Raw genomic sequence first — 64,515 nt, 5'->3', positions numbered from 1 at the left:
CCACCCACCCGGGACCCAGAGGCAGCCCTCAGCCTGACCCGCCTCCCTGGGGGGGAGTTCTTCCGCCCCAGACCCCGATATACACACACCCCCCGGGAGACGTCCCCTCCCACTCTCCACACCCCACTACTCCGCCCGTTCCTGGCCTTTCCCCTTCACCCCGCCCTCGAAGAGACTGGCGGAGATCCAGACCAATCACTGAGCAGGACCGGAGGCCAGTCACCCAATCGTGAGGAAGAGAGGGCGGATACGAATTTAACGTGGCAGAGGGAGGAGGCTGAAGTGGGACGAAGAAAAGGTCCAATCGGAAGCTGAGGCAGGCCAGGGGCGGGAACCTGGAGGTGACGGCTCCAGCGTCCGTCCAATCGCGAAACAGTGCGAGGGAAGCTAAGGAGCCCAAGCAGGGGGAACTGCATTTCACTCGCGCGGACAGCCCCCAGTCCCGCCCCTCTCTTTCCTCGGCCCACCAATTGTGGCAGCGTCATCCATCCGGAATTGTCTATTGGCTGCAATCGAGCCCGGCATCGGGTCGCGATTGGTTCAAAGGCCACTTTTCGAAATCGCGGGAGCCAATCCAAAGAAGTGTCTGGAGCCGGCGGGAATAGTTCTCACTAGCTGAAGGACTTGTCTAAGGATCACTCCGCCCAGAAGGCGAAAGAATCCTTGCAGAGGCAGGGGGATTGTTCGACGGCCTGCGCAGGCGCGCGGGCGGCCGGCGGAAGGATTCGCTGAGTCCAGGCAGTTGGCCGCGAGTGCCAACGCGCTGACGGAGGCGCTCGTGGTGGGTGGGGAACGCCGCTGGCCGTTTGAACCTGACGGCGGGACATGGCAGTGGCGGTCCACGGGAGGTGAGGGATCCTAGGCAGTTCTAGGGCCAGCGGGAGGCGGGGGACGGGAAACAGTCCGAGGCGGCCGCCTAGCTCGGGGACTTAGCCTTCTCCGAGCTCCGCATGCAGGCGGCGCCTAAAGGATGCTTGTCCCCTGCCGTCTCTCCGCGGCTCCTTTTCAGCTGCTGCAACAGTAAAGGGGTTGGGTCCCGGCGGGAGGGAGGCCTTCATCCGGCCGCCTCTATTTCTGCGCGTGTCTCTTGAGTGCGAATCTCCAGCTGTCTCTGTACACTTCCCCTGGGCCTGTCTGTGTATTTTTTAGCTTGTATCATTATCTCTGTGCATCAGTTTCTGTCTCGCCTTGTGTCTTAGCTCTTCAGCATTCTACCTGTATCTTTCATCGTTCTCTCTGACCGAGGCGTATCTTCCTATTCTGTCTGCATGGATCTTCTCTGGATCTCCATCTATTTCTGCCTCTGTGTATCTGACAATCTCGGGATCTGTTTTTCTGGTCTCCCTGGCTGTGGGTGTGCCTCTGGGTCTCCGCCTCTCTCCCCGCCCCCTCTCCAGTTTATCTTGAATGTTTTTCCGGAGTTAAGAGAGCTGGTCTCTTTCTCCTGGACACATACAGGCGACTCACTAAATATACCGACCGTATTCTTAAGACTGTAGTGAGTGGCAGAACTCAGTTACAGGAAGTTTCTTTCCTGGGAGTTCCCTGTACCAATAAAATCACAGATCCAATTCCTGATCCTGACCTTGTTCTTCCCACGTCTGTGTTACTCTCTACTAAGGTGTTGGGGAATGCCAGGTGTTGTTGGACTCAAGTCTTTAGGTCACCTTTCCTTTACATTCAGTGTGGCTTGTGTGGATGTAGTATTTTCATGTTGGCTTCCCATTAGAAGGTGACCTTCTTGAGGGTAGGGACTAACTGTTGTAATCATGTTTTCCGGTTCTTGTGTATCCGCATTTAACAGTGTCTAGAACAGAGTAAGCTTTTATTTTTTAATCCTTCTGTTTTAGAATCAATAGGACCTGTAAAAGGGTAGGCAATTAGGGTTAAGTGATTTGCTCAGAGTCACATAGCTAAGAAGTTTCTGAGGCCAGATTTGAACCCAGGACCTCCCAACTTCAGGTCTGGCCTACTATCCACTGAGCCATCTAGCTACTCCATAGTAAGTTCTTAATAACTTCGTATTGTCTTCCTGGTTTGATTCTCTTCCATGTCTGTTGCTGGCTGTGTGACCCTGGGAAAGATATTCTATCTTTCTAGTCCTCCATTCCCATATTTGTAAAATTGGGATAAAAGCACTTTTACATGGCTACCATGAGGCTTGCATGAACTAACATGCCTTTGCATACCTTATGGTGCTATACATCGAGATTCTTATTAGCTGGGTTTGTAATAGCATCCTGATTGACATTTCTCCCTTAAGTGTCTCTCTTCTCTAATCCCTCCTCCACAGTTGTCAAAGTCCTCACAAAAGTCCAGATCTAACCAGGTCACTCTTAGAATACTACAGGTACTCCCTAAGAAGGCATATCAGAGACAATTGCCTACTTTTTCCATTTAATACCATCACAGCTTGGCTTTAATCTGTCTTTCCAGCCTTGTCAGACACACTTGGCCTTCATGAACTCAGGGAAGAGTAGTCCCTTTTTTTCAGGGCTGCTCATCCTTTTCTGTCCATCTGCCACCCAGCTCTCACCCATGGCTCCAAGGAGCTGTAGCATGCCCAGTGACCACACTCAGCAGATGGGCTAAACCAGGTTGAGGCTAATCAACAGGACTCAAACTCATCACTGAGTTAGGGGAACGCCTACCCCCCTCCAACCCAGTGGGTGGCTGAGAAGAATTTGTTCCAGCATCCACAAAAGACATTGGTAGAAGCCAGTGCTATCCGCTGCATCCTGGGCCGTTGCCAGTTGACTTCTATGACTGGAAGAGAGAGTAGGGCTGATGACTGTATAACTGCCTCCTTTAAATCCATCGAAAGACATCAGTGATGTGATATAGGACAACCAACCAACCATTCCTAGACCCAGCCAAACTACCCTTCTTGCCATTGAAAGAGAGGCCTTCATGTGCCCCGTGTAAGACCCTGAGAAGAAAATAGGACCGTATATGCAGAATCAATCTGGGGGAATCAGAAAAGGCTTCATGTGGAAGCTGGTACTTTTGAGCTATGTGTCTTAAATTCTTCAAGGTGGCTGTAAGGAGAACACACATGGCAAGCATGGGGTCCTCATAGCTAACGTGTAATGCCATGTGGGAAGGGGAGGAACGAACAAGAAGATTGAGGCCAGGCTACAAAAGCTGATGTTTTATCTTAGAAACAATCGAGGGCCTTTGAAGTTGGAGAGAACCTGGGTTCATATTCTACTATAGCTATTAATGATCTTAGCAAGGCACTTAAATTCCCACTTCTCATTGTTAAAATGAGGGATGAGAGATTTCCAGGGCATTGGGCTAGCAGGAGTAAGTCACTGGTACTCACTTTTCTCAGGTCTCATCTATAAAATCATGGAGTTGTATGTAGTAGAGAACATTCATTCAAATCTAGCCCCAGACACTTCCTAGTTGTGTGACCCTGGACAAGTCACTTAATCCTGTTTGCCTAGCCCTTGCCCATTTGTCTTAGAGTTTAAAAAACATTTTTAAACCTTACCCTTCAGTCTTAGAATCAGTACTAAGTATTGGTTCCAAAGCAGAAGAATGGTAAGGGCTAGGCAATGGGGGTTAAGTGACTTGCCCAGGATCACACAGCCAGGAAATGTCCTGCTAGCTGCCCTAGTTGTCCTCACTAAGACAGAAGGTGAGGTTAAAAAACATCTGAGGTCACATTCCATCTCAGACTCTGGAGAAGTTATTGAATCTCATTGAGCCCCAGCGTGCTCATCTAGAGAATGAGGTGTTGGTCACACTTTATATGCCTTCCTCACTTTGTGAAATGAGATGTGTAGTTCTTCACAGACCTTAAAAGGGATGAATAATATGTGTGGGAAATGTCAGCTCTTAGATGATGTCCAAGACTGCTTCCAGCTCTAAATCCCCTGACCTTACATCAGTATTCCACATCCTCCCAGGGCTCTTAGGTAATGGTGCACGTCCGGGCCCAAGTGCACCCTGGGGCCTTTGAAGTAGTGAGAGATCTGGGCTCATTTTGTGGTAGAGAATTTATGAGAGTACCAGGGACAAGGTATCCAGTGAGAAAACAAACAGATTATGAGTTGTAGTCTGGCAGAAGAGTCACAGGGACTGAGATTGTCCATCAATTCACAGTTATATATTGATATCTTTTTTCTCTTGTTACATCTTCAGGAGGATGAAATCTTCCTCTTACCTGAAATTTCCATCTCTTCCTATAGCACTTTAGAAATAGGTTGTATTTGTTGTGGAAGGTGTGGTGTAGTCAGAGGAAAGCTGCATTTGGAACCAGTGCCTAGGTTTAGGGCAGGGGTCGGCAACCTTTTTAGCCGTGAGAGCCACAAGTGCCACATTTTTTAAAATGTAATTTCGTGAGAGCCATACAGTGCTCACAGTGCCGCTCCTGTAACAGCACCTGAAAAAAAATTGACTTTATGGCTCCTGCAGAAAGAGCCATACGTTGCCGACCCCTGGTTTAGGGCCTCTCTCTGAGACCTTCTCTCTTTGGGTCCTTGGGTCTTTCAGAGATGGGATTCTCAGGATGTTGTGCTAAACAGAACCTTAGCAATCACTGTGACATTTCACTGATTGAGCTAACTGAGGCACAGCCACAGGGGACTTACTTGATCAGTCACCAAAGCATTAAATACCATAGCTAAAATTTGTACCTCCCTCCAAATTCAATATTTATTTTTTCTCTTTAATTCTAATTTTGGTAATTAAATTTTTTTTACTTAAAAAAATTTCCCTTTCCCCCTTCATCCTCTTCCCTCCCAACCTCCCCTGCATTGAAAAAGAAAGAAAAGCAGAACTTCTAGTACAAACATGTATAGTCAAGCAAACAGATCTTCTTCATTAGCTATGTCAAAAAAAAATCAGTTCTGAAGTCTTAAAATACTGTTGTTATTATATGGATTGTTCTCCTGGCTTTGTTCAATTCTTCATCAGTCATCGAAATCTTTTCAGATTTCTCTCCTTTGCCATTTCTTATAGCATGATAGCATTCCATCACTTAAATAAGCCATAATTTATTCAGCTACTCTTCAATTGATGGGCACCCCTCAGTTTTCAGTTCTCTGCAACCTTAAAAAGAACTGTTATAAGTAAGTCATCTTTTTTTATTACACCACCAGCATCTCATCAGTATTGTGAATATTTTCTTGACCTTGTTTTTCTATTTTATTTTCAAAACTTTCCTTGGAGCTAAGGGGATGTATTTATAATTTCCATGTTTCCTAAATTAATCAAAGGACTATTTTGAACTTTTTGCCAGTAGCCATTATATTACTTATTTTTTAGATGGACATCATTTCAGAAGCCACGAATGGCCTTGAAATCAAGGAGTCTGTTATTAATATTGGTATGTGGGATTGATTTCCTTATTTTGGAATTTATGGTTTGGGTGTCTTAAAATTTTTGAGCTGTAATTTATACTGTACAATGTATTACTTTGGCTTTCAGAAAATAGGTCCTTAGCTGATGAGAAGCATGTAGTCCACCAAAAGCAAGAAGCAACAATGGACCCAATCCTCCTTACACCAGAAAATCTTAAGACTCCGATGAATTTTTCTACTGTAACAGTGGAACAGCTTGGGATTACACCAGAAAGTTTTGTGAAGCACTCTCCAGGTAAGAGCAGAAGGGGACTTTGTAGAACAGATTTTGAAGTATTGGGTAGTCTTTTTGATCTGCCTTAATTTTACAGGGATCTGGTGGTTGGAGTAACTTATTTTGCTATTCAAACTATCTTTCACAAGAGGACTTCTTCAGTCAGAGCAGAGTTTAATCATTATGGAATTATTACAGTTTATCATAATACACGTTAACTCTTTACTGAACCTGATTTCTTAAGTCCCTTTCCTATAGAGGAGAAAAACAGTCTCTTCAGATTCTGTGAATTGTCTTCAATGTTTCACACAGTGTGGTTTCATCATTTTGGATTCTCTTCTAATGTAGATCCTAGTCTCTTGACAGTTGAATCCATAACATCATGCACCAAAAGGGAGCTGTTGAATTTGCTAGAATGGCTTCTTTGCCTTTTTTTTTTTTAAACCCTTAACTTCTGTCTTAGAATTAATACTAAGGATCATTTCCAAGGCAGAAGGGGAGTTAGGGCCAGGCCTGTGGTGGCAAACTTATGGCACGGGTGCCAGAGCAGGCACTCAGAGCCCTGTCTGTGAGCTGCACTGTCTCCCCAGCACAGAGTTCACTGGAGTTCCTTACTAGAAAACCAAAGGAGTGTGGGGCTGGGCTGCTCCTCTCCCCCTCTCCAGGGGCTCCTGAGGACTTTTCCCACATCACCTGCTCCTCTAAAAGGTTCTCCATCACAGGGTGATGCGATGAAGGTTGGGTCACTTGCCCAGGGTCATATAGCAAGGAAGTGCTTGAGGCCAGATTTCAGCCCGGGACCTGTCATCTCTAGGCTTGACTTTATCCACAGAGCCACCAAGATGTCCCTTCATGGACTTTTTAAATAGGATTACTAAAGTTGTAGGTAGGCAAGGACTAGAGTTGCCTGGACACTGGACAGAGTTGCCTGCTCTTTTTACCAAAACTTTGAATAATTTCTCCCCCATTGTAGACTAGGTGTTAACACAGGTAGACCGATTCAGAATGAGCTGGCTGACCATATTCAAAGAGGTGTTGTTAATGGTTCAATGTCAGCATGGCAGGAAGGGTCCAGTAGGTTATCCCAGCAGTTAGTGCTTTTTAATGTTTCTATCAATAATTTGGAAAAACATCCACATAGTCTCCGAGTTGACAGATGACACAAAACTGGAAAAGAGAACTGGCCCAGAGCATGAGACTGAATTGAATACAGTTGGACAGCAGTTGTTCCGGCTTCAGAGTAAACCTCTAGCCCCGTATAAGCCAGCTGTCTTGTTAGTCCAAAAACAGTTTGAGAGGCTGCATCGAGAAGCCTGGGCCGTCCCCCTTTGATTCTCTGCTCTTCCACCTCGTCTCATGTCGAGTTCATTTCTGGGCCCGTCCTGACTGACTTCCCCTAAACACGCACCATTCTTGAAGAATGTTTAGGGGAAGTCAGGATGGTGAAGGGCCTCATGCTCAGGAGAGGACTGACTACTCAAAGGAAACAGGTTTTTAGCCTAGAAAAGAGAAAATTGCAGAGGTCTGGTGTTTAGTGCTTGTTGTGGTTTTGCACAGAAATCATCAAGTAGAGGACCTATTGGACTTTTTCTGTCTGACCCCAGAGGACAGAACCAGGAGCAATGAAGGGAGATTATAAAGAAGGCAATTTATTGGATGTCAGGAAACCCTTCCAAATAATTAGAACTATCCCACAGTGGAGGAGGCTGCCTGGAGTGGGGAATGGGCTCTCTGAACTTGAAGTTCTTCAGGGAGCCACAGGGCAACCTATTTGGGGAGTGTTTAGTGGTCATTCCTTTTCTTGTGTCTTGGAGTTGGACCAAAAGGCCTCTGAAGCCTCTTCCAACACCTCCATTTTTTGTGATTTGGGTGGCCATTTTTTGTTGCTTTGGCCACAAGAATTTACAGCTCCTTGGCCAATTGCTGGTATTGTTTGAGCTCATGGACTCCTCAGTAGGTGGTAGTAAGGCCTATACTTAATCTGATGGAATGTGCCACTCCTTGCAGCCTGCCATAGTTCCCACATCTCCTTGACAGAGCAGGATTTGGGGTGGACATCACTGAATATTCTTAGATGTGTCCAGATTCTGGTCAGTTTGGATACAAGAGTGAGCCAGAGGATCTTAGAAGTCAGATCATATTTTGTCGCCGGCTGATGATAATTTTGCTGAACAAAAGCCTTTGTCAGCTATCATATGGAATACCTTTTCCTTCTAAGACTTGCCTCTTAGAGAGGACAGTGAGATGAACCTAATGGCTAGGGTTCTATTGTCAAAACCATAGAAACAAGGCCCAGCAACAGAAGCGCTTATGTGATAATCAAAGACCAGGCAGGACCAGATTCGGAATTCTCCCATATATTTATTTTTGAGTACAACTGATCCAAGTGAATTATTACTTGCTTAATTTGACTCTGTTTTTGTAAGTCAAAATTCTCGAAAGTGGCCAAATAGAAATACTTCAGACAGAGGTTCCTAATCTTTTTTTTCCCCTGGTCTTCATATTCCTCAACTTGTATTAAACCTTTCCTTACCTTCTAGTCAATGTGAAAGAGAATTTTAGAGTTTATCACCCTCTTGCACATAAACGGAACCTACTTATTTACCGTGTCTTCCTCATAGCCTCTTTTCTTAGCTTCTCGTAGCCCCAGTGGTCACTAGTCTGCAGGTAGGGAGCTCCTGCCATCAGGATTGCATTTTGAAATCCCTTGCTTTTTTTCTTCCCCACTAGATCTTTTTTTTTTTTTTTCATACTTTGTCAAAGAATAGCTGCCACATACTGAAGCTCTGTTGGGTTGAATGGTCCCCGGTTCAAATGCAGAGGCCTATCTTATCAAGTCTGTTTTTACATGTTACCTGCAGGGACAGTTTGAAAGTTTTTAAAGTATTTTTATTATGGTTAGGAACAAAGATTTTTTTTCCTCCAAAATATCCTAAAGGTGAAAACTTTTATTTATCTATCTAGTTACCTCATTTATCTAGTTACAATAGAATTGTGCCACACTTGAATAACAATAGAAAGACTGACCTCAAGACAACACAAGATAATTAATGCATTCTTGTGATTCATGCACACAGAATACACTTGAAGAATTTCAGAGTTGGAAGGGATCTTCTTAGAAGCCATTAAGTCCCTAATCCACCGTTGAGGGGGGGGAAAAATCCTTTATAATGTCATCAAGAAGCTGTCAGAAAGCTTGTTCTAAGTCTTGAAGCAGCTCTTCTGCTTCTTCTGCACCTTGGGAACCTTTGCCTGCCATCAAGCCTTAGCTCCCCTCTACCCCAGTGTTCCTGGTTCTGAGCCCTGGACCCAAGGAAAAAGGATAATTTCTCTTTAAGATCTCCAAAAATTGGAGGTTATCTGATGTGCCACCTGTTAGGGTTCTCTTATGGAGCCCAATCCTCCCCATTGCCTTCAGCAGCTCTCCCCAGCCTGGCTGTGCTCTTTGATTATGGGCTCTGACACTCTAGCAGTGGTCCGTGTGGGGCAGAGCATCACAGGACTGACATTACCTGTCTCTTGGCTTCCTGGACTTGCAGTCCGGTTGCAGTATGTATGTAATTATTCTGAAGAGAAAAGGAGTGAACAGAAAGCAGGAATCATCTCTGTGAGAAGGATTGTTGGTTCTGAATTTTTTGTAAATGTTCAGTTCATGGAAGTTAGGTTTTGGGTGTTTTTTTTTTTTTGCTTTTTAATATAATTTTTAAAAATATTTTTTCCATGGTTACCTGATCCATGTTGCCTCCTTCCCTCCCCCCCAGCTGACAAGCAATTCCAGTGTTATATGTGTATTATTATTACTCAAAACTTATTTCCATATCATTCATTTTTATAATAGAATTATCTTTTTAAAAACCAAAGTCCCAAATCCTATACCCATATAACCAAGCGATAAATCATGTTTTTCTTCTGGATTTCTACTCCCATAGTTCTTTCATAGTGGATAGCGTTCTTTCTCATAAGTCTTTCAAAATTGTGCTGGATCATTGCATTGCTTTTAGGAGCAAAGTCTGTCACATTTGATTGTGCCACCATGTTTCGCTTTCTGTATACAATGTTCTCCTGGTTCTGCTCATTTCATTCTGCATCAGTTCATGAAGCTCTTTCCAATTCTTATAAAAATACACGTGGGTCACAGACCTCCCCCACTCAAGTGTAAGTGGGGTGTGTACTGTTATAAAGAAATAAAGGGCTACTAGGGGGATGCTTCCGGTGATTAAGTTTTAAAATGGTAGGGGAGAGTTAATACCATCTTCACAGAATACATCTTAATATTAATAGTCAAAACAATTTCCCACACCTTGACTGTGTTTACTCTGTTTAAAAAGAGTATGTCTTCATTCTGTACCTTCAATACATCCTCTCTGTCAGGAGGAAGCAGCTTAGTGATCAGTGTTAGGGGCCAGCATAATGAGCTGGTGCATGTGTCTTCAAGGCTAGTTGGTCATGTAGTGGGCCTGGGAAAAGGTTTTCTGGGTCAAACCAGAGTGTCCATTGTCCGTGTCTGCATCCTCGAATCTTGGTTTTCTTCATGGCTTAGCTCAAGTACCATCTTCTGCATTCAGTGTTCTCTGCTACCCCAGAGCCGCTTGTGCGGTCTTCCCTGCCCTCTCCTCAGGTAGTATGTGCTGGGGTGCACGTGCCTCCTAGGAATGCATTCTCCTGGAGGCCATGAATTTACTTCCTCTTTGTATCCCCGGCACCACCCTGTACTATGATTGGTATGGAGTTATTAATACATATGAAATTAGGAGTTGGGAAATTCTTTGTGTGTAGAAAATAGGGGCTGAAATGTCCATTAAAAATCATATGTAGGGGGCAGCTGGGTAGCTCAGTGGATTGAGAGCCAGGCCTAGAGACGGGAGGTCCTAGGTTCAAATCCGGCCTCAGCCACTTCCCAGCTGGGTGACCCTGGGCAAGTCACTTGACCCCCAGTGCCTTACCACTCTTCCACCTATAAGTCAATACACAGAAGTTAAGGGTTTAAAATTTAAAAAAAAAAATCATATGTACTGATTGTGTGCAGAAGATGATATAAATAAATAAATAAACACAAAATCATGTTCTCTATTGAGAGCTTTTGGGGGTGGGGGCGCAGTTTCCTAAGCTATAAAAAATTTTTCATTCCAGGAAAATCCTTGCTAAAAAAATCAAGGCGCCGTTCCACAGTTGGAGTCAGAGGCTCTTCTGAAACTAATCTTCTCATTAGATACATTGCTCAGCAAAGGAATTTTAAAAAAGCAAATGAATCTCCTTTGGCAGAGGCTTCTCCTTCAATACAGGTATGTGTTTTTTTTTTTTAAGTTCTTGAAATGAATGATCTGTTAGTAAAAAGAGTATAAATTGTCTTAGCTTTATCCTGTCTTCTGTTCTTTCCCACACTGTGGCTATGGGCAGAAGCCGCTTTTTCTGTTCTGCACGTTTCCTCATGTCTCTGTGTGTACTTGGTTAGCAGACATTCAGTCTTACTGTTAACGCTGTGTGTGTCAATGGGGCATTCTCCATTCGGCCATTCTCCGCTGATCTCCACAAAGGCCCCTCCATGCTTGCTGCATAGACACTCAGGTGTGTCCTGCCCAGATTCTCAGGGAAGAGGAGATTCCCTGGGGGTAGGAGGGACCTACTTCTCTGTCGCACAGTCTACACCAGTGGTTCCCAAACTTTTTTGGCCTACCGCCCCCTTTCCAGAAAAAATATTACTTAACCCCCTGGAAATTAATTTTTTTTTAAAATTTTAATAGCAATTAATAAGAAAGATAAATGCGCCTGTGGCCATCACTGCCTCCCTGGATTGCTGCAGCACCCACCAGGGGGCGGTGGTGCCCACTTTGGGAATCATTGGTCTACACTATAAGTTCCTTGAGGGCAAGGACTGTTTATCTCTTCATTTCCCCAGAGCCTAGCACAGTGCCTGGCCCATCTCAACACTAGGAAGTGCCAGGGGAGCTTTAGGGTTGTTAGCCTCTCCTGAATGCTTCTAATCTCTGTGGAGCATCCTCCTCATGGCAGTGAGCAGCAGTATTGGCTCCTGCTCCCCACACGGGATCTCTTCCACACTGGGAATCTCTATGGGATGTAGGCCATGGAGCTGACCCTGTGGCCAGTGTGCATGGGCCTTTCAGGATGTTGTATGCATTTTATGTCCATATAAGAACAAAATATAACAAAGTAAATCTAAATCTAAGATGGGTGGGGAGTGTTCTGGGGGAGCTCCAGTATCTGGGGGGCATCAGGAAAGGCCTGGTCTTTGGAGGAGGCCACATTCCGGATCCTCCCCTACCTGGGAGAGGAGAGCACAGGAGATTCCAGCCCTTAAATAAGACATGAAGTGGATGTCAAAAGGAGAGTGGAAGGAAGTACCATGTCCTAAATCTGGAAAGCAAGCTGGGACGGGGGATCCTGGAGCTTGCTCCCTCACCTGTAAGACCATTATGAAAAAGGGGTGCTGATGCACAGCCACGGCCTTCATGGCAGAGAAGGGCTGGTGTGCCTCTGAGCAGGGATGGTGCAGTCAGAACTGGTTGGAGGTGGGCCTCAGGGATATGTGGCAGTGCCAGCCAGGGGGCAGGCTGAAGGCCCTGAGAGGTGATGATGCCTAAAGTAGAAGCAGAGAGAACGTTCTGGAGGAGATGTGGAGACTTGTACAGACAGGCGTGTCTGGGGACACAGTAAAGTGAAAGCAGAAGAGCCTGCTGCCGAAGAGCCAGGCCCCACTGGAGGGTCCCCACTGAGCTGTGGATATCTCCGCTACCTGGCTCATTCATGGGTGTGCACTGCAAATGGGCTGAGAACAGCCAGGAGAATTTATTAAATGTAAGAGAACCCCCTTGCTGTGAGCCTGCCCAGACGGGCCAGAGGAGCAGGGGACACCCTTAGCCATCATCCTCACAGCCTGGACTTTGTCTCCGCTGGACGTGTACTCCGTATCTTCCTGGCTCTCCCGAGTTCCTACAAAACTTCCCATCCGACGTTTCTCAGGATGCTGGGCTATCCTTTCACATTCACGGGCCCTGAATCTGTTTGGCCTGTACCTGCTCTGTTGCAGCTCCCTGGTTTCCAAGAAAGTCCCAGAAAGAGTGCTGTGACTGGGGAAAGGGCAGGGAGCCCTGCGGCACCTTGCTGTGTCTGCATCCCTTGGGGCAGAAGCCTCACCCCAGGACCTCCAGACAATTCTGAGCTGCATCCACCAGAAGCTCTAGTAGCTTTCCTTTCTCCTTCCAACACAGCTCAGTGTTTACAAACATGCCCATGTCTCCCTCCTCAGAAAATCCTCTCCGCATGGGCACATCCCTGCCAGCTCCTGTCCTCTCCATCTCCCTTCCCTTTTTTTAGTTAACTTACCCAGAAAACTGTATGCAGTGGGTGGGACTCCATTCTTTTTCCTGCCACTCTTTTAACAGCATTCTTCTGGCTTCTGACTTCAGTCAAAACTGCTTGCTCCAAAGTTTCTAATGATCTCTGCTCATTGTGAAATAACAGCCTTTCATAGTCCTCTTCCTAAGACATGCTCACACTCTCTGCTTCTCTCTCCTTCTTTCCCTCTTTCCTTCTCTCCCTCTTCCTCTCTCTTTCCTCCTAAACTCTTCCTGCTTCCCACCTTCTCTGTTACTGCCATTCTCCCAGTCACCTGGGCTGCCAACCTAGATGTCACTCTTGACTGTTCTTCTGCCCCTTTCCTTCCAATCCAATCCCTCACCAAAGCTTATTAGTTTTGCCTTCTTAACATTTCTCATCTGTACCCCCTTCTCTCAAACACTTCCACCGTCCTAGTATAGGTCCTTTATCACCTCACACTTAAGACTGAGGATTAAAACCTGTGAGTTGGTCTTCTAGCCTTGAGGCTTTCCCCATTCTGGTCCATTCTGGTTCAGCTAACAAATTGGTCTTTTCATAAAATCCTGAGGCTTCTCATTGACTCTCAAGTCAAATATAAAATCCTTTGTTTGACTTTCAAAAGCCCTTTATAACCTGGCCACTTTCTCCAATTCCAGTCCCTCCCATTTCCTCGATGCTGTCCCCCCATATCTGGAACTCCCTCTTCATCTCTGCCTTTTGGCTTCAAGTCTCCACTAAAGTCCTCCTTTGTATGCCCTTCCCCTCTGAGATTATCCCCATTTATCCAATGTATATCTTGTCTGTTGTTTCACTCAGTAGAAGACTGAGCTCCTTGAGGGCAAGGACTATTGTGGGTTTTTTTTTTTTTGCTTTTCTTTGTATCCCAGCTTTTAGGACGTAAGCACTTAAGTACGAGTTGAGTGAACTATTTTCATCTTTGGCAATTTGCAAGGTCTAAAGTGAAATTTTAGAATTGAAACATCTGTCATTTTAATATCACTTTTTCCCCCCCTAAAACCTTATCTTCCATCTTAGAATCAATACTGTATTGGTTCCAAGGCAGAAGAGTTATAAGGACTAGGCAATGGGGGTGACTTGCCCAGGGTCACACAGCTAGGAAGTGTCTAAGGTCAGATTTGAACCCAGGACTTCCAATCTCTAGGCCTGGCTCTCCATCCACTGAGCCACTCTTGTCCTCTAATATTACTATTTTTTAATGTCTATAACTGAAACTTGAAGCACTAGTTTTTGGAGTGTCAAACTATTCAATTAGCAAATATTTAAAGAGCCAATGTACCAAGTACTATGCTAGGCTCTTGCTAGTGAACCAGGAACAATGGAAAGACATATAAGTAGGCTTCAGAACGTTGATAATGGTGATTTGCCTCCAAAAAGTGGTGTAAAAGACTATCTTTCCTGAAAAATCAAAACCAAGGATAATCCAAAGGTCATGAAGTGTTCAAGTTGCAACCTATTAGAAGCCAGGAATAACTTGGGATCAATAACGTTAGCAGAAAGTCTGTGATTGGGCCCCTGATGTGGCTTGTCGTGGAGGTTGAGCCTCCTGGCATCCCTTCGATGCTGAGCTTCCCCCCTCCCCCCCCCCCCCCCCAGGCTCAGGCTCCTGGTTCAGTTCCTTGGGATCCATTTCAAAACTATAACCTGGGAGATGGGCACTGATGTCCAGGCAAGATGAAGTTATAATCTGCATTTGAAGGGGTTTCTGAACCAGGAAACATCTAGAAATGTCGGTCATATAAGGAGAGGAAGGACAGTTCACACACTCTGCTGGTCCCCATGGAATGTGAAGTCAAAAGGAAAGAAAGCCTCCAACCCCTTGGCTATAGATCTTCCCTTCACCCTTTGGAGAAATGTTTAAAAATGCCACCAAAGGAAGGATTGTGGCTGGGCAGCCTCCCATCGGTGCCAGTGGACAAGAATCCCCCCATTAAGGGACCTCAGGAGGGGGTGGAGAGTGCAGAATTCTAGAATAGAATCTGGGAGGTAGAAAGGACCTCGACAACACGCTCGCCATATGTATGAAGAAGCTTCTTAATCCCAAGAGCAAAGTTTGATTCTGGGGAGGTAGGAGAAATCATTTGGAAAGAATGTAAAGAGCTAAAGCTTCTTAGTAGGGCATTGAGAAGGGAAATCTCTGCAATGGAACACATAGCTCGTTTTTCAGTGGTCTCATTGTTTTGTTTGAAATACTATAAATTCCCAGCATATCAGACTTACTCATATTCAAACATAGTTAGAAAAGCACATTTCTAGATAAAAAAATCATTGAAGGGAACAGCTGAGTGGTTCAGTGGATGGAGAGTTGGGCCTAGAAATGGGAAGTCCTGGGTTTGAATGTGACCTCAGACACTTCCTTGCTGTGTGACCCTGGGCAAGTCACTTCACCTCCATTGCTTAGCCCTTACCACTCTTCTGCCTCAGAAAAATATATGGTATTGATTCTGAGACAGAAGGTAAGGATTAAAAGAAAAAACTGAAGTATATTTGTTCCTCCATGAGTAAAGATCATTTAGGACTTGGCTGAATGCTGCCTTGCCTTTTTTGAGTATTTAATATCCGTGTCTGTCATAAAGGTCCAGTTTACATCATAAAAGCATATGGCCTCATTTGGATTTAAAACTGACTTGGTAACAACAGCAGCCTTGCTTTATGACCACGTGTGGCTGAAAGTAAAATTCAGTGTGCAAACAGTTCACCATCAGACATGGCATCAAGATTTTAACTGATCTTCTTCTACTCTTGAACTTAATGGGAGGTAATTTGAAAGCTTCACTTAACATTTCAATTGTGATATATACTGTAATTGGGAAAATACGTGGCTGTTCAGTTAGTATAGCTTTTGATAGAAATGGAAAGTTATGTATTACACTTTTTTCAAAAGAATAGAATTCAAGAAAATAATGTTGAAGGTAATTGTTAGGCATTTTGCTTACCCAAATGAGAAAAGCTGAAGAAATTTTAAAGAGTTATTTTTTCTCCATTACTCTACATAAATAATTTTTATTTTATTTCATTTTATTTGGGGGTTTTTGACTTTAGGCTACTACAGGCAGAAATTTTGATGAAGGAATTTAGTATAAAAGCTTCATATCTGTATATCTGCTCATCCTTTTTTCTCTCCTATAAATCCTTTAGCTGAAATTTAAAGTCACATCAAAATGGAGTTGGCTTTTTTTTTTTTTTTTTTTTTTTTTTTTTTTTTTGCCTTTTCCCACCTTTTTGTTGCCCCGGGAGTCAGTGAATCTGGTTCTTTGATCCCAGTTGTGCTTGTCACTTCCCATGGCTGTCTCATGATAGGGGTTCAAGTAATTTCTTCCATTTTCTCCTAACTTCATAGTTCTGTAATTCTTAACAAATCTGTATCTGTAACAATCCAGATCCGTGTGGAACACTTCTCTAAAGTCAGTAAGATTATCAAAAGCGACTGTGGGGAAAAGGATGAGCAGAAACAGAAAATGGTTTGCCTCACCTCAAACTTAGATGGATCTTTGCTAGTCTTTAAAGAAGAGAGATTCTTGATGTGAACTATTTTCATTTGTGAGCTTTGAAAACATTAACTCATGTCAAGGCCCTCTTTGTTAAATGTATTGTCTTGTTTTATGTTTTCCCTATTTCCATCTCCCAACACTGGATGCGCCCCGTTTGCTGCTGAAGCCTTGAACACCTGCCTACCTCTAGCTATATACTTGGAATTTAAACTGAAGAATAGACTTTGAATATTCAAATTCCCCTTTGAGTACGGGAATTCTTAACATTATGATAAAGATAAAGAAGACATGGGGATACACGAGTGGAAAAATCACATGTTTGGGGAAATGTTTTTCTCTCCCTTTTGGATGTTGCAGCCTTGTGTTCAGTCACTCTTAGGCCAAAACTCATTTCCTGTTCTTCACTGGTTCCATGAAGACCCCAAGACCAGGATTCTCCAATTTTGCTAGTAGTAGAACTCCTGTGAAATCATCTGAAATAGTTTCTTAAATGCCTGCTACTAATGACCCTAAATGTCTTAATGCTGCTTTTAAGAAATTTCAGATCAGATTTATTCTAAAACTAACTGTATTAGAGGCATTCTGTGTATTGCAAAAGACATTGTTTTTCAAATAAGTGCTTTAAAAAACTCAAGGTTTTCTTTTGGGGGGAAGTAAATAGCTTCAGTCATTTTGCTAAAATCATAAAACTTTGAGAAATATAAGAATTGCCTATCATGAGCTCAGAAAATAAACTCAGTCTGGGAGGGCACTATCTTCAGCTCTGAAACTTTATGCAAACTAGGTTTTTAGTTTTTTAACAGGCTTCCCGGCCCCCCCCCCCCATCCCAACACACACACACCCCTTCCCAGTTTTACCTAGCTATCCATAATTTGTGTCTGCATACATAGGAAGTACATAGTTTGCAGAGACAAAACACCTGATTATTGCCGAAAGCCAGGAGGCAGAGTAACTTAGTGGGAAAAAAATACTGAGTGGAATCTGAGGCTGAGCCTCACTCAGGTCAAATCCTGCTGATATCTTTGTGGCTTGAAGCAAGAACCTAATCTCCATAGGCCTCAAATGAAATGGCAACTAAGAGCCCTTCCAGGCCTCTATCTCCAGGGGAACAGAACTGCCAGGAGAAGAGGCCTTGACGGAGGTAGCCAGGATGGCTTCCTAGAGAAAGCATTCAGCACTGCTGAGTAGCAGCGTGCTCTTAGGGAGCTCTGAGGCGCCTCCTGGGCCCAGCTCAGGTTTGGGGTTGTGCTGCTCATGCTCTGAGCTCACCATCTTCTGGTTAAATAATGCCTTGAGCCATCTTGGTCGAGGTGTGTCCATGTTCATAAGCCATTACTGGACAAACTGAAAACCAGGGCCTTGTTCATTCTTGCCACCCTCCTCTTCTCCCTCTCCCCTTCTGGACTGACTCCTGAGGGCTCCCTCATTCATTCTGCCTCTCTGACTCCCAACTTCCGCATAGCAGACTCCCCCTCATTTCACAGTGTCCCCAGCCTAGAATTCTGCTTCCACCAGCAGCCTCATGGTAGCTGTTAATCTCATTAAAAGAGACAGTGAGGTTTGAAGGTTTAAAGGAATTTAAAATCCTTACTGGATTATTTCCATCCTAAACAAGGAACTTGCTCAAAACTATATTGTTTCTGATATTCTGGGAGAGAACGCAGAGCCCCCCGGTGTGCTTTGTTTATTCCAGTTCTCATGCCTTTCCCTTTGGGGCAGCTTCGGGTTTCCCATTCACTTCTGCAACATCAAACTAGGAGTAAAATTCATAGCACCATCCCTGGACAACCTGGATGAGAAACTGTTACCCTTAGGACACACAGATGATAAGAGCTTGGCCTTCAGCTCATTGGATAGATCCTCTGTGAATGATGTCTTATTTAAAATACATAGCTAGAATATACAGAATGAGGTGAGGAGGGATGTTTTGATTTTGAGGGAGCTGTTTCCCAAATAGATGAATTTTTGTTTAGAATCCCCGGGTGTCGTTAAGTAGTATGTTTCCATACTTCCGTGTTCCTCTTTGCAAGTAGCCATTATGTCCTGGGGAAGGGAGGACTTTGTGCCTGGAAGAGAAGGCTGCATGTAGGATGTTTTCAAGTAACAAATCCATTATTTCAAGAAGGAAAGCATTCATTTGTTCAGCAAACTCCTTAAATGGTGCAGCTTTAGGCATGGAATATAGAATATACATTTGGGATTGACCTCATCTGTTCTTCCTACATTTCAGCAGGCCAGCCCTTTTCGACATAGAAATGGTGATTCAGTAAGGCAGCGAATTTCTGCCTTCCAATCTGCCTTTCAGCCAGTAAAGGAAAACGAAGGAAAGCCTGGACATTCAGGGCCAGAGGAAGAATTTCAGGCAACAGACTGTAGTAAGTAAACAAAAGTTAGTTTTGTCCAAAATATTTTTCATAATCACAGATCATCTCTCACCTCAGCTTTTAAACTGCTAATAATACAATGGTCATTTTTAATTGTGCAATCACAAAAGCTGTGAAAAATGAAAATTAACTTGACATCACTGTGCCTGTTGTCATGGTGATATAGCCTTAGTGAGTTAGATTCCAACAATTGGTTTGGAACCATCTTCAAATATAACTTTGGTACCTCAAAATATAGAGCATTATTACTTATTACTGATACTTTTTACTAGAACACAATAAAAATTGAGGCCGTTTCTTCCCAAAGCCTACATTCTAAGACAACATTACCCACTCACCTTTGTGGTTTTTTTAAATTATTTTTACCTACTTCTCATCTGTGTTGTCTTTCACTGGTTTTGACCTGTTAGGTCATTAATGTCATTATAGAAGAATTGTTGATAATAGAATTCCTTTAAGATAAGAATAATTGGCCTATCAGGGTTATTTAAATTCAGCAAAAAAGCCTCTTTTAAATGCCTGCTGTTTTAGGAAGGGCTAGAAATACAAAGCTTAGCTCCCATGATGACAGTTACCTAATAGAATTTATCATGAAGTAGGACTCAATACAGAGAATCAAGAAATTTTTTTGTGAACTTTAAAACCAAATAAAAGAGACATTTCCATAAATACATATGAAGACATAAGGGAATTATTACATGAAACTAAATATTATATTTAGCTTGCTTTTTCAAAATATAAACTCAATTTAACAGGTAAGCTACAAAACTTGTCTCTGATACTTTCTAGCCTGTCATTTGTTCTGTGTCATTTACAAGAGCAGCAGCAAGGGCCTGGCCAGTGGTGGTGAATCTATGGCACATGTGCCCAAAAAAGCATGCTGTACAGGTGAAAATTAATGGTTGGGCAATACTTTTTATGAAATCTTGTGGTTGCCAATATTTATTATATCTCGAGTCAGAAATTTATTTACAAACTAGAGAGGAAACAGTAAAGTAGAGAAATGTGAAGGGGATAGAAAAGTTATCTATCCTATCTTAATCCAGGCAGAGATTAGCTCTCAAACAGGAAGGCCAGTAATCACTTGACCTCCTCCAAGATGGAAGCTAGTGTATCTCCAGAAACTAGGAAAGGAATCGGCCTTTCACTCACCCCACAAAGAAGTCCAGGAGTCAGAGTCCAAGCTGAAGCTGAACTCCAAGCCGCAGCCTCCAGCTAAGCTCCCTCAAAAACTCCACTCAGGAGACTATCTCCACAAGACTGACTCAAGTCACAGGATTCATGACTTTTTATGGTGATTTCTCATCCCTCCCCCTTTTCACAGGGGCCAATCACAGTTTCCAAATTGTCTAGCATTGTTTGTAGGAACCAGTTCTGGCCTTCTGGAGGGGCAAATACTCGTCAAAAGGCTTCACAGATTCTTGGCTGATTCAGGTTCTGAGGGTGTAAACTCTGATCATAGGATTCACAAGTTTGGGACTGAGTTAAAAGGGTGGAGCTCTCTTAAGTAAGTGAGTTCTCTAGCTTCTCACCTAGTTCTAAGTAGGGTGTTCAATCTTTGTTGATTCAGTTCAAAAGTAGACAAAGAGTTAATCCTGTCTTCACAATCTTAAGTAGGGGTACTTAATTTAGTGTTAACTCAAAATAGACAAAATATGAAAGTAGATAATAAAAGATTCCCTTTCACAAATGTAAAATCTGAGAGAACAAAGAATTCCTTTTTACAATGCAGAGCTCTCTCATGGGCTCTGCCTGTCCTGCCCTTGCTTGCTAGAGTTCCTTACTAGAAAGCCAGAGGGACTTGGGGCAGAGTTGTTTCCCTCCCCCTCATGCACTTGAGGACATTCCTCACTTCCCCTGCCCCTCTGCCCAGCAGCCAATGGGAGAGCTGTTGGTGGTAGTGAGAGGCATGTCTCACACACTGCATGAGAGTGAGGCATAGACAGCAGCCTTTTGAGTGTGTGATGAAGGGGATTTTCTCATGGTGGGGTTGGAGAGGATTGAGGGAGCAGAGCTCACAGTGTGGCACATAGCTGGAGAGGAGCAGAGCACTGGCCACTCCTCCCCCTCTCCACACTCGCCTCTCATCACCCACCCCTCTGCCCAGGGTTTAAGTGTCTTGCCCACGCTGACATCCCAAGGAAGATCTGAGGTCAAATTTGAACCCAGGGCATCCTGACTCTAGGCTTAGTGCTCTATCCTACCTATGCTACCTAACTATACCCCTCTGATCATTTGGAAAAAAAAAATGCTTCCAGGACCTTCTTAGACTATTCTCTTTATTATCTTCTCTCCCTATCACCCGTCTCCTCAATGACCAAAGAAAAACAAAACTCTAGAAATTAAGCAGGCAAGATTTGGGATTTGGGCAACAGTGCGAGTGATGACACAGGACTCATTTGTGGGAACGTGTTTGAGAGGAGGACAATCGGGCTTTTGACTGAGTCATGGTGGCATATCTGGTGGCAACAAGGTGTCCAAAGGAAGATGGTGGTTCCATTTTAGGGAGATGAGGGGAGGAGGGCCTTGGAGGCCAGAGATCAGAATGGTTTACTTGAAGAAATTGCTGAGATTTTCTAAATTAGTGAAGTGATCTTAAACAGATCTGAACCCCTCAGAAAAAAGCAAAATCAGTATTAGCATCTTTTATGTGGCTTTAATAAAATATTGACTAATTGTGAAGGATTTGGTTGCTGGATTTCATTAAGCTTGCCTCTTATGTTTTAGTGGTCCATTTTTTTAACATTATTTCATTTTAAGAGAATTTACAAATAATTTTGTTAACTGCAAAATATTCAGAATTGTATATAAAATATTTTAAAGATTTCATTGTTTTACATCATCTGTAATATGTCATTCTAACTCCCATTCGAAATTTAGCGAAAAACAAAAATCCAAAACGTGACCAGCCCAAGCATTGTGGAGACTCAGCATCCAAGCGACGTCGAATATCTTACCAGAGAGACTTAAAAGAAAATATAGCTGATGGTGAAAAGAAACTAACTGACATCCAGATATGTCATATTGCTACTTTTTCTGACACAAATCGAACTCATATTTGTGAAACTTGGACGCCAGATCATTCTAAGGTAGGAATTATCTGAAAAAGAGAAGATCCAGCCTTACTGGTTGTCAGATTGATTCTGCTTAATTTATTGTGGCCATTCTGGAGCGAGCTATGGGTAGAATTGTCAGGTGTGGCCTCTAAGTGTGTCCCTAAATTTCCATGTGGTTCCATTGTTTTGGAGACATCAGATGGCCTTCTTTAATAAAATATATATGACTTTTGCATACTTTTAAAGTTTCTGCATTTAGTGAAAATAAGAAATTTACCATATGGTCTTGGTGAGTTTTAAAGAATAAAGCTGCAGAATCATTTCTGACCGTGTATTAATGTTGTGCTAAATAAACCATCTCCTAGTATCAATCTTGTCATTGAGCAAATTCCAAAAGGCTCTACTTATAGAAAGTGGGTGGAAAGAAAATGCATGTTTATTCTCTAAATTTGACTTTGAAAGGACCCTTTTTGGCTGTTTAGAGTAAAAGTAAACTGAAGAGCCTAGCAATGAATGTGCCTGTGCTGCCCCAGCTCTCCCTTTAAGATAAAATGGAAAACAATTTGTGACCAGATTGGGCAAGAAATCACCCTTTGATTCCTTGACTTTTAACAATGAATTGACAGTAAAGGGTTCTTTTGCCCCCTAGGAATCTTTGGATCCATTCCTTGTTGCTCAGTCTGAATGCTTGGTTTTAGAGGACGTTCCACGCAAAGATCTCTCAAGTGCTACAAAGGGTAATTATTCCATTTTTTTTTTTTTGTGGTGTTCTCCTGTCCTGGGCAGAATGCACTGATACTAGCTAGCCACTTACATAGCATTTTTTAAAATTTAATTTTTTTTAATTTTTAAATTTTTTCCATGGTTCCATGATTCATGTTTTCTCTTTCCCCATCCTCCCCCCTTCTGGAGTTGACGAGCAATTCCACTGGGTTATACATATATATTGTCACTTGAGCCCATTTCCAAATTATTTATTTTTGTAATAGAGTAGTCCTTTAAAACCAAAACCCTAAATCCCATATCCATATAAGCAAGTGATGAGTCATATGTTTGCTTTTGTGTTTCTGCTCCCACAGTTCTTTCTCTGGATGTGTGGTTAGCATCTTTCTCATAAGTCCCTCAGGATTGTCCTGGGTCATTGCGTTGCTGCTAGTAGAGAAGTCAGTTACATTTGATCGTGCTACAATGTGTCAGTCTCTGTGTACGATGTTCTTCTGGATCTACTCCTTTCACTCTGCATCAATTCCTGGAGGTCTTTCCAGTTTACGTGGAATTCCTCCAGTTCTTTATTCCTTTCAGCACCATCAGATACTACAACTTGTTCAGCCATTCTCCAATCAATGTACACCCCCTCATTTTCCAATTTCTTGCCACCACAAAGAGCATGGCTATAAATATTTTTGTACAAATAGGTCCTTCCCCCTTTTTTTCTATCTCTTTGGGGTACAAACCCAGCAGTGGTATGGCTGAATCAAAGGTGCAGGTGGTCTTTTGCAACCCTTTGGGCATGATTCCAAATTGCTCTCCAGAACAGTTGGATCAATTTACAACTCCACCAGCAATGCATTAGTGTCCCAATTTTGCCACATCCCCTCCAACATTTATTATTTTCCTTTACTGTCAATAATGGCTAAAATGCTAAGTATGAGATGATTTGCATTTCTTCAATAAGGAGAGATTTAGAACATTTTTTCATATGATTATTGTAGTTTTGATTTCTTATAAATTTGACTTCATTTTTTTTAGTATCTGAGAATTTAGACCTTTGTCAGAGAATTTTGTTATGAATATATTTTTTTCCCAGATTGTTGCTTCCCTTCTGATTTTGGTTCCATTGGTTTTTATTTGTACAAAATCTTTTTAATTAAATATAGTAAAAATTACTCATTTTACATCTTGTAATATTTTTTATCTCTTGCTTGGTCTTAAATTCTTTCCTTTCCCATAGATGACAGGTATATTATTCCATGTTAACGTAATTTACTTATAATTTCCTTTATATTTAAGTCATTTACACATTTTGATTTTTATCTTAGCATAGGGTATACAAGATGTTAATCTAAAACTAATTTTTCCCATCCTGTTTTCCAATTTTCCCAGCAGTTTTTGTCAAATAGTAAGCTCTTATCAGAAAAATTGGGATCTTTCAGTTTATCTTATACAATTGTTTACTGAGGTCATTTACCCCTGATCCTGCCTTCTGTCTCTTAGCCAGTACCATATTGTTTTGATGACCTCTGCTTTATAGTACAGTTTAAGATCTGGTACTGCTAGGCCCCCCCATCCTTCACATTTTTTTTAATTAGTTTCCTTTGATATTCTTGATCTTTTGTTCTTCCAGAAGAACTTTTGTTATAATTTTTTTCTAATTCTATAAAAAAAGTTTTTTGGTAGTTTTATAGGTATGTCACTGAATAAGTAAATTAATTATAGGATTGTCATTTTTATTATATTAGATCATCCTACCCATCCAGAAATTATTGTTTTTTCCAGTTGTTTAGATCTAGGTTTATTTGCTTGAAAACTATTTTGTAGTTGTGTTCATATGATTTCTAAGTTTGTCTTGGAAAATAGTTTCCTAGATATTTAATATTGTCTAGAGCAGTGATGGGGGCAAACTTTTAAAGAGGGGGCCAAAGGAAAGGAAATGCTCATCTGTCAGTCTGTTTCCAAGGCAACTCTTGAAGTTTCATTGTATTGTATCCTACTCGTGGTATTCGTCAGATTAGGAATAATTTCGCTGAGCCGATAGAACATTTCAAACCTCCCACTCCCCCCATCTGGCCTGCGGGCTGTAGTTTGTCCATTACAGGTCTAGAGTGTTTTTAAATGGAGTTTTTCTTTCTAACTCTTGCTGCTAATTTTTGTTGGAAATAGATAGAAATGCTGATGATTTATATGGGTGATGCTGATGATTTATATGGTGATAATGGGCATCCTTGCTTCACTTCTGGTCTTATTGGGAAGGCTTCTAACTTGTCCCCATTGCAAATAATACTTGCTGATGGTTTTAAATGAATACTGCTTATTATTTTGAGGAAAGGTCCTTTTATTCTTGTTTTCTAGTGTTTTCAATAGGAATGGGTATTATATGTTGTACTTTCAATTAGTTTGGGTTGTTGATGTGTGGTTAATTTTGCAGATGGTTTTCCCAATATTAAACCAGCCTTGCATTCCTGATATAAATTCCACCTGGTCATAGTGAATAATCCTTGTGATGATTTTTGCTGTAGTCTCTTTACTACTATTTTATTTAAGATTTTTGCATCTATGTTCATTAAGGAGATTGGTCTATAGTTTTCTATCTCTGTCTTTGGTCTTCCTGGCTTGGGAATCAGTACCATATTTGTGTCATAAAAAGAATTTGGTAAGACTCCTTTGCTTATTTTGTTAAATAGTTTGTATAGTATTGGGATTAATTGTTCTTTAAATGTATGATAGAATTCACTTGTGAATTTATCTGGCTGATAGCTTGTTCAATTTCTTTTTCTGAGATGGGATTATTTAAGTATTCTATTTCCTCTTTCATTAATCTAGGCAATTTATTTTTTTGTAAATATTCATCCATTTCACCTAGGTTATCATTTATTTCTTAATTACTATAATTTCCTCTTCATTAGAGGTGAGATTGCCCTTTTCTCTTTTGATACTGTTAATTCAATTCTCTCTTTAAAAATTAGATTAACCAATACTTTGTTTTTTTTAAAGAACCAGCTCCTAGTTGTATTAGTTCAATAGTTCTTTTACTTTCAGTATTATTATTTCTCCTTTGATTTTTTTCAGATTTCCAATTTAGTTTTTGTCTAGGGTTTTAAATTTGTTCTTCTAGTTTTTTAAGTTGAATGCCCAATTCATTAATCTCCTCCCTCTATTTTGTTAATACTGGCACTTAAGAATATAAATTTTTCCCCAAGTACTGCTTTAGCTGTATCCCTTAGATCTTGATGTTAACTCCTCATTATCATCTCTTCAGAGAAATCAGTAATTGTTTCTTTGATTTGTTCTTTGACCTACCAGACTTGAAAAATTAGATTATTTTCCAATTTTTTTTTAATTTTCCTCTCCATGAACCCCTTATTAATTATGATTTTTTTATTGCATTATGATCTGAAAATGTTGCATTTATTTTTCTGTTTTTCTACATTTGTTTGTGATGTTTTTTAATGCCCTCGTAGAGTGATGGGCAAACTACGGCCTGCAGGCCAGATGCGGCCCCCTGAAATGTTCTATCCGGCTGCATGACATTATTCCTAATCTGACAAATACAATGAGTAGGATACAATACAATAAAACTTGAAAGAGTTGCCTTAGAAACAGACTGGCAGATGAGCATTTCCTTTGGTGTCCCCTCTTTTGCCTATCACTGCCCTAATACATGATCAGTCTTTGTTGTATGTACCACATGCCGCTGAAAAGAAGGTATATCCCTTTTTATCCCTGTTCAGTTTTCTGCAGATATATATTAACTCTAATTTTTCTAACATTTCATTCACTTTCCTTCTTATTTTTTAGTTTGATTTGTCTAATTCTGATAGGGGAAGGTTGAGATCTGTCCCCCACTAGTAATATAGTTTTACTATCTATTTCCTCCTTAAGCTCCTTTAGTTTATTCTTTAAAAATCTGGATGCTATACCATTTGGTACATATATGTTTAGTACTGATATTTCTTCATTATTTTATACTGCCTTTTATCAGGATGTAATTTGCTTCCTTATCTCTTTTTAATTGAATCTAATTTTACTTTAGCTTTGTCTGAGATCATGATTGCTACTCCTTCCTTCTTTTGTCTCAGTTGCAGCCCAATAAATTCTTCTCTTGCTGCTTACCTTTACCCTGTGTGTCTACCTGCCTTCTGTGTTTCTTGTAAACAATATATGTTTGTTTATCGGTTTTTAATCCACTTTGCCAACCATTTTCATTTTATGGGTGAATTTATCCCATTCACATTCAGAGTTATGATTACCATCTGTGGATTCCCCACCACTTTGATTTCCTCTTTTAATCCTGCCCTTTCTCCTTTCACTATTTCCCTCCACACTAGTCTAGTGTTTTGCTTTCAAATCAGTTCCCCTTTCCCCAACCCTTATTTTATTACCCTTCCCACCCCCTCCCTTCTTATTCCCCTCCTACTTCTCTTTAGGGTTTTTTTAATGCCACCTCCTACACACAACTTTTCCTCCTTCCTTATATCACTCTCCTCCCCACCTCCCTCTTCCTTATTCCCCTTCTAATTCTCTATAGAGTAAGATAGAATTCTATACACCAATAAATCTGTGACTGTTCTTCTCTCTGAACCAATTCCATTGAAAGTACAATTTTAAGTATTACCTGTCACCACCACCACCCTTATCCTCTCCTTATGGTAGTATTTTCCACCACCACCGCACCCAACCCCCTCCTCACCTCCCCCACCCCAACATGTACCTTTTTATGTGGTATAATTTATCCCATTTTACCTTTTCCTTTGCATTTCTCTCAGTACAATCCCTATTTTTTTAACATATCCTAAAACAGCTTAATACCACATCCTCTGCCTATGTGTATTTCTTCTATCTACTATGATAATGAAAATAATTTTTAAGAGTTACAGATAAAATTTTTCCATATCAGAGTTTAATCAATTTGACCTTATTGAAGCCCTTAAATTTTTTCTCTTTCTTGTTTACCTTTTTATGGTTACCTTGAATTTTGTGTTTGGTTGTCATATTTTCTGTTTAATTCTGTTCTTTTCTTCAGGAATGTTTGGAAATCTTCTATTTTTTAAATCCCTGTACTTTCCCTCAGAAGTATATAGTCACTTTTGTTGGGTAGGTGATTCTTGACTCAGTTCTCTTGCCTTCTGGAATATCATATTCCAAGCCTTCTGGTCCTTCAATGTGGAGGCTGCCAAATCCTGTGTAATCCTGATTGGGGCTCCATGATATCTGAATCAAAAGTGACTTTCTTTCCAGTTGAGAGAGTTTTGTCTTTTAAGCTGTTATTTTCTTTTTGTATAACTTTCATTTCTTTTCTCCACTTCTCATTTTGTTTCTATCTGTCTTCGTTCTTGAACTCCTTTCTGAGTCCCTCCAGAGCTTGAATCCAGTTTTAATTTTTTTAAGAGTTTGCATGTCTTGTTTCTCTCTCCTGTTGCTTCTGTTACTTACTCTTTTTCTCCATAGAAATTTTCCAGGGTCAGGAAGTTTTTTTTGCTGTTGTTCACTCCTTTTCTTTCTGGAGGCTTGGGAGTCCTGCATGTTGGTGGTCAATTCTCTCTTAGATTCTCTCTTGCAGTGTTTTGCCCTGAGACTATCTTCCCTACTTCTATGCTCCCCCTGTGGCTGGGCTTCTGTCTCTACTCCTAGGACTGTGTCAGGCATTATCAAGCTGTGATGCTCCTAGCCAGCCCTCTAAAATTTGGAGATTGCCCTTGGCTCTCTGCCTCTGGTGCAGTAGATGGGAGAGGGGAGGGGTGGTCAACCTGTGCTTTTCCTTGGGCAAGTTTTTGCCTCCTTATAGCATGGGAAATCCCCTCTCACTACATACCTTTTACACTGTATCTTGTGGAAGAGCCCCTTTGCTTGTCCTTTGACTTTTGCCCTTTTGAGATACTTTGTAATGATCGATTTGGAAAGATGTTCTGAGCAGCTTAAAGACTTCCCTACTACTACATTGCTATCTTGGATCTGCCTGCCTTTGGGAGTTGTCATTTGGGGATTTATCACAGGAGGTGATCTATGGATTCTTTCTATTTTACCCTCTTGTTCGAGAATATCAGGGCAATTTTCTTGGATAATTTCATGTAGTATGATGTCTAGGCTTTTTTATGGTCATGGCTTTTGGGTAGTCTAATAATTCTTAAATTCTCTCTCCTGGATCTATTGTTTTCCAGGTCAGTTGTTTTTTTCTAATGGTGTGTTTCATATTTTCCTTTTTCATTCTTTTGATTTTGTTTTATAGTTTCTTGATGTCTTGTGAAGTCATTAGCTTCTAATTGACCAATTCTAATTTTTAAAGACTGAATTTTCTCCATGACTTTTTGATCCTCCTTTTCCTTTTGATGTATTCTTTTCAAGTCATTCTTTTCATGTTTTAACTTTTTTGTCTCATTTTCCAGTTGGTCAATTCTGGCTTTTAAGAAACTATTTTCTTGTTTTAGTTCATGTACCTCCATTTCCTGATAATCTATTTTGTTTTTTAAACTGTTGTTTTCCTTTTCCCAATTTTCTTCAACCTGTCTGTATTTGATTTTTTTAAATTCTTTTTTGAGCTTTTCCAGAGCCTGAATCCCATCCTCCTCTGTTAGTTCTCTTCTTTGTTCTTTACCCTCGTAGAAGCTTTTAATCATACCTTCCTTCTTTTTCTTCTGTGTTTACTCATTTTTTTCCCCCCTAGTGGACTGAACACTAGGTCCTCTCTGTTTACTGGACCCTGGCTGTTTCAGCTGCTCTGCCCTGGAAGGGAATCTTAGGTCTTCTCTCTGCTCTGCTGGTATACTGGATTAGACCTACCTAGCTTGTTTGTCCTGAAGCCAAATCTTCATTAGCTACTGTAGAGACTGAGGGCTTGCAACCAGCTGGCCCTCCCTCATTCCTCCCTGCCTACTGTCATCAGATCCCTGAGCTTTGCAGGTACTGAGGAGTGTCTCATTGTGGCTACAGCCCTCGCCCCAGAATCCTACAGGCAGCCCCAGGCCACAGCATTTGGGAGGGGGTGGTGCCTCCGGCCTCTACTTCATACAGTGAAGATTGCCCCTCTCTGCCCACCTGTCTAGTTATGTTCAGCTAGAGAGTTCTGGGCTTTGTCTTGTGGTGGGGTTTTGGATTCCTGAGTTTTTGAAGTGCTTTTTAAAGATTGGTGTGGAAAGGAGAGTCACAGAGGGTTTGGCTTCTGTGGCTTCTAAGTTGACATCTTGACTTCCCCCCCCTTTTTACATAGTACTTTTAAGTTTTTCAAAATGCTTCTCCTATTATCTCACTTGATTTTCCTGACATCCTTGGGAAGTGGGTACTATTTTATTGTTCCCAATTCACAGATAAGGAAATAAGTCAACCTATAGAGATTAAGTGACTTATCCAAGGTCACACACCTGTTTGGTATCTGAGCCTGGATTTGAATTTCAAACCTTCTTTATATCTTGTTCTTATTCTAGAATTCCTACTTTGGGATGATATTTTCTACTTTGTTCTCCTGTTCTACTATCAACCAATTTCTAATAGGATATTTCTAAGTGTCCTGTAACATCTCAAATGTTAATGAGAATAATCTGTCAGGGAGAGGGAGAAGATAACATGGTTTGAATAAGTCACTGGAGGCCATAATCTGTTCAGTCAGACTGATAAGAAGTATTAGATCCTCCCTGATTTGGGGGAAAGATATTTATTTAATGCTCAGGAGATTCCTGTCTCAGGCTCTGCCTCACCATTCAGACCTTCTCTTTGCCCAGCCATGTGCTCCCCCAGGAGAAACACTGAGGAAGCAGGAGTCCCTCTCACTTCTCTCATATGCCTCCCATTTTATTCCCTGCTTGTCCCTCAAAGCTTCTGGCAGGTCTCTCAGGACCTCTGGTGCCCCTAGACCCACCCCCTTCCCACTGTCTCCCTCTAGTCTCCCTGCTCTGTCCACAGACAGATATGCTCAGGCCTCCTCAGCCTCCAGCAGTCATGGGGCTGGCTGGGCTGCTTCACCCTCACCTTTACTACTGCCCAGCTTCTAACTATTTGTGGACCTTCCTTTCTCTTTTTCCCTGGACCTCTTACCGTCTGCCTTCTCTCTGCTTCTACAAAAATTAGAGATTTTAACTGAATTATTCCAACCATAATCACCTGCAAGATGACAGCGTGGTCTCTCTCGACTCTTGAAACCATAATCAAAAATCACAGAAAGTCCTTGCTTGTTTGTAAAGCAAATCCGTTAGGCCTCCACCAGACACAAGGGCGATAAGGCCTTCAGGCTGAGATTCACTTAAGGAATAGAATTCCCCTCCGTGCCAGTGCTCCAGACATTCAATCATTTTTCTGCAGATGATATCCAAATAAGTATTGTCATCATCCATTTAGCCCAAAACAATCTGCATCATTATGTAGAATGCAATATTTCCCAAGCCAAGTTCATTATCTTGTGGTCCAACTCTTTTTTTCTTTAGAATATTTGTCTGTGGTTACAGGATTCGTGATTTTTCCCTCCTCTCTTCCCTTTCCCCTCCCAGAGCTGACGAGCAAAGCAATTCCACTCAGTTATCCGTGTTCAAAACCTATTTCCATATTCATATTTGCATTAGAGTGACCTTTTAATGTCAAAACCCCAATCCTATTGCTATCAGACCATGTGATCATCTATCCTCTGTTTTTCTTCTGTGTTTCTGCTCCCACAGTTCTTTCTCTGGATGTGGATAACATTCTTTCTCATAAGTCCCTCAGCCTCGCTCTGGATCCTTGCATTGCTGCTAGTAGAGATGTCAATTACATTCGATTGTGCTACAATGTATCCGTCTCTGTGTACAATGTTCTCCTGGTTCTGCTCCTTTTGCTCTGTATTACTTCCTGGAGGTTTTTCTAGTTCACATGGAATTCCTCCAGTTCATTATTCCTTTCAGCACAATAATATTCCATCCCCATCAGATACCACAGTTTGTTCAGCCATTGTGTCCAACTCTTTATATGACCTCTTCGGAGGTTTTCTTGGCAAAGATACTGGAGCGGTTTGCCATTTTCTTCTCCCGCTCCTCTGACAGATGAGGAAACTGAGGCAAACAGGGTGAAGTGGCTTGCCCAGAGTTTTACAGCTAGGAAGTATCTGAGGCTGGATTTGAACTCATGAAGATGATAAATCTTTTTTTTCTGAGTTTTTTTTTTTTTATTCAGCTAATTTCTTATATTTGAAAACTTGGTTTGTTGCTACATTTTTAAAATTTTTCCTCTGTACCTTTCCTAATTTTCTTACCTTTCCTTACTGTTGTTCCTGTAGCTATATCCTAGTCTAGGACCTTATGTTCACTATTTCAGTTTCCACCAGGCTTGCTGCCTCTCTCTCCTCTTTGTTCCTCCTAAAAAATACATTCATTAGTGCTGAACTGGCTGCATTTCATATGTGCATAGACCTGAGCATGTTCATATTTTGCTCAAAATTCTTTATGTTTGGAATTACATAGCCTGCTGAGTAAAGTTCAGATGACCTGCACGAGGACCTGATCTAGGGCCCCCCTTTCTTGCCCAGTGGCAGCACATTCAGCTCCACATGTTCAACACACTACTCATCTTAGCTCACTTGTTCTCCCCCATTTAGATCACAGCCTCTTTAGGATCTTTTCTCATCACGTCTTTTTTTTTAATAATAATTTCATTTTTTCCAGATTACATGTAAAAACAGTTTCTGATTTTTGTTTTCACCCTAACCTTCTATCTTAGGATTGATAATAAGTATTGCTTCCTAGGCAAAAAGTGGTAAGGGATAGGCAATTTGGGGTTAAGTGACTTGCCCAGGGTCACCTAGCTAGAAAGTGTCTAGGCCAGATTTTCACTCAGGTCATTCCCACTCCCCTACCCCTACCTCCCTGTTCTAGCTCTGGATAGTGAGTCATCTAGCTGCCCATCATATTTGTTTTTAAGAATTTTGAACTCCAAATTCTCTCATTCCCTCTCCTCTGTCCTCACTGAGAAGACAAACAATTTGATATATATTATGCATGTGTGTTGTCGTACAAAATGTGTTGTGAAAGAAAACACAGGAACCCAACCCAACCCCCCCCTGCCAAAAACAAAGTTCAAAGAGAGTGTCAGTTCTTCCTCCGAGTCCTTTGGAATTGTCTCAGGTCCTCGTATTGCTGAGAAGAGCCAAGGCGCCCCATTTCTGATGCCTGGAGCCCCAGCGGTGCTCCTCTTCCTCAGCCTCTCCTCCAGGAATGGTCCTACCTCCTGATCTTGTTCAGAGTGGCTCAAGAGGATTTACAGGTGTTTCTGGCTCCCCGTGGAAGTGAGGCAAGTTCTTTCTCACGAAGGTCATCCTGTGAGGCCTTCCCCAGACCGCCCTGGGGAGGACCAGTCCTGGGCTTCGTTCGGGCTTTTCCCACCGCCTTTTCAGCTCTGTGCAGGCTTGCCCTGCCTTTACCTTGTCGTTGCCAAGCCTCGCGGCAGCCGCAGCTCCCCTTCGTAGCCCCGGGGGCCTAGGTGCTCTGCGGACCACTTTCGAGGGAGCCAGCATAGATTGTGCAGAACCTGGCACTGATTCTCCCGCCGAGCCAGGCCTGAGCTCAGGCCCTTCAACCCCCGCCCAGCGCTTCCCACTGATTTCCCCATTCCTGGGCGTCTGTCGTGTCCAAGTCCACGGAGAAGCTGGAAAAGGATCGAATCCATCCCGGCATATTTTCCTCTTTGTCGTCATTACTTCTACTGCGTCTCCTCCCTGTCTCTGGCCCATTCTGCATTGCTGTCCAGTGAGCCGCTGGGACCCAAGTGTCTGACCCGGGTTGGCCTCCTCTCCTCGGCTGCTCGATGGTCCTCCATGGGTGCTGAAGCAAGTGTGGACCCACAGCAGGCCCCAGCCCTCCCCAGTAGCGGACAGTAGGTGTGCGCCACCACCGTGCTTTGGCTGGGGATTCAAAGTTAAATCTTTTTTTTTTTTTTTTTTTTTACTTTAATACTTTTATCTGTAATGGTACTTTAAAATATTTTTCTCCAAACCAAAGCCCATAGCTATAATTAAATATCTATTTTCTGTGTTTAACATGAACAGACTGCCCCAACTCTATATAGTTTTCCAGTCCCTGTAAGCCATAACGTCAGCCTCCAGAGCCCTTCTGGGCTCTGTGGTGTGAGGCAGGACGGTACCAGGGACGTCGGGGGCTGTCTGGGGCTATTTCAGCCCAGCAGCTCCTCTGAAATATAAAGCAGTGAGGAACAACGGCAGCATTTTGCTGTCTTCTAGTGAGAATATCTTTGAAGAGAAAAGACTTTAAAAAAAGCCTGTTTTCCTTCCCAGAGTACTTCCACACAAGAAGGTAAGATATTTTACTCAAAGATCAGGAAAAAAAAATCCTCTCTAAAGCTTGCTTCCATTTAAACAAATGGCTTAAAAAAAAATCTATAGGAGCCTGACCTGGGCCTAAAATCTTAAGCTTTTGTATTTTCCTTTTCAAGGGAAGAACATTGTTGGATGTACAGAGGAAGAAAAGGCAAGTAATGCTGCGTCAAGACACTGTAGAAAGAGAGGCAAATTTGAGAAAGAACTGAGCCCAGAAACATTTGGTGAGATCATGCCTCCAATTGCGCCTGTGTACAAAGGGGACCTTTCATCTTGTGAGTCCTCCTTCCTTCGCTCTGTGCTGAAGAAGACCCCTGTGAAGCTGCTTCTGGAAAGCTTGCAGGTACCAGACTTGCAAATAGAGAATTGCGCGGTTAAAAGAGAATTCTTCAGAGAATGATCCAAAAACAAAACTCTGGAGCCTTTGTTGGCCTGGGAGAGCTAGATTTTAGTTTTGTGTGTTTGAAAGAAATCTCCCCCAGCTCACTGCATATTCAAGGAGGGAGCTTTTTTTCTTGTTTTTTTGTTTGTCTGTTTGTTTTTTCAGTCTAATAGGAAGTCTTTGGGGAGGGCACCTCTCCCAACATGGACCTGGAGTTTCTGCAGTTTCTAGTCTTCTAGAACAGTCCAGGCCACTAGGCATTTTGATTCAGTTTACCCAGAAATAAGACTTAATCTGAGACTTTCCTATCTGATTTTGACCCTCAGTCCCATACCTGCTCGCTAGGGTGACTTTGTAATTGTGAAAATGACTTTATTCACTCGTGAGGGAGCAGTCGCTGCAAAGCCTCTGATATGCCACTCGTGGCCGGAGGTGGGGGTGCTCGACACCCCCTAGATAATTAGACGGCCACCCCTTCCTCTGACTTGTGTCCTCCAGCTTTAGTTATCCTGTTTCCCTGCCCCACCCCCAAGGCCATCAGTCCCATGTCCAGTGCTGGGGACCCTTCTGGGGACGGACGATGACTGACCTTTGATTGTGGCCCAGGCCACCGGCCAGTTGTCTGAGGAAGGATTTTGAGTTGTCCTGACTGAGGTCTCGTGTTCTTTCCACTGAGCCCTGCAGCTCCCTGTGGGAAAAGCGCTAACAAGGTCTTAGAAGCCCTTACGGTACGAGGCTCCCTCTGCGGGCACTCGGGATTAGAAAGTCCGTTTGAGCCCCACTGACTGAGGATCCATCTCGTGGGTAGATCCTGGCTGGGAGCTGTTCCTAGCTTGTTCTTAGTGTGCCGGGAGGCGGTCTCGTCAGGATCCCCCCAGGTTTGGGAGGGCAACGAGGGCCCCGCAAAGGGTTGATGGAGAGACTGGAAGGTGCCGCCTTCGAAGGTAGAAGCCATGACTAGTTTGGGAGTTGTGGGCTGCAGGGCGCTCCTTCGCTTTCCCTTCTTCCCTGGTGAAATGCATGGCCTCCTGAGAGCGGTGAGGGCAGGGAGCAGGCGCCCCACTGGGGAGGGGGGTGGAGACAGGAGCTGGGGCCAGCCCTGAGTGATTCCTAGCCAGCTTTAAGTCCTCCCTGGGCCTCTACCTACTGGTGTTCAGTGATTCCACTTGGGAACGCCGAACATTGTGACCCCACATGGGGTTTTCTGGCAACCATTTCCTTCTCAGCTCATTTTAAAGTTGTGCAAACTGAGGCAAACAGGTGATGTGAATTGTCCAAGGTCACACAGGGAGTATGTGTCTGAGGGCAGATTAGAAGTTCGGCTTTCCTGACTCCAGGCCTGGAACTAAGTACTTACCACATAGCTGTTCCCGCTATCTTTGTTCTCTCAGGCAAATCATATCCGCCTATCTGAAAGAGTCAGACAGAGAGAGGGAGACCCAAACTCTCCTGCCAGTTAGAAGCTACAGCCCCCCCATAACCCCCTTGTCTGTTGGATTACGACGTGCTGACCTTGGGGACATTTAAAGCCTACAGTACATAGAGTGGGCCTTTCCCACTGGTCCCGTCACTCACTATCCGAGGTCCTTCTCCTCGATCAGAGATGAGGCAAAGTCTGCAGCGTCCTCGAAGAGGAGGAGAGAAAAAGGAATTAGGATCTAGTGACCGTGGGAGTGAAAAGAACCAGGCTGGACAGAGGGGGCTCCCCTCTGTCTGCTACCAGGATTGAGCTCCCAGGCTCCCCACTAGGGAGAGGCAGAATTTGGCTCCTCTGTGCTTCCCCATCCACAATGACCCTGGAGTTCAGGCAGATAGGAAACCCGGATGATATTCTGGGTAGAAAAAGTTCTAAAGTGCGCCCCAAGTGATGTTTGGTTTCTAAAACGTGTCCCTGGTTTTGTTTTGCTAGGAACATTGTGACACCTCTAGTTATGATGCAAATCAATCATTTTCATTCTCGGATCTTTCAAAAGGTTGTGAGGAACTGAAAAATGGTAAGGAAATTTATATTTTCTGATTTTAACAATTGTTTTTTTTTTTGGCTACCAATAATGACTTGGTTGATGCAGTTTTCATCGGGATCACTTACAAATCGAAGTGTTTAAAGGCCCTGGGATGAGGGCTCTGGACACAGAGGCCAGACCGGGCTGCCCCCCCAGGGAGGAAGGAAGCGCCCCCATTGGCTGCTGGGCTGAGGGCGGGGAGAAGCTCCGCCCCAGGCTGCCTCTCTAGGAAGGAGCCACAGGGGGTGGCTGCGTGCCCAGAGTGCTCTCGGTGCCAGTGGTTTGCCATCGCGGCTGCAGGCACGCTGACGGGCACGAACGTGGGGCAAAGGAGGATCCAGGAAGGCTGCGGCTTCAGCCGTGTTGTAGGGAGCCAGGAGGCAGGCCCAGAGTGGGAAGGGCGGAGCAGGAGCGAGGCTGCTCTGTGTGTGCAGGCCCTCCGAGCTGCAGCTCGATGTGGAGGCTCGAGGCAGGTCTAGAGGCTGAGGGGAGGAGGCTCTGCCCTGGTGCTGAGGGTGTGAGCTGGAGCAAAGAGGAGCAGGCAGGGCTGCCCAGAAATGGTCATTTTGCCCTGGAAGGTGATCGTTGAGAGAACAGGGAGAGCCGGAGAGGAGGGGGCTCAGGGAAGGGCCGTAAGAGAAGAGGCACGAGCTGGCCCTCTTAGCAAGACGAGTGTCTGTGAGGGAGGAATTGGGGAGGCAGCGCGGCAGCCTCCTCCCCAGGGCTTCTGCCCAGAGACTCGCAGACCGGGCTGGGGGAGGTTGGAGAGAAGGCGGAGAGCGGGGGGGGGCGCTCATCTGGGTGGGCTGGCCTGGGTGAGGGTCAGGCTCTCCCCGGAGGCTGAGAGGGGTGGGGAGAGGAGGCCGGGCTGAGGTTGGGAAGAGCCGCCATGCAGAGTGCGGGACGGGGAATGTTCAGGGAGGGCCTCCGGGAGGAGGAGAGCCTGGCTGAGAGGAAGGAAGCACTGTGTGAGGAATTTTTCCCAGTTTTGTTGTAGTGTGTAAGAGTGAAGGCGGCGGAGAGCGGGGCTCATCCAAGTCCTAAGAGAAGAGACCGGGGGCTCTGGGGGACCCACCTCAGGATGAAGATGGGGAAAGTCCTGGGGAGAGGGTCCATGAGTGTGGGGGTGGCAGCATGAAGGCCACCCGGCTGTCTTTGTGTACAGCTGGGCTGGGGGGGCTCACAGGAGGGCAGGTTGGGATGGGCACCCCCCCTTCCCCCAGCCCTGATGTGAAGGCGGGTGGGGGGAGCCGAGGAGAGATGTGGGGCGAAGGAGGGTGGGGGCATTGCCAGCACTCAGTGAATGGTGTTGAATAAGAATGGCGGCTCGCTCCAAGCTGCTGGAGACTCAGGTTTTGGAAGGACTCTGAGCGCTGAGAAGGGAGTTCGAGTCGACTCTTGGCTGCCCACTGGGGCTCAGTAGGGCAGTGATTCCCAAAGTGGGCGCCCCCGCCCCCTGGTGGGTGCTGCAGCGATCTGGGGGGGCCGTGATGGCCACAGGTGCATTTGGGGGCGGTGATAGTATGGGACAGGGGGTGCTAAGCCCAATTTCTCTTGGAAAGGGGGCGGTAGGCCAAAAAGTTGGGGAACCACTGCTGGAGGGTGAGGGTTAGGGTGCAGCTTCCCTGGTCCTCGAGGGCTAAGGCTGAACAGATCGCCTTCCTCCTTTCCTTCCTTCCCTCGGGCAAAGTTTTCAGTAGAATTTTGCATCTTGTTTTTTATAAATGTAAAACACTGAAAAACCTGTCCATGACTGCTGCGTCCTGGGGCACTGCCTGGTTCTTCAGTGATGGAGGTTTCCCCGGATAAGGCGGTTTCCTTTTTTTGTCTGCTGCAGATAAAAGCAGTTTTAAAGTCCAAAAATCATGGCACAAAAAGAGAGTTACGTTTGGAGAAGAGCTGAGCCCAGAAGTATTTGATGAATCGCTGCCAGCAAATACTCCACTGCGCAAAGGAGGTACACCTGCTCGACAACAGGCTGTAAGAAACAGCAATCTTCCTTTCTTCCCCAAACTGACCATTTCGGAGGCGATTTCGCAGCCCATCTTTGAAGAGCCAGAACAGGATCTTGTAAGTGAGAAAAGGCTGGAGCCCCGCTTGTCCCCCTTTTGTCCCCCTTTTGTCCCTGGGCTCATTTGGGGGCTGCAGTCACCTAGACTCACAACTGTCCTCCCAACCTCCTTTTGGGAATTCTGGTGTCTCTCGTTTAATTTATCCAGAAAAGGGTTGTGTTGTTTGGTTTAAAAACCTGGAGCCAGAGTTCACAAAGGGGGGGCGGGCCTGCATTCCCGTCTGGCCCCAGACACTCCCAATCTTCTGCCTTGGAACTCATACGTCGTATTGATTCTAAGACGGAAGGTGAGGGCTTAAAGGGGAAAAGTTCACAGATGCCGTTAACTCCTGATTGAAAGGATTAATATAGTTGTGTGAGCTTGTCATTTGGGGTTCTGGTGCTGTGCATGACGGTTCATTTCAAGTCAAATATGGCCAGGGGTATTGGACAGTTTCTAATGATGCTGTTCTCGTGAAATCTTGAGGGGGAATTATCGTGAGTATCAAATACAGGTTTTACTTTGAGCTGCACCCCTAAAACGAGATGTCTTTGGGACTTACACACACACACACATACACACACAGATTGTGAAAATGTGCCTAAAACGGACCAGTAAGATCACGGGGGGTGTCTGATGCCATTTCTTGTGCTGCACATCCATCCTATAAATCATTTGTGTCCTTCGAGAAAGAAAGACTGTTTTATTGTTTCTTGGGGGGGGGGGGTAAGGAAAGTGCTTTTTCACAATAAATAAAATCGAGTAGATGGTATATTCTCGCTTCTAATTGCATGTGGCACTAACCTCAATTTGCTGGCAAAAGTAACAGAAAATACATTTTTCCCTCTTGATACTGGCTTCCTTTATATGCTACTTGATGGTCTTCTGCACAAACACTCCATTGCATAGATTAGGAAAGTGAGACTTCCCAGAGGTGGCCTGCCTTGTCGAAGGTACAGTCCGGGGGGGGGGGAGATGTCTGAGCTCCTCGGCGTCCTCCGACAACGAGCCGGCCCTGCTGGGAGGCCCCACGGCATCAGGGCCACGCCGGGCCCAGCGTGGGGGATTCCCCGAGCGAGGCCTCGACGTGCAGCCCTTTTTCTCTCGGGCGTCTGCTCGAGGGCACAGGCTTCATGTCCCTCCTCTCCTCTCCCCTGCGCTTTGTCCAGGTCAGCATGGAACCCCTGGAAGTCTCTTTTGCGGTTCTCAGACCTGCTTCTAACTCTTCATCCTCTGAAACTATCGAAGGTACGATTTATGCTTTTTCATGCTATTATCAGTGTCCCCGTAGAGTGTAAGACAACCTCACTGCCCTGCTGCCAGATTGTCTTTGAAGAAGTTGGGGGGGGGGGTCTGCGGGGGGAATCCTCTAAGGGACGGGCCTCAGGGCACAGGAGGAAGTCTGTCCTGCCAGGGAAGCTTGTGAGGGAATGCCGTTTTCGAGGCAGTCTGGGGAGCTCTCCGGGGTCTCGGAGGAGCACTGAACCTCACACAGTTCTGGGGAGAAGGAAAAGAGAGGCCCGTGGCTTCCTGGGGGACCCTCCGGCCGGGCACTGGGGGATGGCATTTAGGTCTCTGGGGAGTAGCCAAAGAGAAGTGCTAGAAGGTTCGGGGGAAGTTGGGGTGCCGAAGACACAGGCAGGTGTCGGTGCCGAGCCCACCTTGACGGTGGGAGGGAGGCCAGGCCAGAAGCGCCCAAGAGAAGGGTCCTCCTCAGGGCAGGCTCTCCCTGGACGTGGGCTCTCCGAGGAGGCCGAGGGGGCATCTGGCACGGAGGCCAGGAGACCCGTCGTGGAGCACCGAGTGTGAGAAGGGTTGGGGAGCGGTCAAGCACCCGACGGGGCTGGACAGATGGGCCGAGGCCAGTGGTGGGAAGGGCCTTCGAAGCCGGACGGCCCGAGTTCTGGTTTATTCAGATGGGATTGGGAGGGCCCTCCAGGGAGGCGTCTCAGATGTCTGAGAGATGGTCTCTGAGAGCCGGCGGCGCTCTAAGAATGAGGAAAGCCGCCTGGCAGGGGGAAGCCGTACACGGGAGGAGGAGGGAGGCTGCAGAGGGTGGGGGCCTTTCGACAAAGCCCCCCGGCTTTGGGTGGGCTTCCGGAGCCATCCTCCAATGGCAAAGGCAGAGGCTCCTGTGGGGCCGCAAGCTTCCTGTCTGGAGGATGGGGGGGCCTGCGAGAGCCTTGGGCCATCCAGAGGGCGTCCCGTCTCGAAGAGGGGAACTCTGGGCCCTCCGAAGATGCTGACCTGACCTGTAGGGCGGACGTGTTGGGGGCTTGATCTCTCCAAATGCAATCTAATTCAGTGGCATTGCTTCAAGGTACTGTTTCACGCAAAAGAAAGACAAATGAAAAGTGCCTCAGAGAGCTTCCATTCGCTTTGGCCATTCTAGTGAGCTTTACTTGAAATCCAAGCCCAGGTCTTTGTTCCCTTCACAAACACGTTTTCTGGGATTTGTAGCATGTTTAATGATATCGTGAGAGCCTTTTTTTGGGTTGGTTCTCGGAGATGACCCGGAACCTGTGGCTGCGGGGCCGGCCCTGTGCCCAGCCTCGGGAGTCGATGGCCCTGCAGCAAGGAAGAAGCCGGGGGTGGGTCTGAGGACAGGAAAGGTTCGTTGGGCCCAATAGACATGCCTGCATTCTCGACTTAACTTGGCTATCTAGAAGGATGGCAAGAAGCAATTATTTTGTGCTAGTAAGTAGCTTAAATGAATGAAAATTCTGATTTTGCTTGTATTTTGCTCATTCAGACACTGATGCTGTTAATTCTTCAAATAACTATGAAAAAACTTCCCCCTCTAAAGTTGATAGAATAACACGGTCCTCTAGCAGACGGAAGGTGAGTCCTATGTTGTTGTTTTTGTGTTATCACTTTTACTTGAAGCTTTGAATTGTTAATAGATTTTTGAGAAAAAAAATTTTTTCTTCATGAAGTGAATTTTTCCCTTTCCCTCCATTTGGGAAATCCATTTTAATTGGGTTTCAGTGAACTCTTCTTATAAAAGGAAAATCCTTTAAAACTTGATGTTTTCTCCAAGATGTGTTAATTTGATGAAAACTATGTTTCAAATTGGAATCTTTTGCCTTTTGCAATTTTAGAGGGATCGGTTGGGAATCGAGACCTGAGAGCTGTTCTATCCATAAAATCTATTAAACAGGGTTCTCTCCATTTGAATGATTCAAATTTAAAAGCAGCTGAATTAATAGAACCTAATTCATAATTTCAAAATATTTGAATATCCTGATTCTTATTCTCTGAGTGTTCAAGTAAGAAAATACTTACCTAATCTGATAAATTCTGATTTTTTTAAAATCAATGATTCGTTCATTCCTTCTTTAGGTGGAAATGGTGTTACAGAACAGTTTTAGCTTTCTGGGTCAGCTCAAGATCAGGTTGGAAATGGTTAGCTGATGAGTTGGCATGGAATTTTCCAGCAATTTTTTCCTTCAAGCCTTAAAATTGAGTGGGTCTGAGGAAATCGGCACATGGAAAAGTAGGAGCCATGTACAAAAAGAATTATGCAATAGGCGGAATGCTGCTTTTTGGTTGTTTTAGCACCGTACTTAATGACTCGCACTCAAAACTTAACAGCGCCTTTCTTTAACTTCACATTTTCTATTTGCTACAGCAGTTGGTCAGTGTTACCGAAGAGGACAGTTTTAGCAACCTAGTTAGCATAGATGTTAAGAATAAGGAAAGGAAACCGAATAGGAAGAAAGCCCAAGCAACAAAGAGCACGAGCCGATCCACACCGAAAAAGTTACCGGTAAGTGCGTGCGGCACCCGGGACGAAGCTCCCTCCGCTGTGGGTCCTCGAGAAAGGAGCTGGAGGAGCTTCTGTCTTAGAATCGATGTGAGCTTCCGTTCCAAGGCCCAAGAGTGGTGAGGGCTAGGCAGTGGGGTCAAGTGACTTGGCCAGGGTCCCACAGCTGGGAAGTGTCTGAGGTCACATTGGAACCCAGGACCTTCCCTCTCTAGGCCTGTCTCTCCGTCCACTGAGCCACCTGGCAGCTCCCTTCTTCGTTTTCTCGACGCTCTGCATCCCCATTTCTTCTGGTTCTTCTCTCTCCATGCCCCTGAGGCCCCTAGTGCCCCCCTGCCTCTTGGCTCCCCTGAGTCCCTGGGCTGATCTCTGCCCTCTTCACACGTCCTCCCCACAGTCCTCCCGGCACCCAATGTGCTTCTGCCAGGAAGACCGAAAACACCTTTTAGCGCTTGACTTTGGCCTCCTGTTCCCTTGGGGGTGCTAGGCAGGCTGGGAGCGAGGGAACAGCTGCCGGGCCTCTTCCTTCTTGTGACGGCATTCAGAGTCCCTCCAGGACGTGCTGTGGATGCCTTTCCTTAGATTCAGCCCCTGGTTCTGATCCACAGGATCATTTCTGTGAAGTCTGTGGAGCCCGGCTGGCTCTCCTCCATTCCATCTCCTTCTAGTCCTGTAGAAAAGTGCCCTCCAGTGGGGAGCCCTGGAGGCGGGGAGCTGAGCTGTCTTTGGGGCGGCCCTTCTGAATGGGCAGCGAGGCCTGGCCTCCGTCTGGCCCCAAGAGCAGGCAGCTTTGGAGCGCCCTGCGAAGGGCCCGTAGTTGTTCCTAATAGCGCTGCTCACAGGGAGGCGGCTTCTCGCTCATCGTCCCTGCAGGCAGGCCGGAGGGCCGCCCGGCACTTGGCTCTTGAGAAAGTTCTAGGTGAGGTTCTGCCCTTTCATTTGTGGACATTTTGTAAGCTGCCTCTGAGTAGCCCCCCATGAACTGGCTTCGAAGTCTCTCTCGGAGATCCGTACTGAGTAGCCTGTCCCAGCCCACGCGGGGGCCGCGTCCTTCGGCTCTCATTCATCACCGTGGAGGACCTCAAGTTCATGAGACCCTGTTCCCCTCCTCCTCCTCCTCCCGACCCTCTTCTGTTGGCTTCTGGCCGGGGCAGCTCTGCTTCCAGCCACTTGTGCCCTCCTCGGCCAAGTTCTGGGCATTCTTTCATCGGCCGCCGCTCTCCGGTGCTTGTGGGTGGCCGGGAGCTCCTGGGCCCTGGGATGGTGCAGGTGGCGGCGGCCCCTGTCCCAGCCCTCTCTGGAGGTGTGTGACCCGGGGTGAGAGGCGCCGGCACTGCCCGGCTCCCCCACAGCGTCCAATTCCTTCTTTCAGGTGTTAAAGAATTACCGGAGGAAGAAAAGGAGGGGTAAGAGTTTGAAGAAATCTTTCTACGGACTACGAGAGGTGGCTTCCAGGAAGCCCCCCCTGAGTCCCATCCCCGAGATGCCCGAATGCCCTTCTCCAGAGAGCCCCACCCTGCAACGCTCCCCAGCTCTGTGGTGCACAGGTGCGTGTGTGCACGTGTGTGTGTGCGTGTGTGCGTGCGTGCGTGCGGGGCCTGGGCGGGGGGCTCTGAGCTGCAGCCCTTTCCTGGAGGAAGGAGAAAAACTCATGTGTTTGCCTTTCCCGGCGATGGGGGCTCACGTTTCCCAGCTCGCTGTAACACTTTCCTGTGCGAGCCTCATTCGTCTGGTTTTCTTCCGCCAAAGCCCCTTCCGGGCCCCCCCAGCCCTCTCCTCGGGCTCCGCAGGCCCCGCCCCTGCTTCTCCGCCGGCGTCGGGCCCCTCCCGGCTACACCGGAGAAGATGGATGATGAGGGACGGCGGCTGCGGACGGGTCAGCCCATGCCCGCGTGGCCGGAGCGGGCTCTGGAGGTGGCCGGGCAGAGGGGCCTCCTGCGGCCGTGACTTGAGGCGCAGCAGGCTTCCCCCACTTCAGCAAGGGGTCCCCATGGGGTGTCGCTCCTCTAAAGCAGATGAATCCAGGCTTTCCCGGGACCCGCCTAAACACTCGGGATGAGCTCGATGGTGTTTTCGAGGCAAATCCCTGCGGCCGAAGCTTTAGGGAGGCCATTTGGGCTGGCGAGCTCATCCCTGTCAGGCGGCGTGCGGTGATGCAGCTCGTCACTGGTCACCGAGACGGGCAGCACCAACGCTGGGACGGCCCGCGAGGCCAGCCTCCAAGAGCAGCCACCGGACCCTCCTGCCTCGTCCTTAGGCCCCCCCGACTCGTTTTTCTCTGCAGCCACCCACAGACTTCCTAGTGAGCAGCTTCTCTGGCAGACGATCGCCCGAGACTTGTAAAACTGAATCCCTGATTCAGAGGTCCGGTCTGCGGCCATGTTTCTGAATTAAAGTAGGGCCTCCCTCGACACCGAGGAGCCGCCCCCCTCTTCTTCACAAGGTCTTTTGCCCTCTTTCTCCAAGCTCTGTGTCTAATCTGAAGACAATATATTGGAAATTCATTATAAGATGGAATTTGATGTAAGATAGAACCATCTTGGACCCAGTACAGATAGTTTATTACTTTATTTGATTCGATTAATTAATTAATTAGTTGGTTTCTTTATGTGCCCTGACCTTCTGCCTTAGAATCAATACAGTATATTGGTTCCAAAGCAGAAGAGCTGTAAGGACTGGGCAATGGGGGCTAAGTGACTTGCCCAGGGTCACCCAGCTAGGAAGAGTCTTGAGGTCACATTTGAACCCAGGACCTCCCCTGTCTTTAGGCCTGGCTTCCAATCCACTGAGCCACCCCGCTGCCCCCAGTTTTACTTTAAATACCATAAATATTTTGTTACTGTTCACTCCCTAATTGGATTGAATCCAATGATAGGATATGATTAATATTTAGTACAATAATTCATTTTTCAATTTTACCTTTTCAGTGTTCAAGTAGGAGTTCATGAAAACTTGATAAATATTAATAAATACCTTTGCGAAATGGCATAACCAACCCAATGCCAACCAATAGATTGGGTCTATCCCATGTTAATACTCTAAATTGTATCTTTTGTGGCAACAACTTAGAATATAGACGTCATAATGCTTCCAGGCTGGCCAGTACAGTAGCAATACATTTGTGGCCCTTGTCTTATCTGGGTAAGAAAAGGCGTGAAATGGAAAAAGGAGCCCCCTATCTATTAAGAATTCAGAAAATCTGGTTTCAGTCCTGGCTTTGTTATTGATCTTACACTGTTAGCTGCTTTTCTCTGCTTTGACTCCTTGGTTCTGCCTATAAGTGACTGAGGCGGGTTTTGTAAAAGGTGGTGGAGTCCACGATTTACATAATTGCACATGTACAACCTGGATCAAATTGCCTTCTGGGGGGGGGGGGGAGGCAGAATTTGGAACTCAAAATTTAAAGAAAAAAACATTAAAAATTATTTTTGTGTAAGTGGGAAAAAATAGGTTTAAAAAAATATATCAGAAAATATCTCTAGAAAAGCATTATGTAAAGGCGAACTGCTTCCAAGAACTTGGGAGATATTCACTGATTCACACAAGAAACGCTTCGAGTAGCAGCCTCCGAGGTTATTGTTGGGGGGAGAAATGGGGGGGCACTTTATGTGGACGGAGCTTTTGTGAGGCTGCCTTAAGAGAGAAAATAGGCTGCATTGTAGTACAACTCACACACAATCAACAATTTTAACCATTTTCCTGTGTTTTTTGGGTTGTTCATTTTAGCCGAGTGTCCTAATATGCAGAAAGATGATTACGACAATTCCCGAGAGGACGCCATGAACTCCGAACTGAAAAAACCGTTCGAAAGACCCAGAAGATCGTATTTGTCCAAGAACCCAGAAACCCTGACTCTGGCTCAACTTTATGAAGAAACTACTTCTTCTGAACACTCCACTTCAGATATTGAAAGTGATTCGTCCTTTGGTCCTATTTCTTTTGACAAAAATTCAAAAGTAAGTACGGTAGCATTTTATGGAAGTGGCCATATTCAACACACAAACCAGCTGTTGGATCAAGACCACGTGAAGAAAAAGACTAAGAGCCAAAATGTCTTTCTGTCCCCGACATTAACTCTTACAACCAAAGAAGAAATCACACCGATAGTTCCCAGTTCCAGTTTTTTTGTGTGGCAGCCTGATGCTCTTCTTCCGGATGTGAGAAGTGTTTGTGAATATGAAAGCTTTGACAACACGCAGGAAGAAGGACTGAGTACGTCATGTGAAGAGCAAAAAGATGCTTCTGTGGTAGCTTCCAGCGAAAGGCTAGAGATGAGTCATTTAGCAGCTGCTTCAGAGAGGGAAGAGAATGGTCTGGAAGATGCTGATATGAGAGAGGATGTGGACTCGACCCAAAGTGACAACCAAGAGTTGAAAGGAAGAAAACCCCAAGCAAGCAGTGACCTCTTAAGTTACAAAAATCTTTTAAAGAGGCTGAGAAGAAGCTCTATTTATTGTCCAAATGATGAGAAGATCGATTTTGAAGAAAGTGGAAGTGAGTTGCCTACCTCCTCTCCCATGGAAGAAGACTTACCTTTGGATAAATCTGAACTCTTTAACAATTTAGCTGAGTCTATCAAAGAAGCCTTTAAGAGATTAAGCGCCGGTGGAGTCAAAGTCAGACGTAGCACAAGATTTCAAAGAAATACAGAAAATCAGGGCCTTATTTGGGTTTCACTTCCAGGCCCTTCCACCTCCTTTACTTCTCACCAAGTCAAAAGGAGGACAATGTGCTCATCTAATAGCGGAGAGCTTGAAAATCTGCCCTACACCCAAGGGTCATCCTGTATTTTGTCCTCTGTTTCAGGCAGAGAAAACTCTGAGAATGATTCTGTGTCTGGGGCTTCCAGAAGGAAGAGCTTTTGTACATCTGCTCTTTCAGAGAACAGAAATGCCTCTCGTCCCAAATACTACAGAAGAACAAACCTTTCTCATAGGAATGAGGAAAACCATCCGAATGACTTAGAAAAAATGGAAGTATTAGAGAATCCAAACAATATCTGACATTTCCAGCCTTCGTTTTCTAAAGGGGAAGGTAACTATATGTTTAAAAGATTATTTTTGCAGTTGACATTCTTCAGAATGCTTTAGAGTTGTAACACCTTAAGTCAAGAACCTGAACCAGTTAAAAATATGTTAGGTTTGTCTTTGTAATTAACTTTTTTAAAGGAAAATAATTCATCATTTTTTCTTCCTCTAAAAGCTAAACAATGCTTTAGTGAGACTCAAAGTAAGAATGAAAGAAAAGTATAGCCTGCTAGTGTTGAGAATCTCCAGTTTTTATTGAGTAAATATTCCAAAACTACGTAGAAATTCAATGGTATTTTGGGGGAAACCTCCTTTTACGTATCTAAATCTGACTTATTAATAGAATGATTAGGGGAAAATGGTTAATTGATATCCATTATATAAGAGTTAGAAGGGATTTTGAGTATGTTGGAATCAAATGAACTCTAGACTGTAAAAAAATAGTAGAAGAAGGCTAGGGTTCACTTTTAAAATACTGTATGAAAGCTGAGACAGTTTTTCTAAAAAGATACTTCATTTATCTAAGAATTAAAGAAAAATTTTTTAGTCATTGATAAAAGCTAGACTTCACTTTTTTCAGATTTCAAATGCTCAATAATGTTATGTCTATTTAGTGAAAAATTGTATGGAATGATTAAGATCCAAAAGAAATAGATAATCTTTAAAGTAATTTTTTCATTGACTTGTTTTCAAAAAATTCACCATTGAGTTTTGTTTTTTTTTTAATGATCTAGACTAGAAGGCATTGTTTGCTTTCAACTAAGATATCTATATCTCTTCAAATGAATAGGCTTTTGGCTAAGATGTAGTGTTTTGTAATTCTTGGCAACCAAATCACCCATATAGCTACAGCTAACTTGGAAGCTAATTGAAAATTTTCTTCTCAATAGGAAGTAATTTAATTTATAGTCAAAACTTAAGTCAGACCCAAGACAAGGAGTCTTGCTAGTGTGTAGATGGCAGTAGGTCCAAGTTAGCTCTTCTAAAGCAGCGCCCTTGCCTTTATCCCATAGGTCTCCTCAGTCGCTAGGTGAATGGGCACGAGTAACTTGGAAGACCCCAAACCTTGTACGTCTTGAACTTATAAAAATCTGTGTGAATCATTGTATCATTAAAGAGTTTTCTTTGAAGTCCTCTTAAACCTTTCTACCATGATAGCACTAACTTGTTAACAAATCGAACTCTTTATAAATAACACAACAAGGAAAAAAAACTCCTGCTGTGTTGTAGCATTTTTTCCCTTCTGTAGAGAAGACTGCGTTACCTTCTTGGCACCAGTAGGTCTGGAACTCCTGCTGCTAAGACTAATGTATTTTACATTAACACTCAAAGTGATCCCAACTCCTGCTAAAGGGTGGATTGTTTCCAAAACTTGTTTTTTTGCAATATAAAACATTTATGAGCTTTTTTTCTTTCTCCTTATGGTTGATATGGTTAGCAAATCATCATCTGTACCTCCAAAAAAAATGCTCGATTTCCTGTTCTATTTTTTTTTTCTCAAAAAACACATTTAGTCTGTGGCTCTCAATATTTTGTCTTTTGTTTCTTAATTGTAGAACATGAAGGTAAAATGGCTCTGACATATAATCTAGATTTCAGTTTTGTCTTTCAGAGTAAAATGCAGCATCAGATGACTTATGTTTGTGCGATTTAAAATTTAATTTTCTCTGTTTCAATTCTCAGCCATTACTAATAGGGAAGGGAAAATATTTGGTATGTGTATCTGTTTCCTTTATTTCTTACTGATCTTTCATTGTAAACATGTTTGTCAGATTAAAGATGAAAATAAAGTGTTGTATCGTAGTATACGCTTTTGAATTACTATTGGTTTCCAAATGTTTCATTATAAATATTTTACTTGGTTTCTACAGATAACAATAGGCAGTTTGCCCAAAAAACCAGAAGATCTGAAGAAATAAAGCAACTTAGAAGCCATTTCATCCAACAAAACTGTTTGTGTTGTAAAATTTTTAATTGTTAAGATTTCTGTATTGGATCATGCTTGTTTGCTTTTACTGTTTTTTCATGGGTGGTAAAAACAAAGATCATGATGTACTTAATGTTGTGTCAGTTTTTTTCTGCCTGCCTTACCAAACAGTTTTCCCTTTCTTAAAGTCTTCCCTATATCCCAAACATTTTCAGATGGAGTCATTGAATTGGTTTTTATGTGGATGTACATTCTTCTTTGTACCAGAAGATGGCAGCCTGACATGAGGCTGCTTCTTGTTTGTCTTTAGTTCTAACTCCAGGCAACCCCTGATTATTTCTGTGTGCTTCTGCTTCAAATGATCCCCCAATTCTTTGGGATAAAATAAAGATGAGTCATTAAAACGGGCACCTCCGATCCTCTCCAGCGAGTCAGCCCCCGGCAGCTCACTTCCCACACTGACATCCTCGGTGGTCCCTCTCCCTCCGCTCCCATTCCACAGAAGTCCTGGTTCGGGGCTCAGCTCCAGCTGTCTTTCTCCAGCTCAGCGCACACCCAGAACTGTCATTTGGACCCGATTTTCACGATAGTGCTTGATCTCAGCTCATGGACGATGTGTCCTGGGGGAGGCATGGGGAAGAAAGGCTGCGTGAACCCAATTCCAGCTAGAGCTCTCAGCCAGAAACCTTTGTGTTTTCTTAGCCTCCCCCGATATGGGAAAGAGGCAGGTCCCGAGGAGACAGGATCATCTAATGTTGGGCCCAAAAAGCCTATGTGCCGAGGTGAGGGCCCCTTCCTTCCCGGCTCCTCCGGGCTCTGGCTGCCCTGGAGCTGGTGCTTCTCACCCCTCGCCTCCATCTCTAGCTGCCTTAGATGCTGACACCAAGTCTAGTGTTCTCTCCTCTTTTCTCTGCCTGCTAGTTTCATTTTCGCTTTTTTCCTCCCCATCCCACCCCAATCCCCCAGTAGGAGCCTGGGAGGCAATCTCAGAAAGAATGAGGACAGGACAATTGTGAAGAGGGACCCCACTCTCCCCAAGAAACGAAGGGTCAGCGGGCCTGTTAGAGAATTAGAGAAAAAAATCTGAGGGACCCGAGGATTGCCACCGGCCTATAATCATTTCTTGTTTGTCAAATTTTAATAATAAAAGGAAAGATTTCATTTCATCTAGTGTACTGGTCTTTTATCAGCCAAAATGGATAACATTTTAAAAAATAATAAAGATGGAAATAATTCACTGGAAAAATAGGTTAAACAAAAATTAACTTTCTAACATTTTTGGCTGGATTCTGAAAATAAAACAAATTGCTGTTCACTCTTTATCATTTGTTTGTTTCTTATTGCCGAGCAAATTATGACGCAGATTATGCCTAGTTTTACGTGGACTATATTCCTACTTCATTGACATTTATGGAGCCGGGATCCTGCCGTTGAGAGCTTCGTAGGAGGCCGAGGCTTCTGTGGATTTTCAGGGTTGGATCTTTCTTGCTTCTTCGGGGCGTTCCAATCCTTTGGGGGGCTTCTTCCTCAGGGAGCCTCTCTTTAAGGTCTGATCGCGTCACCCTAGTCTGCGGGTCGCTGGGTCTCCCCAGCTCCGCTTCATCCTGAGAAGCTCGTCTCCCAGTTTGGATCTGCACGTGTTCTCGTCTAATGGTTCAACTCAATTTACGGAGAAAATCAGCGACCGCCACCACGGAAGATGGGACCAAAGGTGGGTCCTCGGTCGTAAGAAGGGGAGTTGGGCGAATCCCGGCCCTTTTGTCAGGTAAGAATTCAGACTAGACGAGGCCCTTTTCTAGAGCTCTCGTCGGTGATGTTAGTCCAGTCTGAGAGGATCCCACGGCGTCCGGCATCTCTCTTCATGGGCATATTTTGATCTCCAGCATTGATTCCAAGACAGAAGCTAAGGGCTTAATAAAAGAAAACAACGAGCAGCTACAGGGAGAAAAACTGGACGGGAGAGACCAGTTAGGAGGCCGCTGAGAGGGTCCAGGAGGAGGTCGTATTTGGCAGCATTTTGCTCACCTCCTGATGCTCTGGGAAGAGTCCGAGCAAAAGGCAATCTTCATCCAGGCCGAGATTCACCAATTGCTCCAATTTAGACACTGCATCAAGCCTCAGAGCACCACAAAGCAGCAAAGACTCCCAGAAATGATTTCTCTTAACTGTCCATTTCTCCGGGTATCCCGAAGTGGCTTTGGGCCTCTAAGAGACTGAGTTTGTCAGAAAGGGGGCTGAACCCGGTCATGATCGTGAAGATGCTCGCTCTCGGGTGACTCAAAGTGGGCTACGAATCACTGGAAACGGGGCAGAGATGGAAAGCTTGGGGACGCTGCAAACAGTGAGGAGGAGGCCGCTGCCCACGGAGGGGACCATAGGAGACCCTCTTCCAGCCCCTTCTCAGCTTTGTAGCCTCCTGACAGCTTCCTCACCCATCCCGAGAGGTTGTCCGCCTTGCCATTCCCCCCCTGCCTGCTCTCTCCGAGGGTCCTTCCTTCCCTCTGAGGCGATCCCCACTTTGTCCTGCTTTGTCCTGCCGACATCCGCATGGACGCCCCCACTGGAAAGAGTTCCTTGAGAGCAGATGCAGCGTTGCCTCTATACCCAGCTCTCTGCACATCAGCTGGAACCAGGCTGTTGCTTGGCCTTTCCTCAGTTGTGTCTGACTCCTTAGGAGCCCTTTTGGGGTCTTCTTGGCAAAGATACCGAACTGGTTTGCCATTTCCTTCTCCTAGATCATTTTATAGCTAAGGAAGTGGAGGCAAAGAAGGTAAAATGACTTGTACAGAGTCACACAGCTAGGACCCGAGGGCAAATTTAAACCCAATTAGTCCTCCTGATACCAGGCCTGGCACTCTATCCATTGTGCCAACCTGGTACACAGTAGGTGCTTAATAAATGCTCATTGCCTGACAGATGAAGTGCTCTGGTGGAATGACAAATGCCTGGATCAGCGCATCTCAAAATGTAACCCATATTCAGTTTTTGGGGGGTCTGTGGGGTAAAAACTATTTTCATTCTAGTAAAACATTTGAATTTCCCTTTATGGTAGACCCAGATAGATGTAACTGCCATAATGCAAAGCTCTCCGAGGTCCGATGTAAAGGGGTCCTGAGCCAGCCTTGGTGGCCGTCGTACTGGGAGGTCAAAATACATCCGTGGAGTAAAGGGACCGTGGACGATAGCTGAATAGAAACGCTGTACGCCGCGGGATTCTGTCCTTCCCGGCCTGGTCTGAAGTCACCGCCGCGACCTTTACCCGACTCCGCAAAGCCTGTCCGGCTCTTTTGTAGAGCAGGGCAGCTCTTGGAAGCCACGACCCCCCCTTCCTCGGAGGTCCGGCCACCTGTTTCTGAGGCTGCAGCCTTCGAGGGAGTCGATGCTCTTCGGGGGCGCCAGAACCAGGCAGAAACCAAGAGGGGGATGGCCCGGAGCGGCCTTCGTAGTGGAGGCTCCTTCAGTGCAGCTTGATCCCCTTCCAATGGACCTTCTGGGCTCCTGAGGGTGCGCCTGAGGCAGGCCTCATCCCCGGGCCTTCTCGCCCTCACACTGGCCCTCCGCTAAGCCCCGCTGTCGGGCTGGAACTATGCAGGCAACAAAAATGTGCGGGGCCAGACGCGGGGCGAGACAGTTTGGGCGTGAGCTTGTCAAAGGAGGTGATGCGGGAGCCCGGGTGGATCTGGCCGTCATGCTGGTCCCCTTGAAGGGCAGATTGCGGCGGGGGGAGGAAGCAGGGACGCGTTAAGAGGCTGGATGTTGGGAAAAGGCCGAGAGACAAGCGCTGGGGAGGGACCCCCGCGGAGGATGGGCTAGACCCAAGGCAGTTTTTAGGAAATGGGGAAGGAACCCATCGGGAGGGAAAATGAGGCCAAGGAGGATTGATGACGCTCCTCACGGAGAAGTGGGAGCCAGTGTGGCTGTCAGAGGCAGAGATGTGAGTGCGGGTGTGGGGAGGGAGGGAGCAGGCGGATGCTTATAGAGAACCATGGCGGCACCGAGGCAAGGGCGGCCACCAAGAAGCGAAAGGAGGAGGCAACGAAGGAAGACCAAAGGCGTCCAGGTGGGACAATAAGAAGCATTTGGCATGGACCCTCGGCATCTAGTGAGACTTCCTCCAACCTCAGGCAGAGGGAGGAACAAAGCAGTGCCTGGCCCTTAGCGAGCACTTCATAAATGATCATTGACTAATGGGCAGGGTATGTAGACAGGACAAACTGGGGCCGGGATACAGGGAACGGCAAAAGCAGCCACCGCCTTCAAGGACCATCTAACAGACAGAGGCAACACGTGTGTCCGGCTCCTTGGTGGCCCCTGAAGATATGTAGTGGGGACCAGCGGCCACCTGGAACAATGGAGGGAGGCTATTATTCCCCCCAAATTAGGCACAGACCTAGAGTCGGACTCTCCTGCCTCTTACCTAACGGGGCCTCCCTCCTGACGTGCCCTTTATTTTATAAATGAAAGCCAAAGCCCCATATTCCACTGATTGGCTCAAGATCACACAAGTGTGTAGAATCCACGTTATAATCTCCATATATAGGCAGAAGTCAACTCCCTCCTTTTAGAGATGTGGAAACTGAGAGCTAGTTGCTGAATGATTTGTCCATAGCTAAACAGTTTATAGAGGTAGGATTTGAACCTGGGTCCTTTGGATTCCAGAGCCAGTATTCTTTCTACTGAGGCCCATACCCGCAAGGGGTAGAGTGATGCTTTGAACCTACGTGTTTACTCCAAATCCAGATACTAGGAGAATTACAGGAAGGGGTATATATTTTTTAAAGACCCTCATCGGCCATCCCCAGGATGCAATGGACGGCTTGGGGTGGTTGGGCTTGTTTTTTGTTTTTTTTTTTAGTCTCTGTGACTCCAACAAGATCGACATTTTCATTTTGTAATTAAGTCTTGCAAATCTCCTACAAGGCACTAAGCGGCTCCAAGAGAGCTGGAAGAGAAGAGCTCCAGCCTCCGTGGAGGACGCAGAGTCGGAACAGATTCCCAAGTCCCAACCTGAGAAACCTGGTGTTAGTTTTGGGTCCTTTCCAGTGAACCTTTGACTCCCATCTTCCTGCCCCCTGTGCGGATTTGGAACTGGTCAGCCATTTTTGTTTTTGGAAGGGAGAGGAGACAGATATAATGAATGACTTTTATTGTGTAATATTTCAAAACCTTTTGACTGCATTCGGATGGGATGGAAACTGTTCTGCCCCATGTCACAGCCAAAACAAACAAATCACATTCCCCAAGCCTGGATCCGTGCTCCTCAGAAACTGGCAGTAGTGTGAGCTCCGCTCTCAAACAAGAATTCAGTTTGACAATTTTTAGCTCTTGTTCAGCTGAATGTTAGAAGAGGTCAGAGCCAAAGCAAATACTGAAAAGAAAAAAAAAATTAAATACACATATTTACAGCTTGCAGGTGGCATTGATTTTTCTCTTAAAAAAAAAAAAGTTTAGCTGTTGGTTGTGAAGGAACTGCCTTTGTGGGGCTCCATTTCAGGGCGTTTTTTTTATTTTTTTAAATTTTTAGCCACACGGACGTTATACACTTTGTTATTTGTTAAATTAACTTGTCTCAGAGAATGGCAACTCCGAATGAAAATAAATTCTGCATAGGCCCCCAAAGGGTGATAAATGCTGAAATTCCAGGATTTAAATGAGTGCAGGCTAGCAAGAACCGGAGGGTCCTGAGAACATTAGGCCGGACAAATTGTCAATAACGCCTCCCTTGGCAATAAGCCCCCAAAGTCAAGTTTCAAAGCTGTCTTTATGAAGCGGGTTGGACCATCGTCTGCTGGGTTCCCTTCCCTCTCCACCCAACTCCTCCACAGAGGCTCGGTGAAGAGAAAGCCTTCTTGCATTTACAAGATAATTCATCTTGTGGCGGCCCGTTGTGTTTTACGGGCCTGACAAAATGCATTTATTATTCATCGCAATAATAACTCCTAATTTATAGTTACCTGTGCCCAGAGGTCTCTAGATACCTTCACCAAGAAAGCATAAATTCCCAAGCTAGGCATCCTGCCCAAATACCTCACCGAATGGGAGAGAAGGCTTAAATCCACCATGGAAGTAATCCCTTTGAAAAAAGAGGGCCTCGGATTGAAAATTTTAGCCCAACGGTATCGGCCATCTGAGGGGAGTGGAAACGACTAATTGGACCGTTAGGTTCCCGTTTCATATTGTAAATAACACAACAGAGAAAAGCCTTGCCCCCAACTTGCAGGCCAGGGTGAGGAATGTTCCAGATTTTCTTGCCGATCTCCCCGTGCGTCGGGAAGTCAAAGGAGGCTGCCATAAAGCACCCTGAGTGGCATGCACGGGGCATATAAATCATCTTAAGGAGCTTTTTTAAAAAGAGTTTTTGGAGGATAACTGAATTGTGGGAAATGAGATGGACTTGACCTCACCGAGTGGGTATTGCTGGGGTCTCCGGCTCTCAGGCTGTCAAGTCTCCAGTGTGGGACTAGGATCCTCAGTGAAGGATGGAAAGAAAACAATGTCAGATTCTTTCAAGGATGGGAGATTTTCCTCGTCTTACGTCTGAAGCTTCCATACTGAAAGGTGTTTCCTGGACCCAGATAGGAGGGAGGAAGGTGGGAGTGGGTGAAGGGAGAAGATGCTTTTTCCACAGGGTTCATCTTTCATCCCAGGAGAGCGGAGTGACTGCTTTTTCACCCATAGTTAACTTCTTTAGGGGATTTGTGAAGGCGACTTTACAGGGACTGAGGTTTCCTCACTCATCAGACTCTAGAGCCCCTCACGAGTTCCTCGCTGCCGTTTTCTTCTGTTTTCCCTTCAAAGAGATCCAAAAAATCAGACACAAAATCCTCCTCGCTCCATTCACCTCTGTACGTTTTCCATATTTTCCCCAGGTTCATCCCAGCTTACATCCCCATTGCATGGCTATTATTACCCTAGTAGAAGATGAAGAAAAGACATGTGTGTGTATATACATACAGATGTTATAGATATATGTATATTTTTGAAATTTTGATACCTTTTGTTTTTAGACTTTCTTTCATAAAATACCCCTTCCTCCTGCTCCCAGCATCCCTGATACAAAGAATAAAATAAGGAGTGCAGGAATCCAGTCAAAGCAAGCAGACGCTGACCAGGTGTACCCTTAGGGTGCCATAGTCTCCACCCTTAGCTCCCCCCCTGCCATGGAAAGGTGAGCATGTTCCCACCTCCTGGATAGGACTCAGTTTGCTCCTGGGAAAGCCCTTACACATTTTCCATTTGATTTTGGCCACTATTTTCTGTTTTTGTAAGCCCCATTTTCCTATCTTGTCACCCTCTCATTTGTGCTCTGGTCCTCCCAAAGATCAGGTAAGAAAACCATTGCTGCTCCCCGATGTATAGATGAATGTTGAAATGCAAAGAAGTGGGGCAGCTGGGTAGCTCAGTGGATTGAGAGTCAGGCCTAGAGACGGGAAGTCCTAGGTTCAAATCCGGCTTCAGACACTTCCCAGCTGTGTGACCCTGGGCAAGTCACTTGACCCCCATTGCCCACCCTTTACCACTTTTCCACCAAAGAGCCAATACACAGAAAGTTAAGGGTTTAAAAAAAAAAAGAAAAATGCAAAGAAGTCAGGCCATTTGTCCAATGTCTCAGCAGTCTGCTGAGATCTGACTAGGAACTCAAGTCTCCACCTCTTATTGCTGACACATCACTGTCTCCTGTGCCTAGATGCATCCTAGAATCCCTCCCTTCCTTCAAGGGTCAGCTCATGGGCCACCTCCAACGGGAAGCCTTCCCTGTTAGGGCTCTCTCTCTGCTTCTCATATTACCATGAACATACTTAGCTATTTTCTTACTGTAAATCCCCCTGAGGAGAATACAAGCTTGAGGATGGGGATAATTTTTCATCTTGCCTTTGTATGCCCAACTTTCGATGAATGACCTTGCGCATAGTAGGTGACTTCTTGGACTGGATGGAATTGGTCAGTGGCAGAATTGGGACCAAACAGCCTCCCATGGACTAAAAATCAAGGACTTTAAGGCAAAGATGAAAGCCAACCAAATCTCTGTTCTCAAGAGCCTTATCACCCAACAGCTATTTCTTTGGAGAAGTCAAGCTATTCTTATTATTGGGTTATTATAAAGTATTATTATTATTATTGGCTACTTATTATTGGGGTTTGACTTGGGGAACAAGCTGAAACAAATGCTTAAATAAAAATATCAGAATTATTTAGTCTTGCTCTAATTCTTCCAATCGCTGGAATTCAATTCCCCCTCCTCCCTTGCTTCCTGGCCCAGGTGACCTTTGAGCAAATTATTTAACTTTTCTCGGCCTCAACTCCCTCTGATTTAATAACTGGCCATTTATAGAACACTCTAAGGCTTATAAACCACTTTATATGATCTCATTTAATCCTCGCAACAACTCTAGCTATTATTACTGTCCCCATTTTATGGATTAGGAGACTGAAAGTGGAAACAGGTTGTGAGTTGCCCAGCGTCACACAACTAGTAAATGTATGAGGCTAGATTTGAACTTAGAACTTCTTGACTACGACATAGAGCAGATAGCACTATGATGCCCAGCTGACTGCAAAAGGAGGAACTTGAACCAGACAGCCACAAAGGTTCTAAAAGCGTCTGAATGCTCCTTTGATTTTTCCTTAAAATGGGACAGGTCCCTTCATATGTGTATATACACACATATTTATCTCTTTCATTCTTAAAACATGAGCACATACGTGTAACATATTTTTCTCTCTATATTTATATATTATCTCTATATATTTATCTAATATATAGTATATATTATAATCTATAATATATATCTAATATATAGAGATATCTCTATATGTCTATATATTATCTCTATATATTTATATATTATCTCTATATATTTATCTAATATAGAGTATATATTATAATCTATGATATATATCTAATATATAATAATATCTAATATATAGATATATCTCTATATGTCTATATATTATCTCTATATATTTATCTAATATATAGTATATATTATAATCTATAATATATATCTAATATATAGAGATATCTCTATATGTCTCTATATTATCTCTCTATATATATTATCCCTATATATTTATCTAATACATAGTATATATTATAATCTATAATATATATCTAATATACAATAATATCTAATATATAGATATATCTCTATATGTCTATATATTATCTCTCTATATTTATCTATATATAACATATATATACACATATGTGCACATTTTTTAAGAATGAAAGAGATAAATAACAGAAAACTACAATATTCAATTCTAGGACCCTTCATTAAAGATATCAGTCCTTTCTGTAACTGGGTAGGTCAGTCCTAGAATTCTCACGGTTCTGATCCTCTCCTGGAAACACAGGCCACTCACCAGAGCCATCACTAGAAATTCTTGAACCTCCAACAGGGAGGCTCTGTGAGAGAGTCTGGCAATGGGAGAATCTTCCTCATGACGGGAGAAGGGAGAATGGCTTATCCTCGGTCGTTCTTCCCGGGCAGAGTACATTCTCCTTCCTATCTCCATGGGAATATTCATGGGGTGGTGGAAGATCAGCCATGAGGCACGTGGTTGGTGTGATTTCTGGACCTTGGGCAGCCATCCCATAGCTGGTGTGATTTCTAGATCTTGGGCAGCCACCCTCTCCCTCCAAGTTAGCCCGGGAACAAAGGCTCAGTTGCCCCATCCTAGTTACAACTCTGCTCTTCGGATATAATGACAACTCATGTTTCTGGAGCACAGACTACAAGCCTCACCCAGGTCCTATGTGTAAGCTGTACCAATATTATCATTCCCCTCTTATAGACTTTAAAAAAAAAAAAGAAAAAAGAGAAATGAGACCAAGGAAGGAGAAGCCCTTTGCCCGTGATTCTGTCTGGTAGGCACTCCGACTTAGAGTCAGAAAGCTCACGTTCAAGTCCCTGCTGCGTTACTAGGTGTGTGACCTCGAGTGAATGCCTTTCCCTCTGGCCACCCTGTTCAAATGACGTCTTGAGGCTAGATGATGTCTAGAACTCCTCCGCTCAGACAGCCTCCGTTTCTCAATGTGTGGATGGAGGATTCCAAATGTCTTTCTCCATCGGTGGGAAATGGACTCACTCGGCAGACCCCAAACTCTCTAGAGGGGTGCGGTTCTCGCTCCAGGCATTCCCCTGCCTCATTCAGGCTGTCTGAGCCTCTCTGCCTACAAAGTCCTCTTGCCACCAGGCCAAAAGCTGGCTGCCTATATTAAGATGTTTTCCTCAACCTTGTCCCCAGAAAGATCCTCTCTTTTGAGAAGTATGCTCTCCCCGGGGCATTACATCATGAATTGGTTCAGCTCTTGGAGGAAGAAGTTGGACCCAATCAGAGATCATCTGGATCTGAGCATACTTAGGTTCTTAAGTATTCCCATCAGAGAACTAAGAAACTGCTTATGTATTAGTCTTCTGTCCACATTTAACCTCTCACCTTATTGCAGCTAGCAGGGCGCTTTTCCACCCCCACCTCCCTTCCTGTAGAAGTTTGTTTGGTGGATTTTTTTTTTAAAGAAAAGGAATACGATCCCTTTTGTTTTTGCCATTACTTGGACTTCCTTAATTTTGTCGGCTGAGTGGTGCCAACAGACCCCGACCCAGGCTGAGATGCGGCAGGCACCAAGGTGTGTCTCTTCGATTTATGACCCTGGTCTCTTACTAGGGGTGGGGGGCGGCGACTAGAGGGTGGGAGCGAGGTTAGTTTTCCTTGACGAGGAAGGCGAGGGATGTCAAATCCTGGAGGAGGATCGGGGTGGTCGTATGGGATGGCGGCCACGGATGCTGGAAGAGGGGTTGGATTTTTTCTTCCTTGGGAATAGGGACTCTGAGAAAGATGTTAATGACTGATGAAACAACTCCCATCCAATAAGGAGTGCAGCAAGAAATGTGGGACTTGTGTTTTCCCCCCCTTAACTCCGAAGTGGGGATTAAGGAGGGAAGAGAGAATTGGGATGACCTTTGCACGCCATCTTATGGCTTTACTTACTTTTCATGAAACAGTCACATGGAAAGGCCGATGGACTGGAAAGTGGTCCTATGAGGGGACCGACTGGATATTATAATCAGGGAAGACTTTCCTTACCAAATGCCCATGCTGGGAAGTGAAGATTCATTGCTACCTTGAATCCAGTTCACAGATTGTAGTAATAATACCCATCTGATGACCTGGACTCATTTAGGCGAAATTGCTGAACACTGGACCTCAAACTTGGTGGAGTCTTCAAAATAATCGTGCCCAGGTCCTGGCTATGGAGCTTACAATATGGTGACAAGCATTGAAGCTTTGCCTTTTTTTTTTTTTTAACCCTTAACTTCTGCGTATTGGCTCCTTGGTGGAAGAGTGGTAAGGGTGGGCAATGGGGGTCAAGTGACTTGCCCAGGGTCACACAGCTGGGAAGTGTCTGAGGCTGGATTCGAACCTAGGACCTCCCATCCCTAGGCCTGGCTCTCAATCCACTGAGCTACCCTGCTGTCCCCATCTTTTTGCCTTTTTTAATCCTTTTGAATTATTATTGTTAACTCAATCCAAATCAATTTCCCCTTCATGTCTTCCCATCTTGCCTCTACCTTTGCACAGGGTAGCTCCCATGCCTAGGATTTTCTCCCTCCTTTTTTCTACCTCTTGGAACTCCTCTGTACCTCTGAGATTTGCTTCAGCGATACCCAAAAAAGGCTTTCCTCACTTCTTCCATTCTTAGTCTACATCGCCATCCTTCCCCCATACTTGTATTCATTTTGCCTTACTGAAATAGCCCTTCCTCCAAGAAGAATGTAAGAGCTTTGCGGGCAGGCACTGTTTCATATTTTATCTTTATTTCATGGAAAAGGTGGCCTTTGAGCTGAGCCTTGGAGGAAAAGGATGCTTTCAGTAGGCACTGCCAGGCAGCATGGTATTGAGTCTGTGGTTACGAAGACCCGAGTTTGAATTCTGCCTCAGATACCAGTTATGTCACCCTGGGCAAATAAGTCCTGGGTTCAAATTTGGCTTCCCCCTAGCTGTGTGACCCTGGGCAAGTCACTTAACCCCTGCTGCCTAGCCCTTATCACTTTTCTGCCTTGCAACCAATACATAGCAATAATTCTAAGATGGAAGGGAAGGGTAAGAAAAAAACCAATAAAATGCAAATGCTTCAGTTTGGCTTTTATATTTTCACAACCTGATTCCAGCCTATCTTTTTAGGCTTAATTTCATATTCCTTCCCTTCCCCACACAACATGATTGAGACCACCTGCCCTTCTTCCTGCTTCCCAAACTTAGCATTTTTCATTTTCTGGCTCCAGATCTTGGCACTGGCTGGCCCCCATGTTTTGATTGTCCTTCCTCCAAGCTCTTTCACTGCTTTGATCTCCATCTAGAACAGTGATTCCCAAAGTGGGTGCTACTGCCCCCTGGAGGGTGCTGCAGTGATCCAGGGAAGTGGTGATGGCCACAGATGCATTTATCTTTTCTATTAATTGCTATTAAAATAAAAAAAATTAATTTCCAGGGGGCTAAGTAATATTTTTTCTGGAAAGGGGGTGGAAGGTCAAAAAAGTATGGGAACCACTGATCTAGACTTAGAATCATCACTAGAAATCCCTTTGATAAATAAAACTCGCATTTGAGAAAGCCTAGCATGATAGAGAGAGCACAGGACCTAGACTCAGGAAGACCTGAGTTCAAATCCTGTCTCAGACATTTACTAGCTGTGTGAGCCTGAGCTAGTAACTTCTCTTCTGTTTGCCTCAGTTTCTTCCTCTGTCAAATGGGGATAATAACAGCACTGACCTCACTAGAGTGAGGTGAGTGTCAAATGAGATAATGAAAGAAAAATGTTTATAAACCTTGGGATGTTTTAGAAATGTGACCTACCCAGTCCCAGTATTATAATTCTCATCTACATCAGAGGAAGTGGATAGAGTTCTGGACATGAAGGTAGAGAGACTTGCTTAAAATCCTGCCTCAGACACTTCTCCACTATGTGACCCTGGATAGTTCCCTTAGCTTCTCTGTCTCGGTTTCTTCATCTGTAAAACGAGAAGATTAGACTTGGCTGCTCTTACCATCCTGGTTTAAATCTGTGATGCTATGAGGCTGAGGCCCACAGATGAAGTGATTTTTCTATACTCACATGGGTAAGCGAGGCAGCATCAAAGCTGGGTTCCAAACCAAAGACTTTGGTTCCAAATCAGGTTCCCTTTTCATACTTTTCCATACAGTCTCTTCAATAGAAAGATGGCTCCTGTTTTCCAGTCCAGAACCCCATTCAGAAGGAATTTCATCTTCTCCTACTCCTCTCACCCATAACCAGGTTTTTTATCATAAATCAGAGATAGCAAAGGGGATTGGACCTCACATGGGGAACTCTGAGGTAAGTGGGTCCCTCTACCAAAGCAGCCCAGCACCTTCTCTGCATCTGATGGTTTTAGAAAGTTTGCTGGGACACTGAGAGGTTAGGTGACCTCCCCAGGGCCCCATAGGCAGTGTGGAGTCAAGATGGGACCCAAAGTGCAACTCTCTGTCCACTACACCATGATGCCTTATTTTAAAAAATCTATTATAGTTATCTGTGTTTATGTTGTACCCTGTGTCAAACAATGTCATCTCTTCCTCCCAATTAAACTGCAAATACCAAGAGAAGTGGGAACATGTTTTATCTGGTCTCCCCCCGATGGGGACCCAACATAGTATTATGCTTGAAGCTGGCAATTCATCAATGTTTTAACACGTTTGTATGAGTCTCCAACTACTTGTATGAGCATTTTACTGAAATCTCCTCATTCAAGAGATGAAGAAACTGACTGTTGCCCCTCTCTGCATGTATCCACCCTCATTTCCAATCCAATCCAATCCAATCCAATCCAATCGAATCAATCCAATAAACCTGGAGAGATAGGCGCAGGGAGAGCCAGTTGGCCAGGATCTCACAGCTGGTATTTGTCAGAGTTATTTAGCTACTCCACCATGCTATCTTTCTAATTCTTGTTCAGAATAAGCCTCCATAATCCTCCATGTGAGTTTCTCCAACATACTGGAGATCACAAGGGTTTCTTGACCTTTTTTTGTGCCATGGACTCCTTTAAGAATGTTGTTTGGTGAAGCCTGTGGAATCTTTCTTAGAGGAATGTTAGTAAATGCCTAAAATAAAATATGTAAGATTACAAAGGAAATCAATTAGATTGAAATATAGTATTCAAAACATTTTCCCTGTTTGAAAACCCCTGTTAGGCCATTTAATAAAACCTAGGAAGTAGGAGGGGATAACTCATTATCCAGCCTCCCCTTCACTGGAAGCATCTACACTGGTCTCCTTCCTCTTCCAGAAAACATCTTAGAAATGAAATTTTTTACATCACATCTTGAGCACAAGCCAACATTGGACGCAGGAGGCAGTCACAGGCCCGTCTCTCTCCTGCCCTTTGTATCCATCATTTGAGATAAGTTGGCGTTTTCAGAGATTGGTGCATTATGGGACTCAGTCATGAAGAGTTAATCATAGCTAAGCAGAATGTAAGTTATAAGGTTCAGTGAAGTCATTCAGCCATTTTTCAGACATGTCTGACTCTTCATGACTCCATTTGAGATTTTCTTGGCAGATACTGGAGTGCCATTTTCTTCTCTAGATCATTTTACAGATGAGGAAACTGAGGCAAATAGGGTTCAGGGACTTGCTCCAAGTCACAGAGCTACTAAGTATCTGAAGGAAGATTTGAACTCATAAAGATGAATCATCCTGACTCCTGGCTTGGCACTTTATCCATGGAGTATTACTTATGGTCATATAGCCTTTAGGTGTCTGTGGCAAGGTTTGAACACAGGTCTTCCTGATTCTAATAATAAAAAATTAGTTAGACCATTTATGTAGCATTTTTATATTTGTAAAATACTTTCCATATATCATCTTGACTCACAGCAATCCGATGAGGGGTTATCCCTATTTTGCAGATGAGGCAACTGAGACACAGAGAGTTAGACTTTAATTCTTTTCAATAAATACTTATTATAGGATTTGAACTCAGATCTTAGTGACTTCAAATCCAGCAATCTATGCTTTTCAACATCTAGCTGCCCTATCCTCAAATAGAGTTCTAGGGCGTATCTCAATATTATAGACGTTAAGATCCATAAATGATGGAGATGGCTGTCAACATTTCTGTCAAGAAAGGCTCAGCATTTGAATGAGCTGTTGACAGCCCTAAACTGAAAATGATCGAAGGAAATTGGCCCTAGTTTTGTGCTGAGGGCTTCGGGGCAGTAAGAGAAATGTCTAAATGATAATTATCAATCCTTCAAATGACTAAATTGTCAGCTGCACAGAGCTGGCATACTGTTGAACTCAAATTAAAAGGAGCTTATGTTTGAGGTCCACTCTCTCTCAGCCAGATGTCCTACATCCCTGCCTCAAAGAATCTTGGATTCCTTTCCTTTCTCTAAGACTTGAACCCCCAAGTTTTTCTGTCATTGACTTGAGCTGGGTTCTTCAATCTTAGGGGCCCAATGA

At 44.4% G+C, this 64,515-nt stretch overlaps 1 protein-coding gene across 1 annotated transcript; it reads left to right on the top strand.

Annotated features, from left to right (window-relative positions):
• The first annotated feature begins 5,274 nt into the window (after window positions 1-5,274).
• CDCA2 (cell division cycle associated 2) lies at window positions 5,275-50,191 on the top strand. Its single transcript, XM_044660375.1, has 15 exons — window positions 5,275-5,335; window positions 5,437-5,604; window positions 10,714-10,865; window positions 18,659-18,803; window positions 21,693-21,901; window positions 22,518-22,605; window positions 33,986-34,212; window positions 36,161-36,245; window positions 38,092-38,324; window positions 39,475-39,553; window positions 41,058-41,146; window positions 41,937-42,074; window positions 43,444-43,618; window positions 45,798-47,105; window positions 48,970-50,191. The coding sequence occupies exons 1-14, from the start codon at window positions 5,275-5,277 to the stop codon at window positions 47,072-47,074; spliced, it is 3,126 nt and encodes a 1,041-aa protein (XP_044516310.1). The 3' UTR covers window positions 47,075-47,105; window positions 48,970-50,191.
• The last annotated feature ends 14,324 nt before the right edge of the window (window positions 50,192-64,515 follow it).

The sequence above is a fragment of the Gracilinanus agilis genome, chromosome 2, assembly GCF_016433145.1.
Source record: "Gracilinanus agilis isolate LMUSP501 chromosome 2, AgileGrace, whole genome shotgun sequence".
NCBI classification, from domain to species: Eukaryota; Metazoa; Chordata; class Mammalia; order Didelphimorphia; family Didelphidae; genus Gracilinanus; species Gracilinanus agilis.
Note: the sequence above shows the minus strand (reverse complement) of the source record. Positions and strands in the feature narration are given on the sequence as shown.

Excerpts from the sequence above, each read along its gene's own strand:
- CDCA2 (XM_044660375.1), top strand. The coding sequence starts at position 5,275 with ATGGACATCATTTCAGAAGCCACGAATGGCCTTGAAATCAAGGAGTCT. Across the intron at positions 5,605-10,713 it reads TTTTGTGAAGCACTCTCCAG|GAAAATCCTTGCTAAAAAAA; the intron begins GTAAGAGCAGAA and ends TTTTCATTCCAG. Across the intron at positions 42,075-43,443 it reads CCACACCGAAAAAGTTACCG|GTGTTAAAGAATTACCGGAG; the intron begins GTAAGTGCGTGC and ends TCCTTCTTTCAG.